General features: G+C 46.0%; 12 protein-coding genes and 1 long non-coding RNA gene across 17 annotated transcripts in view; 2 read left to right on the top strand and 11 right to left on the bottom strand.

Moving 5' to 3' along the window:
* Window positions 1–1553: 1553 nt before the first annotated feature.
* LOC101770507 (ARGOS-like protein) lies at window positions 1554–2841 on the bottom strand. Its single transcript, XM_004960714.4, has 2 exons — window positions 2371–2841; window positions 1554–2252 (listed from the first exon to the last, which is right to left on the bottom strand). Exon 2 carries the CDS (start codon window positions 2055–2057, stop codon window positions 1677–1679), a length of 381 nt encoding a protein of 126 aa, XP_004960771.1. The 5' UTR covers window positions 2058–2252; window positions 2371–2841; the 3' UTR covers window positions 1554–1676.
* A 3779-nt stretch (window positions 2842–6620) lies between these two features.
* On the bottom strand, window positions 6621–10278 carry LOC101769844. Of its 4 annotated transcripts, XR_002677115.1 has the most exons (3): window positions 8930–10278; window positions 7760–7839; window positions 7168–7651 (listed from the first exon to the last, which is right to left on the bottom strand). XR_002677115.1 is itself a non-coding variant. In XM_012844303.2 (2 exons), the coding sequence occupies exon 1, from the start codon at window positions 10161–10163 to the stop codon at window positions 8934–8936; it is 1230 nt and encodes a 409-aa protein (XP_012699757.1). In that variant the 5' UTR covers window positions 10164–10278; the 3' UTR covers window positions 6621–7005; window positions 8930–8933. The 4 variants fall into 4 exon arrangements, 3 of the variants coding, with proteins under 3 accessions (XP_012699757.1, XP_004960769.1, XP_004960770.1); XM_012844303.2 differs by lacking the exons at window positions 7168–7651; window positions 7760–7839 and adding an exon at window positions 6621–7005; XM_004960712.2 differs by lacking the exons at window positions 7168–7651; window positions 7760–7839 and adding an exon at window positions 6621–7011 and having other exon boundaries at window positions 8930–10277.
* A 663-nt stretch (window positions 10279–10941) lies between these two features.
* Window positions 10942–13422, bottom strand: LOC111256655. 2 transcript variants are annotated; one of them, XR_002676812.1, is made up of 3 exons: window positions 13218–13422; window positions 12187–12278; window positions 10942–12083 (listed from the first exon to the last, which is right to left on the bottom strand). It is a non-coding gene; the product is annotated as an uncharacterized LOC111256655 (long non-coding RNA). The 2 variants fall into 2 exon arrangements; XR_002676811.1 differs by having other exon boundaries at window positions 12187–13422.
* Window positions 13423–14992: 1570 nt separating this feature from the next.
* Window positions 14993–20433, top strand: LOC101769163 (2-dehydro-3-deoxyphosphooctonate aldolase). Its single transcript, XM_004960711.4, has 14 exons — window positions 14993–15153; window positions 15302–15373; window positions 15865–15962; window positions 16049–16145; window positions 16940–17005; window positions 17216–17275; window positions 17397–17471; window positions 18112–18196; window positions 18722–18780; window positions 19227–19271; window positions 19610–19708; window positions 19835–19882; window positions 19984–20031; window positions 20110–20433. Exons 2-14 carry the CDS (start codon window positions 15335–15337, stop codon window positions 20164–20166), a joined length of 876 nt encoding a protein of 291 aa, XP_004960768.1. The 5' UTR covers window positions 14993–15153; window positions 15302–15334; the 3' UTR covers window positions 20167–20433.
* A 108-nt stretch (window positions 20434–20541) lies between these two features.
* On the bottom strand, window positions 20542–23457 carry LOC101768756 (adenine DNA glycosylase). The gene is made up of 7 exons (XM_004960709.3): window positions 23000–23457; window positions 22797–22856; window positions 22237–22353; window positions 22040–22137; window positions 21078–21628; window positions 20886–20989; window positions 20542–20810 (listed from the first exon to the last, which is right to left on the bottom strand). The coding sequence occupies exons 1-7, from the start codon at window positions 23372–23374 to the stop codon at window positions 20712–20714; spliced, it is 1404 nt and encodes a 467-aa protein (XP_004960766.1). The 5' UTR covers window positions 23375–23457; the 3' UTR covers window positions 20542–20711.
* Window positions 23458–25073: 1616 nt separating this feature from the next.
* Window positions 25074–27948, bottom strand: LOC101768356. The gene is made up of 2 exons (XM_004960708.3): window positions 26516–27948; window positions 25074–26407 (listed from the first exon to the last, which is right to left on the bottom strand). Exons 1-2 carry the CDS (start codon window positions 27881–27883, stop codon window positions 25418–25420), a joined length of 2358 nt encoding a protein of 785 aa, XP_004960765.1. The 5' UTR covers window positions 27884–27948; the 3' UTR covers window positions 25074–25417.
* A 6959-nt stretch (window positions 27949–34907) lies between these two features.
* On the bottom strand, window positions 34908–36128 carry LOC111256592 (altered inheritance of mitochondria protein 44-like). Its single transcript, XM_022824767.1, has 2 exons — window positions 36021–36128; window positions 34908–35519 (listed from the first exon to the last, which is right to left on the bottom strand). The coding sequence occupies exon 2, from the start codon at window positions 35515–35517 to the stop codon at window positions 35032–35034; it is 486 nt and encodes a 161-aa protein (XP_022680502.1). The 5' UTR covers window positions 35518–35519; window positions 36021–36128; the 3' UTR covers window positions 34908–35031.
* A 203-nt stretch (window positions 36129–36331) lies between these two features.
* Window positions 36332–38261, top strand: LOC101767953 (cytochrome b5). Its single transcript, XM_004960707.4, has 3 exons — window positions 36332–36619; window positions 36748–36814; window positions 37657–38261. Exons 1-3 carry the CDS (start codon window positions 36530–36532, stop codon window positions 37938–37940), a joined length of 441 nt encoding a protein of 146 aa, XP_004960764.1. The 5' UTR covers window positions 36332–36529; the 3' UTR covers window positions 37941–38261.
* A 1660-nt stretch (window positions 38262–39921) lies between these two features.
* Window positions 39922–44631, bottom strand: LOC101767549 (diacylglycerol kinase 2). Its single transcript, XM_004960706.2, has 8 exons — window positions 44497–44631; window positions 42825–43953; window positions 41912–42287; window positions 41725–41801; window positions 41394–41513; window positions 41145–41309; window positions 40868–41005; window positions 39922–40539 (listed from the first exon to the last, which is right to left on the bottom strand). Exons 2-8 carry the CDS (start codon window positions 43914–43916, stop codon window positions 40387–40389), a joined length of 2121 nt encoding a protein of 706 aa, XP_004960763.1. The 5' UTR covers window positions 43917–43953; window positions 44497–44631; the 3' UTR covers window positions 39922–40386.
* Window positions 44632–55272: 10641 nt separating this feature from the next.
* LOC101781463 (xyloglucan galactosyltransferase KATAMARI1 homolog) lies at window positions 55273–57061 on the bottom strand. The gene is made up of 2 exons (XM_004963446.2): window positions 56558–57061; window positions 55273–56469 (listed from the first exon to the last, which is right to left on the bottom strand). Exons 1-2 carry the CDS (start codon window positions 57022–57024, stop codon window positions 55347–55349), a joined length of 1590 nt encoding a protein of 529 aa, XP_004963503.1. The 5' UTR covers window positions 57025–57061; the 3' UTR covers window positions 55273–55346.
* Window positions 57062–58264: 1203 nt separating this feature from the next.
* LOC101781058 (protein ENHANCED DOWNY MILDEW 2) lies at window positions 58265–60239 on the bottom strand (the record flags this gene model as incomplete). The annotated part of the gene is made up of 5 exons (XM_022825196.1): window positions 58265–58372; window positions 59289–59370; window positions 59444–59539; window positions 59657–59904; window positions 60162–60239. Coding segments are annotated over 5 exons (612 nt in total), but the record flags the coding sequence as incomplete, so codon positions are not given.
* An 86-nt stretch (window positions 60240–60325) lies between these two features.
* LOC111256720 (protein ENHANCED DOWNY MILDEW 2-like) lies at window positions 60326–63306 on the bottom strand. Its single transcript, XM_022825195.1, has 3 exons — window positions 62488–63306; window positions 60871–60917; window positions 60326–60437 (listed from the first exon to the last, which is right to left on the bottom strand). Exons 1-3 carry the CDS (start codon window positions 62611–62613, stop codon window positions 60326–60328), a joined length of 285 nt encoding a protein of 94 aa, XP_022680930.1. The 5' UTR covers window positions 62614–63306.
* Window positions 63307–65535: 2229 nt separating this feature from the next.
* LOC101767152 (protein ENHANCED DOWNY MILDEW 2) overlaps window positions 65536–67254 on the bottom strand; it is a 3582-nt gene continuing 1863 nt past the window's right edge. Inside the window, exons 4-8 of the mRNA XM_004960705.3 lie at window positions 67189–67254; window positions 66985–67098; window positions 66488–66735; window positions 66281–66397; window positions 65536–66192 (exon numbers count right to left, since the gene is read on the bottom strand). The exon at window positions 67189–67254 is cut by the window's right edge and continues 34 nt beyond it. Of these exons, the coding sequence (XP_004960762.1) occupies window positions 65907–66192; window positions 66281–66397; window positions 66488–66735; window positions 66985–67098; window positions 67189–67254 (831 nt within the window). The 3' untranslated portion in view covers window positions 65536–65906. The remainder of the gene's footprint in view (window positions 66193–66280; window positions 66398–66487; window positions 66736–66984; window positions 67099–67188) is intronic.

Raw genomic sequence — 67254 nt, 5'->3', positions numbered from 1 at the left:
GACAGCCAACCTGGTGCATCATCGGCGCACGAAACACATCGAGATTGATATTCACTTTGTTCGTGAGAAGGTGGCCTTAGGTGAGGTCCGGGTCCTCCATGTGATGTCCTCTCACCAGTTTGTGGATATCATGACGAAGGGCCTGCCAACTCCTTTGTTTACTGAGTTTAGGTCCAGTCTGTGCGCCCGTGATCCTCCCGCTTCGACTGTGGGCGGGTATTAGGAAGTATATGTGTATATTAGGATGTATTTATCCTTTTCTTATACACTTGATGTATTCCTTGTACTCCAAGCTATATTGGCTATATATATAGAGGTCACCCCCTCATTAGTGTGTGATGTTTTTCCATCTACTTCTCTACAATTAGAGCAACAACACTATCCAAAATTCCAATTATCAGCCTACCTGATGGGATGTTGACACCTTTGCGCAAGGACGTTTTGTCTCTCCTATGTGCCGCGTAAATTATATGTCAAAATCTACCGATTACACTAACTAATAGTTTCAATTTTCATACAAATGCATATACACTCACAAATAGAAAATGTAACTTCTTTTTGACTAAACAGAAAACTATAACTTGAAAAGTATAATTTGGTTAAAGCAATAGAGCATATAGATAAATCCAATCAAATGCAATATTCTGTTGGACCTAATAATTAAGGACGTTGCTAGTGCCCGGACGTCCGATAGGAACTTTCCCATTGGATGCTCCGTTGCAACATTTAAAAATAACATCTGCAACATCGAAAATATGGGGTTGCAATATTAAAAAATATGCGAAAAATCGTTCAATGTAAACATCATTTTTTATTAAAAAATTTCCTACCGCAACATTAAGCGCATGTTTCAGGCAACATTTTCAAAAAAAAAAATCACCATATGATAGGTTAATTCTTGCAACATGTGTGCGAAGCATATGCAACATTTAGATCTACTTTGCAATATCAACATGAAATACTTGCAACATTCTTCTGAAACATCCGAAACACGTGAAACATACGCTTGCAACATGCAGAAATATCTCGTCAGCCATGGAGATCGCTTCCTGCCGCGCGCGCCCATGGCTGCCGGCCTCGCTCACTGACAGCCCCGCCGTGCCATGTGCCATGTGCCATGCCGGGAGGCGGTGGACGGCGAGCTCCAGGACGGCAGTGTAGAGGAGGTTGGGGCCACGCCCGAGAGGATGCATATGATGAGCGAGGCACGGGGCCTCCATGGCTGGCGAGGCGGGGGCGAGGTCCGGGCGCGGCGCCCGCCATGGTCGGGGGACGGGGTGAGCAACGGGCGTGGCAGCCTCCATGGCCGGCGGGGTGGGCAAGCTCTGGGCGCGACACCCTCCATGGCCGGTGGGTCGAGCTCAGGGGCCCCGGCGGCAACAGGTACGGGTGGCGGTATCTTCAGGAAGGATAAGGATGGATCGTGGTTCGTGGGAGAGAGGATAATGTGGGAGTAAAAAAGGTGTTTGTGGGATCTACGCTAGATATTTTTGGTGGAGCGTCTGACGCGTCCGGACGTAAGAGTCGTAGCATTTCCCAATAATTAATCTCAGTTTCAGAAAAAGAGAACAAATTTCCATTTCCTTGACTCATTTTATGCCATACACGGAGAGAAGAAAAAGCTGGAACAAAAAGAATGTCAGATTCACAACAGTACAAAAATAATTACTAAGTAGCTAGGAGGAGTCCATGGTCCTGATATCCGACGGCACGAAGGTGGCCAGTGCGGCGAGGAGCAGGAGCAAGCACACCGGCACAAGCAGCAGCAACGGCGGCGGGGGCGGCAGCGGCGGCAGGACCAGCGGCAGGACGATGAGCGAGACGGCGACGCAAGCCAGCACGAGGAACGCCTCCGCGCTGAGCCCGCCCGCCGGCGGCGGCGGCTGCTTCGGCGCGTGCTGGCGCTGCCCCTGCTTGGCCGTGGTGGCTGCGCTCCGCTGCTGCCTCCAGACGGCCACGGCGGGCCTCCCACCCCGCTGCCGGCTCGGGTTGTGCTGGCCTCTGGTGAGCTGCTCGTCCGCCGTCTCCATCGCCATGAGCGACGCAGCAACCAGCATGTAATGCGCGCGCAATGCGCAGACGAGTTTCGATCTTCTGACGACGGACAGAATCAGGAATCTGATCTTTGGTTTTTCTGGAGGCTGCCCGTCGCCAATCTTGTAAAAAAATGAGTTCTTTCCTTAACACTCTGACGACTGCAGCGTCCAAGTGAGAGACCGTCACCTGCTCTGGGGGATTTGAAGCAACAGTATCTGCTCAACATGCAGAAACAAGAAGTACGACATCAAGAACTACTCAACACAATCAGACTTAGGATGAACACAGCAGGTAGCAAAGATTAGACATGAAGAAAAGGTAAATCTGTTGCACCTCTGATCTTGAGCCCGTGGCGCTGCCGACTTCTCCCCTTTGTTGGATGATTTCCCAAGCGATGGAGGACTGTTTCTCCAGATTAATAGCACCACCACCACCACCCTGGACGGGCAAGAACACAAGCGGAGGACGGCAACCCGCCGGAATTTCCAAAAGGCGCCAGCCAAGGACGGAGGGGACTGATAAATTTGACCAGGAAAAAAAGAAAAGGCAGAGCTGGGACAACCACACCAGCAGAGACTAGAGAGAGTTGTGCAAGAACAACTAACAAAGGCAGAGCTTGTGCAGATGATCGAGCGAGAGAAAAGCTTTTTGGCGGCGTGGGTGGGGGCGCGGGAATCGATCGGCAAGGACGACGAGCGTGGTGGGGAGGCCGCCGTTTTTATCTGTGGACTCGCGACGCCGGTTTTCAAAACCAAACCATGGAGTGGAGGTGTGGCGGGGGCGGAGGAGAGGACAGGTGCGCTGCATCTCTGCATCCAGAGGACCAAGTGGAAGCCATGGTGGGGGCCAGGGGCCTTTCCTACTTGTAAGCCACAACCCTTTTGCCTTTGGTTACATGCATGGTTAGTAGCATGTCCAGAGACTCCAGAGGGGCAGCCACAAGTAACTAAAAGCTTAATTGGCTGTCATATACTCATATGTGCTGTGATGGTGTAATATCCAAGATGGTCCTTACCATAAGGGGAAACTCCAATTTGAGTGAGTTCGATGTTCTAATTTTTAGGATGAACTTGGCATAAAATAAAAATGCAATGAATATTTAGTATTTAATAGAAAACATAAAAGTGAGCGCACCGGAACAAAATGGGTCAAGTTTGAATATGATTTCTTTCTTGCTAGGTTTGCTACATAAGCAGGGTTCACCGACAATTCTACCATAGATAGGCCGTTCACCACACGGCTGGAATTCTATTCTATCAATGCTGAAAATTCTTTCCATCCGTTCGAGTGCCCAAGACAAGAAGGAGATATTCTTCCAAAGCACTTTTGGAAAAAGGAAAGCAGGCATGATGTAGGATCCCTAGGTGTTGAAGGTTCCTTCCCCCTTTGCCACACCTTCATATGTGTTGTCAATGGATTTTCTTCGGTCGGTTTCGGCTATCATATTCATAGCACACTCTCTTCTTACATCTAAATGAGAGTTGAGACTTTTCTGAAAAAGAAAAAAATTGTGCTTGAGGTTAATTTGCAACCCATCTTCTTCCCGGTGTTCCATGGTACACATATTTCAATTAAACTCACTAGAATGTTGCCTGTAGAAAAAGTCAGGCTCAAGAATAATATAGGAGTCCGGCCAACTCAGTGATTCTTTGAAACTTTTAGTGAAACTTTGTTATTTTTTTAGGTTCCTCTCCCCTTTGCTGCAACTTTCTGTGCTATTCCATCGGTCGATTTAATTCAGCTGGTCTCGCTTCTCACATACACGCCCTCATCCCACCATTGTCCAAGTAGCATGGAAAACCTTTTCGATAGGATTCTAAATGTGCACTGAGACTTTTCTACAAAGGAAAAAGGTACGTCGAGATTGATCACAATCCATCCTTTTCCCTGTTAGGGTCTTTGGCACGGCTCCAGCTCCTCCTGAAACGGGGAGAAGTTAGAGGAGCCACTTTTTTTTCTTCTGCTTCTTCATACAAAACGGCTCCATACCTAGAGCACTAGATAAGCCGAAATTGTTCTTAACTAAACTGTTACTTTTTGGTAGAGGTTCAGCCGGAGCCGCTGGAGAAGCCGGGGCTGATGCCTTGCTAAAGTGACCTATTCGAGAATCTATAAATATGAAGTACACTGGATAGGATCCTACGTAAGTGACCTATTCGAGAATCTATAAATATGAAGTACACTGGATAGGACCCTACATGTACGTAGGAGCAGTACATATATAATGGAGACACTTCCCTTTTCCAAGTAGGGCAAGTAGGGCATTAATTATGTTAAGTCTTAAATCTTCTGATACATAAAGAAAGAGCCGTTATAATACAATATATGGCTTGTCTAAGTTTACCTCGAAAATTTGAGCTTTGCGTTCAGCCAGCGGTGGATGATCTAGGATTTTCAAGATAGCTTATGGTGCAATAAAAAGATGAAAAAAAGGTGTTATTTCAATGCATGCACCTGGTCGATCATGAACGCCCTTGTTCATGTCGTGCCCCACGAATCTGAAGGCTTTATGTCTGCAGCAGCCTCCATGAGGCCATTGCAACCACTCATCCCAGCCAGCAGGTTCAGAGGCTGAAGTGAGTACGCGCTCTGCTGACCTGGAGCTACTGTTGGAGCTTGCATTGACACTGCACCGACCTGCCAGCTCTCGCCACCGTCCTATCTCTCGTGATCCACGTGTATGCACGCGCAAACATCATTTCTGATTTCTCCGCAAGTTAAACGGTTCTCTGCACAAAACCCGGCTGCCAAGTGGCCTCATCGTTTGGTCATGCAGAGCACACATACTCGCTACTACGAATACACGCGCGCAATCTTACCTTAAGCATCTCCGAAAGATTGAGTCGGCAAATCCTTGAGATTCACGAAGTCACCACTGGCATCTTGTTATCGACGGGTATGTCGAGAATAGCGCCTGTTAAATCCTGGAATGAATCCAGAAAAATGCAAAACCAACGATTGGGATAAACTTATAGACTTCCAAAAGGAAGAGGGGAACGTACGTGAGAGACGCACTTGGGCCGATCAGCACAAGTTCAATGAATTTTCCTTGTAGGATCCTTGTGTTCCTATCTGTCTTTTCTTCGTAAAGTTCAACGTACTTGCTGAGCTTGCATGGTCTATGAGGAAACAAGTTCGACGCATTTGTTCCTCGCAAAACAAAAGGTTCGATGCATTTGTTTTGATCGTGTGTGCATGTACTCGATGCTATGTCGAGGCCTTTTTTTTGTTGCAAAAGATTGCGTACTTCTAATGAACTGTTAATTGCATCAAGCAATTAGATTTTTTATTTTTTTTCTCTCAAATACTTCTAATGAACTTAAGTTCAGATTTTTTCTTGGGAAATTTGCAAAATCCCCCACAAGGAAATGTTCAAAAGAAAAAACTCAGTTGCGATTTGTTTTCCACGACTTAATGTTGTTCTTGCTAGTGAAAGCAAAGCTCCTTCTATAGAACAACATTCCTTCTCTGAATTTGTTCCACTGACAATCATTTGCAATTTTGTTTGACGTTGAAGCTGTCGGTGTGGGGACAGCCTATGCAGCCAACCCACCCTGAACAAAATTATATACATGTGCGAGAGCTGTCGTTACATGCGAGATTAACTTCTTTCCCTTTTTTAGTCGTTGACCATCACAAGGATGAGCTGTAAATGCTCGATGGTACCGTGCCACTACTTCATTTGCCTGTGCTACTAGTATAGTAGTAAATTAACCTTGTCAACGCCTTGCTAGATTCCCTGTATCTAGGCCAGCCTGCTGGATTGCCTGCATCTAAGCTAGCTGCAGGTCAAAAACCGTTCAGCAGCTAAATGAAATGCATTGACGTCAGCAGTCAGCTCCCCCTTCCCTTTGAACGCACATCACCGAAGCTCTCGATGGATGGGGAACAAGCATGAGCTGTATAGTTCAGTCGTTGGCTTAGGAAACATGCATGAGCTGTATAGTTGACTTGTGCTCAGATCCTTGTTACCACCGGGCATATCCGGACAATGAATTACTCGTGCGCATAACGTGATTGCTGCAAATATCTCCAGAGCCACTCCTAGGGGGCGTTTGGTTCTCTTTGCTTATTTTTAGCAAGTATCACATCAAATATTTAGATACTAATTAGGAGTATTAAACGTAGGCTATTTACAAAACCCATTAAGTGGAGGCTAAACAACGAGACGAACCTATTAAGCCTAATTAATCCATCATTAGCAAATGTTTACTGTAGCAACACATTATCAAATCATGGACTAATTAGGCTTAATAGATTCGTCTCGCCGTTTAGCCTCCGCTTATATAATGAATTTTGTAAATAGTCTATGTTTAATACTCCTAATTAATATCTAAACATTCGATGTGACGGGTGCTTAAAAATAAGCAACCGAACCAGGCCCTAGTCTCGAAGTTCAACACGCTTGGCTCGCCTACTCCAGTACATCTCATCGAAAGAAAATATACTCCCTCCATCCCAAACTATAAACATTTCTAAATTTGCCTTTTATTATGCATCTAGATATAATATATGTATAGATGCATAGCAAAAATCTATGAACTTAGAAATACTAAATGACATATAATTTAAGATGGAGGGAGTACATAACATCAACCACAGAAACCTGATACTTGACATATGGAGTTATAATTACCGCAGTCTGCAAACTAGATTAACTACATGAACCAAGTTCGATCGCTACATCAGCCCGAGTGATAGTTGTTGTGGGCAAACTAGATTAAGAACACAGACCAAGTTGATCCCTACATCAGACCGAGCAATAATCAGAGTTGTGGGGCAAACTAGGTTAAGAACATAGACCGAGCTTGATAGCTACATCAACCTTCTAAAGAATATCGACAGACTACATGATAACCCACGTAGCAACACAATCAGCATTATCATCATCATCAGTTCACCACCACCTAGCTTCCACATGGGCAGCATGGCACCAAAGAAGCCACAGCTTTGGATGCAAATTTAGTGCTGCAACTGGATGCAGTCAGGAGTTAGAAACAACCATTGCTGATACAGTGCAACCGTTACTATCTACAGTTTGTCACAAGGCATAATCTGAATAGTGTAAAGTTCAGCTCCATTGCCAAATAAATAAATAAATAAATAAATAAATACATAAATGAACCAAAATGAATGAGAGCGCCAAACTACGCTCTTCATTGACATGAAAATATTAGCAAATGTACCAGACATCATGGTCCACATAATTCACGTCATCAAGATTTGCATGAAGGAAGAAAACATATAAAAAATGGTGTGGCTCCAACAAATTTACTTGCAGCCAACCTCCAACTATATGCAGGTACACAGTACTCTCTCGTCCAGTTAACATAGAAAAGTTATAAAATGATGTAGCTCTATTATGTCAAAAAGGAAGCAAATAGTCCTTGTTGTCAAGACATTAACTACATATAATTATGATCCAAATCTCCAACAATAACACATAAAGCAATAGGTACGTGTATTCTGAGGAAAGTGTTCATTAGAAAAACTGAAAGGGCAAGTACATGCTACCCTCCACCTGGTGTAAATGCCCTACCTTTTTCTCGTGGATCGAATTCTTGGGAGGAGGCTTTGGATTGGGATAGTATCAGCCTCTCTCATTGGCCAGTAGCTACATGGATTCCGATCCATTTGAACAAAATGACAAATTAAGATAATAGAATGAACTATGAAGCGAAAAATCATTTGGCATAACTAACATCTAGGCCTGTTATCTTACTTGTGATAAGCAAAGCAATATTGCATATTTGCCTTTATAAGTAATTGACAGTCTAGCACCTAGGGCAGGGACGGATTGATCTGTCACAAGACCAAATTAGCACAGGCGAAAGTAAACAATAAAAAAAATGCTAGAGCGAGAACAAGTCAGAGTCCAGGGACATGCATAAGAAGCAATAGACAAGCCCATCAAAATTCTTAGGCTATGCCAGTTGCTCATGGCACGTGAGATAAATAAGCCATCTTTCTCTAAGCTCGGAATGTTGTTTCTTAAAAAGTAAGAAGTAAAGGAAAAATCACTGCCCCTCAGATCCACCATACTGCAAGAAGGCAAGCTACATATAGGAGTACAAATACAAAACAAACACAAACACAGAAACATGTGAATTACCATGCATGCCAAAAGGCCCTAACGTCAGAGTGATGCTATAGTCAATGTTTAGCAAATTTGCATAACCATGGGGGGAAGGCACTGAAAAGCCCAACACTACCCAAACTAATCACTTCGTCAACCAGATTATACAAGGACATGGATTAACATGAAAAAGCAACCCAAACTATAGGGCTGCCCTCAAAAACCATGAAGCAAGAGATGCTAGAAACATTATCCATGAAGGAAAACCATAAAACCACAAAATCATTATATTTTTCTTGCATGCAGTATTTCAGATGCCAGAATATTTTAAAAAAACTAAGTTTAACAAGAATCCATTTACAAAAATTATGCTTCTTGCCCCAAGTTCAACAGTTCTGGGAGAAATTATACCTCTGAAATGATCTTCTCAATTTCCTAAGTAATTGACGTATGTTCCATCTTCCAAGACACTTGGTTTCCATTCATTCACATGGTACTAATTGTTTAAAAATAAAACAAAAAGATCGTGCATGGTTTCTGGAGAGGTTTCTTTACATGATAACAGAGAATACTAGCAAATCATGTCGACAAGAACCTAAACGTAAAAACAGTAGCAGATGGCCTAATAGCACACACACTACATGGTGACCACAAGGATCCACGAAAGAATTCATGCACCTACAATCCATGGTGCACATAACAATGTGGATAGGCAAAACAAGCACGCAGCAAAAGTATACATCCTTCTGTGTCCTGTGTGCGACATCACCTCAAAGAAGAATGCAAAGGGCAGTAAAAACTATGTTAAAGACTTACCGCTTCATATCCTCCTCAGTGACATGAATGGTGGGAACCCAAAGTATGGAATGATATGGCCACATACACCACCACGTGCTGAACAGACCCTCTCAATCTTCAATGTCTTGATCTCAAGTGTGAGAAACTCTGAACTTCCTACACAGTGAGTAGATGTGCCTCCTTGGGAGATGTATCGTGCGCCTAGTAGGAAAATATATCCTTCTGCCGCAGCAACAACCCAATACTCATCATAATCACTAGGCAGCGGGATTGTAGTCTCCACTGGATGCTTATTGGCAATCTCACCCTCATTTTGTCTAATGGAGTAGCGCAGAGACTGGGTTATTTCTCGACCAAAAGTGAGACTGACTATCCCAATCCTTCCTTCACCAGCCTCAGCAACAATAACCTGTTGTTTTTCATGGTTAGGTGAGAGGCGAACAGCTAAGAACTCCATCCTGTTAACATCAAGCTTGAGAAACTTGTTGCTCTCAAACACTTTCCAGTAGAAGCACCCATACGCATAACTGGGCCACCGATCCGCCAGTAGCAGCATGCCTTCTTCTGGGCACACGTTCAGGCCTAGTTCACCCCAAAAGGCTCTAGTACCAGCAGTCCAGGTGCCAGAAAGCGAAGAGTAGACAAATGCCACGGCCATTGCTTCGTCGCGCGTCCAGCCAATCACCCTAAAGTGTTCCTCCTCGTAGTCTCCGGAAGGGACGAAGAAGGCATCAAAATCCCCAACAAGCTTGGGGCAGACAGGACCAAGGAGGGAGGCTACTAGGCTCTCGGGTATGGGAGGCAGCAGCGTGTAACCCCGCGTCAAGGGGTCGGCCACGAGGAGTTCCGGGAGGACGGTGCCGTCCTTAGGTTCATAGAACATCCGGAGGACGCGGCCGTCGCGGGAATCCGAGCGTAACCAGCCGGGGCGTCCGCGGGGAGGGAGGTGATCGGGGGAGAAGTAGGTGTCGCGGGAGAGCGCGTCGGCGACGTGTGCGTTGGGGTGGGGCGCTTCGGCGGGCAGTAAGCCCCATGGGCTGAGAATGCCGAGGAGCAGCGGCCGGTGGAGGGTGCGGTAGCGGCGGAGGAACGAGGCGTCGGCGACGGTGCGGCGGAAGGAGGCGCACGCGGCGGAGGCGCGGACGAGGTCGCGGGGAGTGGCGATGCGGACGAGGACCTCCTCGATGAGGTGGTTGGGGAGGGCCGGCGCCGGAGGTTCCCTGGCTCCAGGGACCGGGAGGACCTGCCCCATCGCCGGCGAGCCACCCGCCGCCGGCGAAATGGATCTAGGTCTGGTCTGGTTTGGGGGTGTGGGACAGTGGGACTGTGTGTGGGAGTGTGAGGGTGTGGGAATGGAAGTGTGGGCGGAAGCAGGACGGACTAATAAAGTTGGCGCATGTGTGTTGGGCCTGTATCCGTCCGGCCCGACCCATACTGCTGGGCTTCGTCAGCCCACAGACAGGCGCGACATCACCGAGCCGAATGCGTCTTTGTTGCCCGTACGTACTACCCTCAATTCCTCATGCATTCTGATCCAAAAAGAGGGGAAAAAATCATGAATGATGGAAAAGGAAAGTCACGATTTGAAAGCATAAACGATTAATCAAATCACAATATTGATTATTTATGTAATCACAGCTTATAGTAAACTGGCTTTGCTTCCGTCTTAAATCAGTTGGCAGGGCTTGTGCTTTTTTTTTGTTTATTTCACAAAAGAAATCACGATATTTCCAGTTTGCACGATATTTGACAAAGCAAAGTAGGGAACATGATCATTCACAAGTCACAACCCCCTCCAACTCTCTTGAATCCCTTTCAAACCGGACAGGTCTTTGGTGAGATGAGTTAACGGGTAATCAACTTGCTAGTATGACATATATGCATATTTAACCCTAATTATTAACAGCGAGCAGATTCAATAATACTCCTACATCACCATTGTGCATAACGTGATTGCTACAGATATCTATACAAATTTGTTCCTGCTATAGAGGGACACTGGCCTGAGGCCGTTTATCACATTCTATATATTTCTCGAAAACCACCACCAAACAAACCTGAAATATGGAGTTAAGTACGGTATTGAAATACACAGACCAAGTTCGATAATGACCGAACGATGACTAAAGTCGCATATAGAATATTAATGTTTTACAGGTTTCTGGGCTAGCTGCAGGTCAAAAACCGTACAACAGCTAAATGAAGTAAATTGACGTCAGCAGTTAGCTCTCCCTTCCGGCCTTCCCTTGGAACGGCCGGAGATTTAGTGTCTCCAAATGTGAACTTGATTTCCCCTTCCTTCTGCAATACTATATTCGTGAGATATATGCGCATTGATATAATACTGTTTCAGAAGTATCTTTGGACACAGATCTTGTAGTAACATGTACACAGATATTGTAATGGCCATATTAGTTAAACAGCCAAGAACATCACCTTATAGTGAGTCAGAGACAATATGCACCGCTTCTGACAGCAGTGCTACAAAATTATAGATTCATCACCTTAAGTTCACTCGTGGAACTAAGCGAAGTGCAGCCACACTTCTCGTGGTGTAACACATCAACGCCTCATATTCTGTTGTAGCAATCTGAAAATTGAAAATGTATTCAATTCATAAAGAAAATGATTTGGCATAGCGCTGAATTAGTAACAAATTATAATAGCTATTCTGTAGGCAGCATTCTGCTACATACATGTAACATGTTCCTGTATCTAGCTGAATGCTCAGTGCTACATAATTCTTAAACTTCAGTTTTCTAGAAGAAATTAAATGCGCTTGAATTGAGGCGTACACACACTACATCACCTAGAGAAGATTTTGAGCACCTGCAATTCATGGTGCACATGACATTGTGGATAGGCAAAACAAACACACAACAAAAATAAAACATCATCCTATGTCATGTACTGCAATAGGACCTCAAAGAAGAATGCAAAAGGGTAGTAAAAACTATGTTAAAGACTTGCTGTGTCATATCCTTCTCGGTGACATGAATGGTGGGAGCACAAAGTAGGGAAGGATATGGCCACATCCACCACCACATGTTGAACAGACCCTCTCAATCTTCGATGTCTTGATCTCAAGTGTGGAAAACGCACTTCCTCCACAGAGAATGCTAGTGACTTGTTTTGTAAATGTATCTTGAGCCTCGTAGGACAATATATCCTTCTGCCACAGCAACAACAAAATATTTGTCATAATCGCTAGGAAGCGGGAATATAGTCGCCATCAGATGCTCATTGGCATTATCACCCATTCACCCTCATTTTACCTAATGGAGTAGCGCCAAGACTCAGGAATTTCTTGACCAAAAATGCGACCAGGTATCCCAATCTTTCCTTCGCCAGCTTCCACAACAAGAACCTGTCGATTTTCATGGTTAGGCAGAAGGCTAACAGCTGAGAACTCCATCCTGTTAACGTCAAGCTTAAGAAACTTGTTGCTCTTGAGTGCTTTGCAGTACAAGCACCCATACACATAACTGGACCACCAACTCGGCGGTGTCATGCGTTCTTCTTGGTGCAAGCCTAGTGCTTCCCAACTGGCGGAAGTACCAGCAGTCCAGGTGACAGAAAGCGAAGGGTAGACAAATACCGCAGCCATTGCTTCGCAGTGTATCCAGCCAATCACCCTGAATTGTGCCTCCTCGTAGTCTCCCGAATGGACAAAGAAGGCATCAAAACGGCCAACGTGCTCGACCCGAACAGGAAATGGCGAGCAACACCGCGGCCAAGATCCTCTCTGCTGTGAATTGCCTAAAGAAACTGTACACGCTCTGCTCTGAACCCACCACACAATTGCTTCGAGCGTGCGCTGCTCGGTTCTTGCTTGGGTGAAGACTGGTACACGGAGACGGCTGGGGTGCCCTATCCCAATCGGAATTCGCGGTTGCCGCCATGCCCCGATGCCCGCCCGGCGGCTCGCAACGCGCGGCCGGGTGCGGCATCGAACCGCGCGCTGCCCTCCATTCTTGCTGCGGGTGGAGGGATTGCTGGGGGATGGTCCTACAGACTGAGACGGGGACTGGTGCCGAGGCGGGGCTTCGTGATTCCGGCGTCGAGGGCGGCGGCGGACGGGCGGAGGAGGAGCGGAGCACGATCAGGGGGTTATCTGAAAATACTTAGGGGTCTAAATGAAAATAATCGGATCGCGACTATTAATCGCGATCCAATTTAGGGGGGTATTTGTAAATAGTAGGGGGTAAAATAGAACCATTCGGATAGCGATTATTCATCGCGATCCAAATTAGGGGGCTATATGTAAATAGTCGGGGGTAAAGTGGAAATACTCGGATCGTGGTACCTGAAAAACGCGGCGGCCGGCGCGTCGGGGTGGGGCGCTTCCGCGGGCATGAAGCCGGAGGGGACCCCGAAGAACCCGAGGAGGAGCGGTGGCGGCGGCGGAAGGTGGCGCAGGCGCGGACGAGGTCGCCGGACGAGGATCTGCGCCACCGCCGGCGAAGGGGATCGAGGGTTTGGTTTGGGGCGTCGGAAATGGACGGAATGGGCGCATGTGGGAGCTGGGCTGGGCCTCAAGGCCTGTGTCTTTCTGGCCCGTGTATTTTCGGCCTGTGGGATTCGATCACCCCACACTTCAGCAAATAATAAATATAATACTCCCTGTTCCAAAATACAGTACTATTGATTGCCTTTATTTTATCTCTAACTTTGAAAGTTTATAATTTTTTTTTGCTTCCTCTATCCCAGAATATAAACTCTCAACGTTCAAATCGTCCCAGAGTACTCCTGAGTTATGAGCAACCAGTGTTCAGTCCAATACTCCTTGGTTTCAAATACGCATGCTGCGAGCAAAGCGAGCCACCAGAGACGCATATGCAGGCAAACATGGAGGGCATGCTACAATCACAACAACCCCCCCCCGGGTCGTCTATGCTGGATAGGTTAAACAAACAAAACTGTTTTGTATCTCCATTTCAAAAAAAAAAACTGTTTTGTATTGTAGATGCCGATGCATATTTCTATAAGGTCCCGTTTGGATCCTTGGAATTAAATTCCATTCTAATAATCATAATTTAGATATAAATTAATTAAGCTAATATAATTATACGTGGAATATATTTGTATATTATTGTTGGTCATATGAGAGAGATACTTATGTGCTGCATTTCTGCTACATGGAAGCGAGTCGAAGAGCGTGCTATAAGAATTGAATTCCATTCTAATAATTATAATCTATAGAATCAATTTCCATCTCCCACCCTATGAATTTAACATAGGCTTATATCTAAACTTTGGAAAGTTGTGGAATCCCACATTCCAAGATAAATTAGTCTACTCCATTAAATAGATTCCAATTCCTTCAAAATGAAGGGATCCAAACGGGGCCTAAGTCAATTTAGACAAGTGATTTAAAACAAAATTAACATAACTTATATTTTTTTAACGAAGGGAGTATGAATTTTCATGGCAAGTTGAGGTGCTAAGCTTGGTCTCTCTTAGAAAAAGAGTCGCGAGCGGGAGACGGCTGCAAATGCAGATAAAAAATGCTAGCATCAACAATATTGAAGATGTTTTGAAGAAGAAACAGCAGCGATTCATCCGTTCTCGTATATCATGATATGGAATACTCGTTTCAAAAAAAAAAATGATATGGAATACCGGATGCACAGTACTAGTCAGCACTCTGCAGTCAGCTAGCTAATAAAATAAGGAGGTGTTTGGATATTTAATCCCGACTAAAATTCATGTCAGATCAAATATTCGAAGGTTAATTAGGAGCATTAAATATGAACTAATTATAAAACTAATTACACCACACCGATGGAGGTTAATTCACGAGACGAATCTATTAAGCCTAATTAATTCATCATTAGCACATATTTACGTAGCATCACATTGTCAAATCATGGACTAATTAGGTTTAATAGATTCGTCTCGCAAATTAATCTCCATCTGTGCAATTGGTTTTGTAATTAAACTATATTTAATATTTCTAATTAGTTTCTAAATATTCGATGTGACGGGAATTTTAGGAGGAAACAAACCCCCTCTTCCCATTCTGTTGGGCGGGACTGGGCCGCAGCCAAACGCACGAGGAGCACGAGGCCTGTCCGTACGCGACGTCAGAACATCGGGGTTCGTTCCGTCTATTTCCTCCCCCCGTCGGCCGTCGCTGTCGTCCGTCCTCCGCTCCGGCTCTCCACTCCACTCCCTCCTCCTCCCGCGCCTCTCCCCGCTCCCAACTCGCATCTCGATCCCTCCGATCTCTCTTCTCCCCGGTTCGTGCTCCTCATCCTCCTCCCTCTCCCTCTCATAGTTCTCCTCATTGGGGAAATCTCGCTTTTTTTGTCTCCCTCTCCCTCGTGATTCTGCCGCATTTCTCTCGCGAGTTCTCGGACTGAGAGACAGGGGTGGCCTTGATCTTAGGTTGTCCCCGCGCAGGGAGCGAGGAAAAGGAGGATGGAGGGCCCGCCCGTCGCGCTATTCGACAGCCTCAAGGTGCGCATTGCAACTGCCTTTTGTGTTTATCATCGCTGGCTTGGTTGCGGCATTTCGTCGATCACACTGCGTGCTCTCGCGGGTACAGATCTCTCTCTTTTTTCGCCCCTCTGTTCCCAGCGAATATGTGGAAGCAACGCTTGTTGCTTTGCTGGCATGAATCTTGGTTGGAATCGTTGGATCCTCACCACTGTCCTTTTTCCTGTGGTTAAGATTGATAGTCTTGGTCTCTTGGAGCTGATAAGCGATAGCAATCAATGTGGTGTACTTAAAAAGGATTGCTGCCTTGAGAGTACCCTTGTGCCCGTGATAGTTTCTTTGTTTGCCATCATATAATGATACAGGCTGAAACTAGTGTAATGATATTTCAGGCACCGTGTTTGTTTCTTAGTTTGCCAATCATACAAGTGATACTTGTTACTAGAGTAATCATGTTTGGAGTGCCGTGTTATTTCTATGCAAAGGATTGAACCATCTGAGTGTTGCAACAGGCTGCCAAACCATTCTTCCTGCTAGCCGGGCCCAATGTGATTGAATCGGAGGAGCATGTCCTGAAGATGGCCAAACACATTAAAGGCATCACAACCAAGTGAGCAACTTAATCGTCATAGTTTTTTTAATAAGAAAACAAGCTAAATCTGAACCTGTTCTGTTTCTGTTTGTTGTCCGTAACAGGCTTGGGATCCCACTTGTCTTCAAGTCCAGCTTTGATAAAGCAAATCGTACATCATCGAAATCTTTCCGTGGTCCTGGTCTGGAAGAAGGCCTAAGGGTGCAGCCAGTTTTATCCTTCAAACTAGGCAGTTCCTAATTTCAATAACATTGGTGTTCAGTACAATGCACATGCAGTTAATACTTGCTAATTCATGTGCAGTCATAGTTTTTTTAGGGCACTAGTTTGGTTCTCTGCAATAGCAGATGATAATTGTGTTGTACGTACTTTTGGTTTCAGTGATTATCTAGATTTATGGGAGTGACAAAACAATACCAATTGAAATACCTTGCAGCACTTGTTATTTTGGCCTAGGCTAAGGGGGTGTTTGGATCCCCGAGCTAAACTTTAGCCCCTGTCACATTGAATGTTTGGACACTAATTAGGAGTATTAAACATAGGCTAATTACAAAACCAATTTCACAACACCTAGGCTAAATCGCGAGACGAATCTATTAAGCCTAATTAGTCCATGATTTGACAATATGGTGCTACAGTAAACATTCGCTAATGATGGATTAATTAGGCTTAATAGATTCGTCTCGTGATTTAGCCTAGGGGTTCTGCAATTAGTTTTGTAATTAGCTCATGTTTAGTTCTCCTAATTAGCATCCGAATATCCGATGTGACACGGACTAAACTTTAGCTCCAGGATCCAAACACCCCCTAAGTTTTGAGAAGAACTAGTAAAAGTTAGCCATACCTTTGATTTCTTCAAGTTCAAGAGCCAATGGCAGTTCACTAACCTTTATTCTGTCAGGTTTTATGTCTATGTCTGCGTGATGTGTATGTAGCTTTCCACGTGCAATAATGTGTTGATATTCTATTCTTGTACAAATTTTGTCTTTTGTCAGATCCTTGAAAAAGTGAAAGCAACATATGACCTTCCAATTGTAACTGATGTGCACGAAAGCCACCAGGTATTCATAGATTCTGCTGTGTTGCTGCCCTATTTGGCTAAATTCTGCAGCAGATCTTTGCATGTTCTATGAATTAGGAGTAGAAAAGGATTTTCTTTTTGTACTCTGTGCAATTTTTGTGAACAAGAATGTTATTTCATGCTACTTGGTCTTTGCATTTCAGTAACAGTAAGACATGTGTGAACTTTTCCTTTTTTATTCCAAGCTCAGTGTGAAGCTGTTGGAAGAGTTGCTGACATTATACAAATTCCAGCTTTCCTCTGTCGTCAGGTACAATTTGTACAATGAGATTTCTACAGCAAACTGCATTACCTTCATATGTTTAGGCATGATTCTACATATATTCACCACGTTCTTCATGTCTAATGCAAGCATATTACTATGATAACAGACTGATCTTCTTGTGGCTGCTGCTAAGACTGGAAAAATTATCAATATCAAGAAAGGCCAATTCTGTGCATCCTCTGTAAGTGCATCACTAGCTGGTAGTATAATTGAAATTTGAATACAAGCATTGTTAGCTACTTGCTAATTTACTGATTGAATTATTAGCCTAAAATGGTTCATGTATTTAGTGTTGCACAAAGGCACAATGGTTTTTATGAATGAGGTGCAATTTGGAAAGAAAGGAGCTATTTGCTTTTACCGGACATTTTCATTTACTTGAGACTAATGACATCTTGGCTTAAGCTGGTTGGATTTTCACATTACTTCAGCAATCAACATGAAATTTTAATAAGTGATCAAGGAGACTAGCAGTTCCCTTTCAGTCTGTGAGCATCTGCTCTGTGATAATCCAGTTATCTTTTTCTTGAGTGTTACCATATATTTCTTTAGATAACCTTTGTTTTAAGATGAAACATGTGCCATCGCAGCCTTACTTGAGCATATTTGTCTGATATTTTCTATGCAAAACAATTGTCCAAACATATGTTGTCTATTTGTCTTCATATTACTCAACTTTTTTTGACAAGATATGCAATCACTCGAGGGAGTTCTAATAAATTACCTTCTGGTTTAGCCTTAAAGCAAACTATTTCATCAGATTTACTTGTGCTACTTTTCTTGATGCATATGCTTGTCAAAGTTAACCTGTACATTTGCAGGTTATGGTCAGCTCTGCAGAGAAAATAAGACTTGCTGGAAATCCAAATGTGATGGTCTGCGAGCGTGGTACCATGTTTGGCTACAGTTAAGGCATCTGTTGGCTCTTTCTTTTCTGTTTATTGCCCATATACACATCAAAAGAGAAAGCAAACAATCATGGATATAGCTCATGGGCATTAAGGAAACAAATTGCATACATACTATGGCATGCTACTCTTTCTGGACACAAACATGTTGTACGCTTGTAACATAACCATGAACTGATGGTTTCGTTGCCAAGGAGAAAGATGAACCAAGTAGCATTCGAGGGATGAAACTCTTCTTGAAACATGTGATGCTGTTGCATCATCATTTCATTAATTTACCAATTAAAGTTGTGAGAGATAGATTAGGGTTGCATGCAAATCATCTGCCGTACAACAAAGCATTCAGTACAATCGGTTGGATATCAAGCTGCAGCTCTCCTCATTTAGATCCTGAGAAGGAAATATAAATTTCACAGCAGCGCACCTACTATCTCTTATGCATGCCTAACATTATTAGTAGCTTACTGTTAGTTATTTCCGCATTGCTCCATGAAGGCTGATATTTATCTCAATGAACAAGCAGATGATCTAATTGTTGACCCAAGGAATCTTGAGTGGCTTAGGGAAGCTAACTGCCCAGTTGTAAGTATTGGAACCTTACTCTCATTCATAACTGCATAATCCACCTCCTCTTTAGACTCATCCAGCTTGTTTCTGATTGAACATTTCCATCTAGCTTATCGATATTTGTGGCATTCAACAGGTCTCTTATCGTGGGCCAACAGTTAAAAAAAATACTAACTTATTATTTAAATCTTAGATAGATGCAATATGATAGTGGGAATGATGACTATTCTGGTGCTCTTCTGTTGTCAAAACCTAAGATTGAGCTTTTTCCACTTCTCTCCAGAAATAATGTCCAATGCTTTGGGGAAAGTTTTTTTATTATCCGTGACTGATTTTTGGCCTTTGATCTTGAAATTCACATTTTTGTTCTGTTGCCAAACCTTTCAATATTGCACTGTGTGCTAGCTAGCAATAACTACGGTGTAGATTATAAACCATTGATGGACCGGTATGCATTTCAGGTAGCTGATATAACACATGCTCTACAACAACCAGCTGGAAGAAAGGTATCTTTACCACTTGCAAATCATCTGATGTGAAATTGCATACAATTCATCTTGTAGCTTTTAGAGCACCATGGTGTTCCAACCTTGACCATCTCTACATCGGATAACCATAATCATAAGAATATGTAATATTATATGAAAGGGGCCTTTCGATCTTTCTAATAGTTTCACTATTCTGTTGAACATTTACCTACTACCAAAACCAGCCCACTAAAACATAAGGGTTTTTTTTCACTTTACAACTTCAGGACTAGGCGACTAGCTCATAATGAACTCTTGTTATTTTGGTGGGTGTTTGTTTCTATTAAACTGGGGCATTTTGTGTTCTATTTTGTAAGCTTGATGGTGGAGGTGTTGCAAGCGGGGGCTTACGAGAACTAATACCATGCATAGCAAGAACTTCTGTTGCTGTTGGTGTTGATGGTATTTTCATGGAGGTAAAACATAAAGGAATATAAAGAAACTGAGCAAGCTATGTTGTTACTTTTAACAGAATCTGCTGTTATGCTCAACATTAAATGAAATTATCTAAATTAAATCTACTTTATTGCATAATCCCACAGGTACATGATGATCCCTTGAACGCACCATGTGATGGCCCAACCCAATGGGTATAATTCACTTCACCATGAATCTTTTTCACTTTACATACCAGTGCTCATGATGTTTATCATATAAACACATGCTATTTGTTTTCTTCTCTTTTTCTTAGCCATTGCGCAATTTGGAGGAACTATTGGAGGAATTGTTAGCAATTGCTGTAAGTTTAACATCATTCAGTACATTCAAGCCAAATCTCTCAGTAATCTTACCTTCGTTTTTTCCCCCTCTCTTGAAGCGAGTTACCAAGGGAAAGAAGCCGTTCAAGATTGATCTCACTCCATTCCAGGAATGATCTAGTTTGGTAGTAACAGTGCACAATGCCACTGTCCATTTGTTTCAACTTTCAACAGGGTGTATTTCTTGTAGCTGTACTTGTTACTGTTTCGTGCCTAGCTGCCGCAGATGACTGTTATGTGTGAATTACTGAGTTGACGCCTGTGTGGTTGGTTCGTGCTATTTCATCAGTTGTACCATGTGTCCATGTTATTGGACAAACAATGTCATCGCAAAATAAATGTGATTGCTGGCTGATTACCAGCTTTCTACTTCTGTTTATCCATATGATCTGTATTAACAGGCTCTCTCTCTCTCTCTCTCTCTCTGGGCAGTCAAAATGAATCGTGTGCAAACTAGAAGACTGCATAAAGTGCAATGGAAAAGTTGCAGATAATTTGCGCAACGAACCACCGGCTTTCTATTTTCCAGCATGCTTGCAGCGATAAGCAGTTTTAGAGTTCAGCTCTTCAGATGCATGCAACAAAATAGACATCAACAATTACAAGCTGCAGTTTCTACTACACTAGCCGTCTCTACTCCATAGTCGCCTGGCCGCCTGGGTTACTGCTTTGACCGTCTACTCCTTTTCCTCGTGGGTACTTGACCTCTTTCCGATACAGAGAGCCTTTTCTCCTTGAAAGCCTTGACCATGTTGTACACCTGAAATGAAGCCAAACATTAATTTTGATTAGATTTAGTGCGATTTCACATTGCAAATACTCCAGTTGCAATTACCTTACGAATACCAGATGTTAATCCCATGGACTCCACTGAGGACTCGTTAGTGAATTTCAACTTTGTGCTATCATCTTCCTTTTTGCATAGTCGATCCACACCATCTACAATGTAGTTAGTTAGCAAGCAAGACAGGAAAGTAAGACAAGGAACATAAATTGTTTTTTGTGACGAAAATCAACAAACTCTTACCTTTGAGATTAATAATCATCAGTTCCACATACATTGTCAAGCGAATATGGGAGAAAATATGGACATGCTGACCAACATCCTCCCGAAGGATCACATTGGATTTTCGTCCCATGTCGATGCTAAGCAACCTTGTCAAATACTTATCCATTGCTTTCCTCCTGTTCAGCGAATCGGTCTTCCCTTCATCCACAAGGACCAGCGGGAACTCCCAGAGCCCTGCAAGTAGGCCTTCCTCTGGTCTCTTGATCAGCAAAAAGAGATCGTCATTGCCCTTTGTGTCTGTCACCTCTTCTCCCAAGCCTTGTGCAATCTGGACAACACAAACAGCAGCAAAATCGCTCCGAGGTTTGGCCTTTGGAACCACTCGTGGGAAGTCTGTAACTTGGACTGATGAGTTTTCCAGAGAAAGTGCAAGGGCTTGGCAGTGACTTGAGACTGGGCATCCAGTGCAACCAGGCTTTGTCTTGCTACATAATGTTGCTCCTAATTCCATCATTGCTTGGTTGAAGTCCCCTGGTCTCAAAGGATCAACCAGCTGACCTGCAAGCTCCCTATGATGAAAAAAAATGTACATTGTGCAAGTTCTGAGATTGGTGTAAAGCTTCCCAATTCAAAATTGGATTCACAGCAAAAAATGTGGTTATAGGAGAATCAGGATCACTGTATCATTACCTGTCCTACTATGGTAAAGTTTGCACTAAGTTTAGGAGGTGATTGGAAAATGCAAGTCAGAACTGTAAGTTGAGATCGACTATGTACATTTTCATTTCAACTGTACAGCACAATGCAATGTATTATTAAGGCCTATTGTTCAGTGCAAAAAAGAAAACAGGACAAAGTACAATAAATGAAATTAGTTTACTGCAAAATTTCCAACATTGTAATAAGCATTCTACCATGAACAGACAACAAACCAGATGAACTCAAGTTCTTTAAGTTAAGGAGTGTACAGTGCTGCTAACCAGAATCTCTTCATTGTTGAGGATTCTTTTGGGTTGTCAGCAATGGCATGAAGCCTGCTGAGCACTCGTACCACATTTCCATCCACAACAGGGACAACCTGTAACAACAAGAAAGGCCACAAATCATTTGAAAAAGGAATTGAGAAAGCGCGCGCGCACGCACACACTCTATCACGAGTTGGTAAACTGTGGACAACCTCATTGAAGGCTATAGAAGCGATGGCTCCTGCCGTGTAATCCCCAATGCCACGAACCTCGCGAAGGGCTGACGCTGTGCGAGGAAACTCCCCCTTTTCCACGATCTGTTTTGCTCCCTGTTTCCCCAACACAAAGAACATCAACCATAAACCACAGATAGAAGTACTTCATCCTTGATTCGTAGTACTAGAGACAACAATACTGTTAAATTAAAGGTAACTGCAAAAAGACAGAGGAAGGTCACCCAAAAGACTAAATTCCTTGCCCTAAAAGAAAGACTAAATTCCTGACAAACTGCCCAAAATGCCCGATCACCAGATGAAGTAACATAATGACATCTCACAATTAGTTGAAATGCAATGCAAATCATGAACTACTGCTCAGATTTCTTTTCTTTCATTTAAAGGGAAATGGAACTCTGAATTAATCTTCCAGGCTCTCTGAGGCAAAACATCGAACAGGGAATGCGCGCAGCAGCTATGGTTGCCAAGCAAGCCCCAACCTTCTGATAGATACGCCCCAGTCCCTTCCTCATCAATCCATTACGAGCACAACTCACCTCCAGAAGAAATCGAGCCCTCCGGTAGTAGCCGAGCCCCGCCCACATCTCGTTCACCTCCTGCGGCAAGCATCAAACCACAGCCACGAATCAAGAACACGATTATCATTTACCCACAACAAGATTTTCGGATCAAAGGTCGAATCTTTCCTACAAATCTGAAGCCTTTTCCTCTCTTGCCCAATGTACCAAGTATTGCTCACCTCCTGCGTGGCGGCGGCGAGGCTCCGCACGGTGGGCCACCGCGCCATCCACCGCTCGTAGTAGCCGACGACGACGGGCACCCGCGTCTGCTGCAGCATCACCTCCGACACCCACACCGCGTACGCCCTCTCCTCCTCGCCGCCGCTGGCGCGTCGCCACGGGAGGTCGCGCCGGTGCGCGTCGTACCACCGCAGCAGCTGCGCGCGCAGCGCCGCCGGGGCGGCGGCGGCTACGGCCACGGTCACTGAGGGAGCCAGGTCCTCGATGTCAACGGAGGAGGAGGCCACCGGGGCCGCCTTGGCGCGGCGGGGTTGGGACCTTCTGGTGGGAGGCCGGCCGCGGCGGTTGTCGGCCGCCTTGGGGTTCTTGGCCATTGAATTTTGAAATTTTAGGGCTTTGCCGCCACTGTGGCCCGTGGAGAGGGGACGAGACGAGAGAGGAAGCAGAGGAGCGACTAGCGACTAGCGACTAGCGAGCCCTTGTGTGGCCGGTAGTGGTAACCGGGCAGAAGTGTTTGAAAGACACGGCTGAAATTTGAACGAAATATGACAAAGGAAAAGCTTATCAAAATGTCAAATTTATACCCCTCTGGCTCTCTTTGTTTAAATACAAAATGAACTACAAATTAGCTTCTTCCCAAATGAGATGCTCTTCAACAAACTGATATTGGGCTACGGTGAAGCAAGTTAAAGGCTTATTTTGGTTGTGCCAAAAGTTTTAAAAAATTATGTAACCAGCCGGATGCTCTTCAAGACTTTTGTCCATACATCTTTCTTGTTTCGGTATGAACATGTTCAAGACTTTGTTTTTTTATTCCTGCCAGCCCTCACGTACACCATCTCCATCAAGCAGGTGTGCCCAAAGGTTCGTCCGCCATGACTACAAATGAAAAGAGGTAAATGAATATTTAAGCAAACACGTGCATTCCAATCCATTCCCATCATTAAGATCATGACTCATTCCAGTGAAGAATCAATTTTTGTACCTATCTCTGGTGCTTAAAGAGTTTGTATGGTTTCCTTGCTCCTGGTTCCATCGTGCATTCCTCATTCCCATTACTAGTTTCTACACGCACTGAAGTAGTATGAGCAGAGCCTCCGGAACCACGTCTGTCGTTGAAGATCCTACTCGGAATAGGCAGGCGATTAGGTTTTTAGGGAGCGTTGAACGCAACTGCTCGCTCCCTTTCTGCTGAGAACGACTACGCCTAACGGCCTTCCAGAATGACTACTTCAACTTCTTCCTGCTACGGCACTAGTGTTGTTCGAGGGACTTCACTGCATCAACTCGACACATCATCAACTTTGTTTGGCTACATCAGCTAAGGTCAACCGAATAGAATGTCTATTCCAGTTGATGACGGAGCAGCCAATGCCTCCGGCAACGGCCCCTCCTTGGGTACATTTTAGTCCTTCTCTATTTTATTTGATCATGCTTAAAGTGTTGTTTAACATGAACACTTGCCGTATCTTGTTATCACTGAATCACTCAACTTGTGCATGGTAATATTTTACATGCTTAATTTTGGAATTAAAATATACTAAAAATACTTAGATTTCTAATGTATGTTGTATGTATGTATGTACGTACGTACGTATGTACAGCGCATGCACATGCACAATACAAATAATGCAAGAGCGTAACCATGCCCAGGAGCATGAAGTGCTTCTATACTATTTCCTTTGGACAAAAGAGAGAGCAAATTTTACTATTTTCAAATGTGGGATGTTTCCTAAACGGCTAAACCGGCATAATCAAATATCTCGCTGCCGGCTCTAATTAAGACCCGACAAGGATAACGAAGTATCACTGTCTCCTATTCATGCTTAGCGCCCAGGGCTGGGTATCCTTTGAAACTATCCCTACCGCTGCTCGGATAAGCTGGCAGGGATGTTGACTTGAGACTACCGGTACTATTTACGAACCATACTGCCAGAACAAAAAAAAAAAAGGAGTTTGAAAATGGGTCAACATCAAGAGAATTTATTACAAAGTATCATATCAAAAGGCCACACTTTGTGAACATGTTGAATATTTGTTTTCTCCATTTTTGTATCCAGTGGGACGGCCATGTCAATCAGATTATAACAATTTTCTTGAGCGAGAGACTTACACATTTTGGATAATACTCCTCGTGCCAATGCAACTGTGTTTTGAATCTGAAATTTGCCACCATCAGCTGTGACCGTGTCAGCGACACATCGATGGAAAATTTTGGATTGCAAATTATTTCAATGGCAAATTTCAGATTGTATTTCGGGCAAATCACAAAAAGGGAAATCAAAGCCACACCACGATGCTGCCGGAAAGACAGACGACCAAAATCCGAACATGCATGGAACATCACACCACACGGCAATGCATCCATTCAGAAGAATGAATGAAATGCTCCCACATGACACGGCACACGGCATGCACTATGGATGACACGAAACACCTGCTGTTGCCTCCCACGGCGCAACGGCCGGCCTGGTTATACCGGTGTGCGTGCAAAGCGCCCAGAGCACGGTGATGAACTCGCCACCCAGCGCCAGGGCCTCCTTGTGTGCCTTGACGTGAAGCTCGCCGCTCGACGGTGCCAGGTACACCGTCAGCTCCATCCAGAGGTCGGCCAGAAGCTCCCACACTTGATCCTCCCCTCGACCTGCTTCCGCCATCTGCATCAGCTTGTTCCCCAACTTTGCCCCCTTGCGCACCACGGCCGCCGCCGCCGCCGCCGTCTCCTCCTCCGGCCTTTCTGCGACCTCGACCAGCTTGTCAAAGCGGGTTCCTTGCTGAGACACATGGTACCTCCAACACCCTCCCAACACGTCCTTGAGCTCGTCCTTCGTGTCACTGTACACACGCTTGGTCCCTTCAATGTTGTCAGGGAGCAGCTCCGGACGCGAGACCACCAAGTAAGCAGCGTACCCAGACAGGGTCGTCGCCACCTGACGATGAGCTCCCACCGGGGTCTTCTTCTTCTTTTGCAGCGGGTACTTCACCTCCAAGAGGCTGGTAGCGATGTGCCAGGTGAGGATGACCTCGGCGACGCTCTTGCTCTCGCACGCATTTGAGAGCTGATGGGAGCTGTACTTCTGCAGCGTGGACCAGCCATTGCTGAGAGGAGCATCAACGTGGTGGCCATGGATGTGAGCCACTATGTAATCCATGATGAACTTCTTCACTTCCGTGGGCACTGCCTTCTTCTTAGGCAGGGACATGGATGGTAGACGGCGGCCGAACCCAAGCACAGAGACTTGCTTGAAGCAGAGGTTGGGCCGGCTCATTTTCCTCCGTACCCACAGGATGCCGCGGATGAGCCCGGCTCTGATGCGGCTGTCGCGCCAGCGGCGCTTGGCGGTGTACTCACAGAGAAGAGACACCATGAGCCAGTTGGAGAGGATGAAGACGAGGAACTCCCAGACCTGTTCATAGAGGAAGGTGAGCAGGAGCAGCATAGTGACTGCTAGATCAATGGTGGTGAAGAGGACACCCGGGTAATAGACGACTCCTCTCAGGAGGCACACAAAGACCTTCATCGTGCCGGTCGATATGATGTAGTTGTCGGTAGTGATACTGCGGTACGCGTACACCACGTCCCCGTTGCCGCAGAGGATGAAGGTTAGGAGGCAGAAGGCCCATACTACGATGGGGAACAGGATGTAGTTGGCTAGGAAGAAGAAGGGGTTGGAGAGCACGACGGGTAGAACAGAGTGGTAGTATTCGCACAGGAACTGGATCTCCTCGTAGAACACTTGGAACAGAGCAACTGCGACCACCGTGTCTTTCAGATCGTCCTCGTTGCGCTCCACCTCAACCTTTTGGGTTGACAGTGCAACCTCTGTGCTTCGCAGCAGCTCCTTGAGCAGGCCTCTGAAGATAAGGCTCCGGCAGCTGCTGGTTTCCACGTCGGTGATGGGGTGGTCCTCAAACCTCCGGCGTAGCAGCTTGTAGAGTGCGAAGGAGAGGCATAGCCTTTTAATACTTGGATCTTGTTGGAGTAGGTCGCCCATGTCCTGTGTCCAAATATCGCCAACCGTGACGACGACGTTATCCTTCAGCTCCAGATGATAGCCCTCCATGGGGCTAACCTTCATCTCCAAGTCCTCCTCTCCCATAACAGCGTACTTGCACTTGTTCAATAGCTCTGCTCCATCGTCTCCAACTTCTTGCAGCTGATGGTCTTGCTTCTCAATCTGGGCCATGTACCAGCTGAGCTGCTCGGCGTTCTTGCCGTAGGCGAAGGAACGCTTGAGCAGCTCGTTGATGGCGACCCTCTGCAGCAGCTTCGCAGCAGCGAGGACCCATAAGGTGCCATAGATTGCCTTCTTGCCGGTGCTGCTCAGGTTGTAGAAGACGAGGTAGCCCAGCCAAGCGATGCGGGAAGCGCGGTCGATGGTGCTCGAGTAGGACTGCGCACCCACGCTCACCAGGATCGCCTCCACCTTCTTGCGGAGGAGCTCCACAAGAAGCATCCACATCAGGATCGTCCGGGCTCGCAGCGACAGCTCGGTAGCACCACCACCAAGCTGTCGACTGTAACTGGAGCTAGTACTGTAACTAGCAGCAGCCAAGGCAGCGCCTTCGTTCTTGGCCTCGGAGAAGAGGTACGACATGACGGGGAGGAAGAGGGACAGCGAGGGTGAGAGGAAGAGCCGGACAGTGGGGTTGAGGATGGCGCTCACGTCGGAGAGCCGGCTGAAGAGGTTTAGGTTGAAGAAGAGCGCGGCGAGCATGAACATGACGACGGAGGTGAACACCATGGTGGACTCATTTCTCTGGTCTGCATAGGAGGCGGTGAGGTTGTGCACAAAGGGATGGAGTAGGGCATCACAGCCATGTCTAGCATAGCTAGTATTTGGGCTGTTGCTATCATGTTGGCTATTGGCGAGGAAGATCATCTTTGCTGGATGATGACTGCGTGGAGTGCATATGGATATATGTCCATGCTATACTGGATGTGTGCATACATATATGTATGGACTTCTTGTACCCAATCGAACATGGAATCGCGTGGATGACAAGATAAATTTCATCAAAAGAATTAAAGTGAAAGCACTGGTATATATCGTACATGGCATTGTTCTTTGATCAATCATTGCTTTGTGCCTCTACTTTCACTTTTTTCCCAAATTGAAAGGCTTTGTATCATGTTCTGCCAACAAATCTCTAATAGCTTGAATAACACAACCATCGCTAATTGTTCGAAAGGGAAGAAAAAAAACACCGGTCTCTCTTTACAACTTGGTAGGTTCCCTTTTTATAGTGACCCATGAGTCACTTTACATTCCCAAAATATCCTTCCTCAACCACTACATTCCTAGGATATGTCGTACATAAAGATCATTGGTGGTAACATGTACAAATTGGATAAGGAGATAAATTTTTTGAGATAAAAGTGGGATCCTTTAGTCCCGGGTCATCCACCCGGGACAAAAGACCCCTTTGGTCCCGGACTAAAAAGTTTTCAAACAAAATAAAAAAATGCACCACGGCCTCCACCTGCCCTCCACCGCCCGCCTCCACCCTCCGCCGCCTGTGCGCACCGCTAGCCGCTTGCCCGGCCAGCCACCCACGCCCGTTCGGCCGCCCGCGCCCGGCCCGCCGCGCGCCCGCCTACCTGGAAGAAAGGGAGAGGAGTTAGCACCGGGAGGAGAAAAAGAAAGGGAGAGGAGGAAGAGTTGGCACCAGGAGGAGGAAAAGAAAGGAAGAGAAGAGATAAGGTGGAGAGAGAAGGGAGTGGGGGGTGGGTGAGCCCCTTTTGTCATGCTTGGAAATTCCAACCGAGACAAAAGGCCCCTTTTGTCCTAGTTAGAATTTCTAGTTGGGACTAAATCTTTTGTCCCGATTGGAATAACCGATCGGGACAAAAGCTTCCACCGTCCATGTCAATTTTTTTTAGCCGTTACAACCGGGACTAAACGGGGAGCTTTAGTCCCGATTGGTTTTACAACTGGGACTAAAGCCCCTCCCATGGGTGGCCCTCGGTGCCTCATTTTTGACCCGCAACTAAAGGCACTTTAGTCTCGAGTAGTGTCAGGTCCAAAATCAATCGAGACAAAAGCACTGGATAGAAGGTCAGCTCTCTACTAGTGTTAGTTATGTTGTTAGCATGTGGGCTATTGGCGAGGAAGATCATCTTTGTTGGATGATGACTGCGTGGAGTGCATATGGATATATGTCCATGCTAGACTGGATGTGAGCATATATATATGCATGGACATCTCGTACCCAATCGAACATGGAATCGCGTGGATGCCAAGATAAATTTCATCAAAAGAACTAAAGTGAAAGCACTGGTATATATCGTACATGGCATTGTTCTTTGATCAATCTTTGCTTTGTGCCTCTACTTTTGCTTTTTTCCCAAATTGAAAGGCTTCGTATCATGTTCTGCCAAACAAATCTCTAATAGCTTGAATAACACAGTTATCGCTAATTGTTCGAAAGGAAAAAAAAACACCGGCCTTTAGCAAAAGTTGAAAATTAGGGTGTTACAAACCGACTCCTAAGCCATGGACCCTAGCCTTTAGCAAAAGTTATCACTGGCTGTTTTAAATAAACCAGCGCAGCAAAACCTGAGCCATGGACCCTGGCCTTCGATTTGGTTCCTCAACAAATTATAAACCAACCAGTCTTAGTTGCTGCATTATAGTATTTCCTGGTATGAATACATGTGTGGTTCATTAATAACGTATAGTGTTAGGTTCAAAAGATGTCAATACTAGAGAATTCGTACCGGTGAGAATTAGAGCCGCGATACTGATACTAGCTAGCAACCGGTAGTAGCTAGAGTGTGTAGAAATAATTACCAACGCCGAGGACATTATATATTCTTGGCTACTAGCTAGTTCGAATGGTTCTTCGGTACGTTCAAGTAGCAGAGATCAACTCCTCGCGAGTTCCCTGGTGGTGTGGAGATTGTTCCCAAGGGCCAAGGTGAGGCCGGCAAGGTTTCAAACAAAATCTGACGAAATAAGTTGGATGCAATGAGCAGAGATGTACGTTGGAGCTGAAGAACGACGCATCAAATAATTGACGTCTTTAATTAACCGTCAGAATCAAAAGTTATGTGGTTTTGCGAGGGAGAGGGAGTAGCCGAGTAGGAGAGAAATAGGGTTTAGTAGTGTGGGAGAATGAATTTAAGATAGGGGATGAGTAGCCAGTCCAAGCTTAGATTATTAATACAAACAAAAAACACTTGAAATTCCATCCAAATGCTAAACGACTGGCTGGTACATGCATGTACACGTTGTTGCTGAAACAAAAGGCCCATCTGGACGAAATTAATTATGCAAAAATCACACTTTCACACGCAGGCAATGAAATCACACGCACGTGACACCAAGTTGAAGATGAAAACTTTGATATGAGGAAAGCCTGCTAATAACTTGCTGGCCATCATGGCCGTGGTGCCGGTGCCGGTGCCGGTGCCGGCGCCAGCGAGGGTGGTGGTGCCCTTGTCCGGCAATCAACTTGGTCGGTGGCATAGATGGCTTCGTAGCCTGTCAGGCCGACGGTGACCGGCTGGCACACGTAGGTCTGCACCTTGGTATTGGGCTTGTTCAGCGGGTAGGAGGTGACCTTGGCGCTCACCATCACCATGACGCTGAACCTGACCTCGCCGCGGTAGTTGTCCCAGATGTAGCTGGTGTCTGTGATCTTGAGCCGCTCCTGCAGCGTGATCGTCGTCTGCGGCGGCACCGTGAAGTTGCCCAGCTTCAGGCTGCTGCCGATCGGCTCTTGTGGGGCCTGCATGTCGAAGAGGCTCACCGTCGTGCCGTTGCAGTCGATCCTGGTGCGGCCGCTGGGGTTCTTGGCGACGACGATGACAAGAAGATTCGTCGTAGTCGCCTTGCGCAACGTCACCTGCTGAGTAGCAGGCTGATCCTGCTGGCCTGCTCCTTCACCGGATCCGGAACCACAACCAAGGAAGCATTCCTTGGGAAGTCCGCTTGATGTTCCAATAGTGACGTCAAGTGCTGCTTGATGGTTCTCTTGGGAAACTTCGGCTTCCGTCGGGTAAGGACGGCTGGACGACTTCGTCACTGTTCCGAGCTCCGGTTCTTCTGCCTTCTCGCTAAGGGTGGAGCTTAGCTGTGGCGTCGACCCCACGCCTACCTGCAGCACACGCACGTCCCGCTCCCACAGCCTGTCGGCGCTAATGTAGCCGTTGTTGATGGAGAGGCTGACGTCTTCGGGGCGGAGCACGGCGTGGATCACCAACGCGATCACGGCGATGGTGAGCGTGGTCACCGCGGCGGCCATCGCGTAGCGCACCATGTCGAGGCAGGGGAACCTCGTGTGCTCGCCGTCGTCGCCTGCAATAACATATTTTATGTCACTCATCTCGCGCCCACTTCGCTTGCTCATTACGAACATGAGTGGACAAGGGAGGGAGAAGATCGATGTGTGTGTGTGTACTCATGCATGCAGACCCATATACCACCTATAAGAAGGGGCACATACATGTGGATCTAGGTACTTTATTTATTTCACTACTGGAAATAGGAATTTTCCTAGCGCTTATTAAAACAGTCAAGGAAATAGGCAAAACCGATGAGAAAATAGGAAAACTAATTTTCCTGATGGAACTGATGACAGGACTAGCACGACAGGGAAAACAAAAACACCTCATTTTAGGGTAATAAGAACCACCTTACACAAAGTATGAATGCAATCACGTTTTTATATTTCAGGCCGCCCTTGTGGGCATTAAAGGCTAGGACAAGTGTGAGCGCATGAAATGGTAGAATTTTTATTAAACTTCGTGTGTTTGTATTTCCTATATTGTATTCGGTTTATGATTTGTTTGCACTTGTAATGCTTGGTACTCCCTCCATCCCAAATTATAAGTCATTCCAAGAATCTTGGAGAGTCAAAGCATCTCAAGTTTGATCAAAATTATAAAGAAAATTATAAAGATTTATGACATCAAATAGGTATACTATGAAAATATAATTGATGAAGAATCTAATGATACTTAGATGACATCATAAATGTTATTTTATTATCATATAAATTTGGTCAAACTTGAGATACTTTGACTCTCCAAGATTCTTGGAATGACTTATAATTTGGGATGGATGAGTATATCTTTATCAACAAATTAAGATTCCTTATACTGTAATTTTGGAATGAGCTTTTATGTGACACAACTTGCCTGCGCAAATTACATTGATCACTTTGGGTCACAAAACCCATACACTCTTGATCTAATTGTCGGTCAAATGATTTTTTATTTTGTTTTTTGTGTGTCGTAGGTACAACAAAAATGATACAGTACTTTTTTACTTTTTAAGTTGAGTCAGTGCCAAGCAACGGACGACAAAAGGCAAAGAGAGGAAATTAATGAGAAGCATACTTTTATTTTCAACTGCAGCGTGCTTTATTAGAGGAGATCGCATTGATTTGGCTACTTTAATTTGTCCCCACTGTCATCATATCCACGACATCACTGTCGGCTAAAGCATCACTTGATGTGGAGGTTTGGAATAGTATCTAAGAACACCGACACCACGGTAGCAGCGAATGTGGGTTGTTTTGGCTTGCTCTCAAGTCCTTTTTGGTTTTGCATTAGGTGACATTATTATGCAATGAGTTGACAGTTTTCCTTATGTGTGCAAGTCTGGGATTGCTTGTTTCCGTGTACGCTAGCTAACACGAAAAAACGTAACCCGGCCCAATGCACATCTCTGTCGTCGGTATGCAAGACTCTCCAGGGTCTCCAGGGGATCGGAGCCTCCAAGGCCAACTAGTGTATATAAAGATAGCCAATGCACTCCATGGTTGCTGCCAAACTACGTACTCACAGTCACAGTTCACCGGCCATGGCGATCCAGATCCCTCCTCCCAGAAAATGGAGCCACAAGCACATCGTACTTGTAGCCCTGATAGGAAGCCTGGTGGTGAACGCCATCACGGCCGCCATCTTCATCAGCATCTCCCCCGCGCACATCTCCTTCTCTATCGAGAACCCAACAACAATTGGCAACAAAGTCGACCAAGATACCAAGTACCACAACTTCACACTCGTGGTGAACAACAGCAGCCCGCACACGGCGGTGCACTACGGCGCCCTCAGCGCCGAGATATGGTACACTGAGGAGGCGTGGGTGCCGGCGGTGGCCGACCGGCGCTCGCTGGACAACGGCACGACGCAGCCGCCGGGAAAAGAGGCCCGCATCGACCTGTCGGCCGAGTACTGGAAATCCGAGCAAGGGAGCACGCCGGCGGAAAGCTCCAACGAGAAAAGGAGTCCGCCGCCGGCCCCCGCCGACGATAAGGACTGGTCCAACTGCACGGTGCTGGTGATGGGCAGCGTGTGGTTCAAGTCCAAGGGGTGGATCAGCACAAGGTCGTACGACGTGAGGGCGCAGTGCTCGCAGGTGAACTTCAATACACGTGGCACCTTTCCATGTAATAACTAACGCGGGTCGACGCATGCACCCTGGCCACCGATCGATCTCTGTAATACTCTTTGTTTCCAGTTATCTTTTATTTTTGGAAGTTGTGTTTCCAGTTATCATATTTTTATCCACGGGCGTCCTTGTTGTGCTGCATTTGGCACCAAAAAATGGAACATGCATGATTTCGTCCTAAACGAATAGCTAACCCACCCTTGGGAAGAACCAATTTCTTCTACATCAAGCCATTTTCTAATAGCTGTCATATATTATTATCATATATATGATCATTGTAAAGAGTAGCCAGCCCCAGCTTGTTGTGGATTATTTTTGTGCTACTTCACCAATGGCGTTGCATTTGTCGCCAATATCAGGCCCAGGTATATGTAAAAACATGGTGGTCCTCTCTGGGACCTGCTTTTCTTTAGACATTTCTAAATTAGCAAGGGCATGAACTTATGAACAAACAATTCTGGAATTTCCGACTTTGGCAACCTTTTTTGTCTTCAATATTTAGCGCGGTAGTAGGGACGACTAGAGAGTCTCTCCACTTGTGTTCTAGAGGTCCTAGGTTCGAATCGACAGCAAAATAAGCATCGATAAGAGTGTTTATAAAAATAAATACTCTTCACTACACCCTGTGTAGGAGATTTTAGCAATGGGCACGAGAATTTGCTTGTAATGATAAAATAAAAGGCATGCTGTGGGAAATAAATAATATGCCACTCCTTCATAATTTAAGGGCACAGAAAAACATTTGGGGCATATTGCTCCCAAAATAGAATACGGATTTCAACCATGGAGACACTTTCGTTCTAGCTTCCGGAAAAATCCCTCTTTCTGTTCTGTTGGGGAAACATTCTCCCAACAAAACTACAAAATATTATTCCCGATGAACATACATTCAAGATGTTAATTAATTCCAGCAGATTCCCTTATGCAAGGTCACAAAATCTATTAGCTACAACTAAAGTTTGCATCGTACCAAATTTTAGAACAGCGAGGCAAATAAGAAACTTGAGATGGAAATTACGTGGTTGTACTGTACAAGACTTCAGTGAGAACTACTACAATGCACGTGTAGCATAGGCCGAGGGGGAATCATAAAAGAAGCACTGCTGCATGATGCGTATGAGATAATGATCGAACCATATCCATCAGACAGACTTAGGGGGTGTTTAGATACTAGGTGCTAAATTTTAGCAATGTCACATAGGATGTTCGAATGCTAATTAGGAGGACTAAATATGAGCTAATTATAAAACTAATTGCAGAACCCTGTGCTAATTCGCGAGATGAATCCATGAACAGCAATATACAAATTTTGACAGTTGCACCAGGTCATTCATTTTACGCAAAGAAAGGAAGTGCCAAACCTAACAGGTAATGATCATCGTCAGAGAAATTTTGAAACACACAAGAGCAGCTACCCAATTGCTAACAAGTTCATACAATTCTCAAAAAAACAATAAATTAAAATAGCATATCATTGGAACTTTGAAGCCCCGTACAAGGAGCAGCCATTTGGTCCACACATGCAATGGATACAGTTTGGAAGTGCCATCAGCAACATGAACTTCCTACCATTAGAACCAACTATGAATTATTTCGTATGTCTGAGAACTTGAGGCGTCATTCTACCTTTACGGCTTCCTGTCTTGTCTTGCCTTTACTGCTTCGTCGTATCCCGGTATGAATCGAAGCATACCAACGATTTCTTTAATGTTTGCGTTCCCTGGGCCAAGCTCGAGCTCTGCCCATGCCTTTGTTGCTATGAAGCAATCCACAGTAACCTTAAGGAGCTCAGCATGCGCTTCGCCATCCTCTTCCTCTTCCCCCTCATCGTTGCCCTCTTCCTCTTCATCCTCTTCTTTCCCATCCTCTTCACATCTCTCCCCTTCTTCCTCTCCATCTTCCTCGTCGCTTTCTTCTTCATCATCATATTCGGTAAAGAGATATATGAGCAGGAAAACAACAGCAGCGAAGACACAAATCACATAGCACTCCCTTTCGTTTCTTATTATGAACCTATATGAACATGCTTGAGAAGATTTTCTTTTGTTGTTCCTGCCAGCCCTCACACCATCTCCATCTGTGCGTGAGCACGCGTCCGAAGGTTCATCCGCCATGACTACAAATGGAAAGAGCTAAATGAAGATTTAAACAAATAAATGCATTCCAATCGGTTCCCTTCAACAACATCATGACTCCTACATTCCACTAAGACCTAAGAACTGAATTTTCTACCTACACATACCAAATATCTAGAACACAACAGTACTTGGGAACCATTCTAAGACAGGAAACCTTGCCTGTACAGATTGGAGATTTGGACTAAACCGTACAAATTCCCACAGCAACCGGTGTACTTGGAGAGGGGGGTTTTTGTAGAAGCTTCTGAACTAAATATAAGCACTAGTAAAAAAGTCGTGTAAACGTGTAATCAATCAGTCGTCAGACTTAATTTCTGTGCGCGTTCTCATGATTAAGGATTCGATTGGATTTCCGTAGCCGTAGTGCGATGTGAGGGCGAGCAGTCGAACGGATTCCTCCCTAAGCCGATTGCAACACGGAAGAATCAAGAAAGCAGAGACGAGCCGACCAAGAAATGCGGCGAGGGAGACGCACGTACCAGCTCAGATCTCGGCGGCGGCACTCCGGCAGGGCCGGCGGGAGGTCACCGGCGGGCGGCGGCGGCGGCGGCGGCGATTTGATGCGGGGAAAGATTTGAGACCAAAACGGTTGAGGACTTGAGGAGCCAAACGGCGCCAAGATTTCCCCTTTTAAGAGACCAAGCCGCGGCAACTGACGATCGCAGCGGACCAAAGTGGGCTGTGCTTTCGACATCACGGCCTTAGCCCACGCTCGAATAGCAGCCCATTCGCGGCCCTGACGGGTGGGCGCCTCGTCGTCTCCGACGAGCCAACCCCAGCCACCACCTACCAACCCGTGACCAACCAGAGCACAGGCAGCTCTCTTGGCGTGCTCACCTCAGCTCAGCTTAGTTCGGCTTGCTCCAAGATTTTCCCTCGGCTCCTCGATATCTCTCTCGGTCTCTCCTCCCTCCCCCATCCCACCGTAAGGACAGGGACAGAGCAAGCAAGACAGGTAGAACAAGAGCGCGCCCGTCGGCCTTCGTCCATGGCGGGGGAGGCCAACAAGCTCTTCGCCGCGTCCGAGGTCGCCCTCCACGCCTCCAGGAAGGACTGCTGGGTCGTCATCGGCGGCAAGGTCAGCGGGGAGGAGATCTTTCATGTTGTGCTTTCTCCTGGTTCGCTGGGGGAGACAGACAGAGATCTGATTCGATTTGGTCTAACTCTGATGATTTTGCTGGCCTGGCCCTGGCTGGTTGGTTTCAGGTGTATGATGTCACCAAGTTCCTGGAGGACCACCCTGGGGGAGAGGATGTGCTCCTCCATGCATCAGGTAGGTAGGCTAAGATTGTGCTCCCTGGCTTTGCTTCAGTTTCCTTTCTGCTTCAGTTTCCTGCTTGTTTATCTGTTCACAGAACTGTAATCTGTGTACCAAATCATTTTGTTAGTTTAATTTCGTCATTTCTAGTTACCACTTCAAACTTTTCGAAATGGCATCACGTTGTCTCTGGCTCGTGGCTTCTGGCATAGCTATTTTTGCCAGAGAGACTTTGCAAGGCCAACTGAAGTACTGAATTTGATCTGCAAGTTCTGTAACCGCTACAGGAGGAATTAAGTTATAAAACATCCTGATTTGCTACTTTGAATGTGGCATTTGGGATGATAAAAATAATATGCTAGATACACTCGAGTTGCTGAGTTCCTGGACCCTGGTTGGTAAAAGGATTTACCTGTTCTGGGTATGTTGTTGCCATGCTTTATGCCTATATCTGCTACTCTTCCTAGAAAAATAGAAAGAATCAACATCTGGGCGAATTCAAAAGTCGGCAAACCAAAAATAAAATCCGAGTATGCCAAAGCTGCTTGCCAAAAGTGAGACTAGAGGGTGATGTTGGAAATATTGTGCCCAGGGGAGACCAATGCATGTCTTAGTTAACATGTTCTCTATCTAGGTCAAATCTTCAAGCCTAGCAAATTATGCTAACTTTGTCTTTCCAAATGAAACCAGTGCACTGATTCCACTATAGTTGTTCCTTTTAGATTACAAAGGTTATCTTAATTTAAGTGAAGAACCAAAATTGTAATGTTTTTCATTTACCGCATTTCAAAAAAGATACTTCCATAAATGGAATTGTGCTAAGCTTGGTTTTCTCTGGCTGTTGTAAATTCTTGAAGCCTCTGGGGATGCTACGGAGGCATTTGAAGAGGTGGGTCACAGCACATCAGCCATCAGCATGATGGACAGCTACCTGATCGGAACCATCAAGGGCTACGTGCGTCCAAGTGCATCAAAGGCCACAGATCCTTGGGGCCTCGAGCCACCAAATTCCAGGACAATGCAAGGGAACAAAGGCCCTCCTAATCCGAACACATTCCTGGACTTCCTACTCCCGTTGTTTGTGCTTGGCCTGGCATTTTCAGCTTGGTATTACCTAACCTTCGTCTCCAAGAACCATTAAATCCAGTGAGGCTTGGAATTATTACTCACTATTAGATTGCTAGGGTGACCTTGTCTTAAGGTAATTTGTACTTGAAGAGGTTACTGCCTTACTGGCTATGTTTTAGAGAGACAGAGAAGAGAGAGAAATGATCTTGTTTTGCTCAATCTTCACGAAGTTGTAGTTTCCTTGCAATTCCTGTTCTTGCATGCAACACCCATGTCAAACCACAGATGTATGAATGAGACAAATTGTTCTTATTTTTGCTTGGGATGCCTCTTCTTGTAAAAAATCTTAGTTCTGTGCTGAAGATCCTGATGATAAATACATTGTTTGTATCAACTCATCAAGAGATCCCAAAGATGAACTGTATGTGCGCATGAGGAGATAACAGTCGTGCAAGTTTTTTTTTTCTTTGGCCAACTTTGAAGATTAACGGCTCAGAGATACTGCCAATCCTAGAATTTGCACGTCAGCTGTGAAGAGATGCTTATGTTAAGGCCAGCTCCACTTTCAGATCCCAACTAGTTAATAATCCAAACTCCAAAGTCTAGACTAACAAGCCTGTCGTTGCAGTTACAAAACTGCAAATGGTTTGAATGTTACATTATTATATTTGTTTCCCTAATTTTGACCTTGACATAGTCATCTAAGCTTTCTTAGCTCATTTACTTGACAAACGGATGGGATTGTTAAGAATAATATGAGGTACTGGCTAGTGGCTATTTAGTTTGAGCTATTTTTCCTCTAGCTGGATCAAAAAATATGAAGGATATTTTGAATACTTCTTGCTCCATATTTCCTAATTCATTGTGCAGCGTATTATCCTTCCCACCGGACTATTATGACACATAAAAAAAATTAACATCTCAAGGCAAACTTGACCGGGTGCAAGGTTAGAAACATCCGTCCTTGTCAACTCTATATTGTCAATAATGTTCCAACCTATTAAGAAGCTATAAAAAGGTGAAATGGAATTTGTCAAAGGATGCAACACATATATAATGTATGGTTTCCATTACAGTTATAGCAAACACTTTATACGCTATAGATGGCCGTGCTTACCACCACGAAGAGTTGTCATCATAAAGACAAACAATTTACTTGAATAAAAGCCAATGTATGACATCATTGGTGATGGCCAAGTTCCAAGGTAAAGGCATTCTTTTGCCTCATCATTTGCGGAACATTTCAATTTTCATGCATACCTTACAGACTTGAACTTCAAAGAACATCGTCCTCTCCCTAGCTGCTTCCTCCTTTGCATGCGAGCAAAAATGGATGGCCTCATCCCCTTCGTCCTCAAGGCTCTGAAGAAGAAGAAGGCCATGAAGCACTACCGCTCCCTCTCCTCCACCGATCACCTGGCGCATGCTGATGTTACAGAGCTCTCTCCCCAGGGTTCCTTCTTCATGACGCCTCAGCATCCCAGGGCTCCCAGATGGCATGGCAGCGACCGTGGGGACATCTTCATGACGCCTCAGCACCCCAGGGCGCCAAGATGGCTTGATGATGAAGATGATGGCATCGGTGAGCCTCCTCCTGCTGCTGCTGCTGCTGCTGCTGCTGCAGTTCCTGCGGCCATGGCGCGCGCCAAGAGTAGCAACACGCGGCGGCTGCCCATCATGGAGGCACCGCCGCTCAGGTACGGTGGGAGCTGCCATGGCGGTAAGTGATCAAGAGTTTGAGCTTGGGCTTGTTCGTGGAGATGGCCGTATACAGTTGGCTGGCAAAGAGAGATGATTTGGATTATTTACATGTTCATACTGCCTTGATAAACCGGCGAACAATTGTTTTGATGACTATAATTCCATTGGATATTATAGTTGACGCGTGTTCAGTCTCGGACGCTGTCATTATCGAATTTGCAGACGGTCCAGTATAGACAAGAAACGAAGCAATCTTTTCTGGCACTAGAAATGAAACAAGGAGTGGTGTCAGTTATAAAAGTGCTGTAGTAGGGATACAGTACAGCCATACAGGAGGAACACAGCCAGCAAGATAATAAGGAACTGCTCCACGGCAGCACCACAATATCACTAGTCAGAAGTAGCAAAATTACAGATCTTCTCAGAGAAGTCTTGTATCTCTATATCTTTGCCAAGAAAGAAACACTGATGTTCTAGTTACACTGCTCATTGAGCCCTATTTGTAGTTACAAATGTTCTATGCACTACAAAACTCTTTGTATGGACTGGCATACTCTCAACTTGACAGCCACTTTCGAATCTGCTCAGATGAGCCCAGCCATAAAGAAGCGAAGGACCTATCTTAAAAGGTACAACCAAATGCGAACGCATGAAATCTTCTGTTACCTCTTTGTATTGTATACATGAACTCTACAGTTTGTGCTTTGTGTCTGTGCAACGGAAGCGATTACTCGACAGAGGGGTGGTGCTTGGTATCAGCCGATACAACATGGCCAACATGGCGTTAGCTTTTGTCAGATGGAGGAGCAGACAGTGTGTCAGGAGGATAAACGGAGTGCAATCTCGTGGAGGAGCAATCTCTTCTGAGCTGCGTCGATCACACCATTGCACTCAGCATTCACGAGGACCTCACTCATGATTGCTGCAGCATGCCCAGTGGGCTCTTCAGATGTCCTTCTCAGCATGAACATCTGCACAACATTAAGACAGTCGATTAAGCTGTTCTATTAAGTTTATTCAAGGTGCTCAAATTGACTTTTAAGTTCATTGGCCAGTTGCCCAGCTTCTACTTTACTATCATACTTGATTAATCAACTAATAACTGACAAATGTTAACGATTTAGGTTCCCGTAGTTACAATCGGTCTTTTGGAAAACCAGATATCAGAACTTCTAGAAACCTCCTGATGCTAAATCACAAACAGTCATTCCATCATATGGGGAAGCATCCTCACATGCAGAATGAAAACATATGCAAACTCTACGATGCAAGTCCGTTGTTCCTAGACAAGAAAATTACCTGTCCACGATGAGAAATCTCAAGGCAGCCAGGTGGCTGGATCCATGGTTCACCATCAACCTGAACAGGGAATGAACTGTGGAGGTGCAATCTTATAACTTTTCCTTGGGCCAACCGGTGTGCCCTTGAAAGTCCGACCTATCAACCACAGAAGAATTATTGTAAGATGCTAATGCTACCTAAATTTCTTTACTACATATCAGAAAGAACAGTACCACATCTGGAAAATGGGAGACAAAATAATTGAAACATTTAAAAGGAAGCAGACTATCTGTACCTGCAGTTTGCCTAGATGCCAGGTCCCTGATATACAGACCACCTCAAGCATTTTGTCATGGATTGATTGCAAACTGAAATCATCATCATGGTCATTGTCGTTTTGCCAAAGATCAACACCCCCCATGTAGCTAGGGATATTCATAACAATCACACCTTCTGCATCCTGATGAGGATACCAGATAAGAAAGCTCCTCCAAATATATTAAATAACAAAGTCGTGACAGATGCAAGATATAAAGGAGGTTACCTCCGGAATTTCAATGTTCTTTCCATCAACTTCAAGGCTAACGTGCCATGGTAAATCAGAACACGACCTATCCATCATATCCTTAGCACCTTCTCTAGCATATATCAGCTTGTTGACAAACTGCATGAGAAAAGTAATGCATTTATTACGTTTTCTACCAAATATATGGTAAGCATAGAAGACACTATATGATCACAACTGCTTAGGATGCAGAGATTTCTCAGTAGTTTTCAAGGAATCATAAGATGATAAGAAATAGTTTGTTTCCAACAGAAATACTCAAACATGACTAAGAGTAAACTGTAAACGAAAAATAAAATGTTATCCCTACCTGGCTGCAAAATTGATCTGGTTTTTCCTCCCTAGTGGTGTGGAAGTCATAAGCAACCTTTGCATCACATCCGATACCTACAGGACAGAACAAATAAATAATATTGTTAGCATCTTCAGACTGAAGAAATATATTAAACAGTAGAAACTGTTGAGTGAAATGGTGGGGTTTGAAGGACGAAACTTACCTAAATAATTAGTCATAAATTTTACTTGCTTGGTGCATTGACCTTCTGTTCCATTCTTCTCTTTGATGGCTACATTCCAGCGATCAAGCACTGTAACAGCTGATTGGTCAACATCATTTAAAAGTGCACATATTCCTCCTTGTCGTTCAACAGAAGATAAACCTCCACCCCATCGCATAACACGCGATAGGTCATTTCCTGTTCCCAAAGGAAGAATGGCAACAGGGGGAGGAGATTCGTAGTTCTGCTTTTCAATGGCATCAAGAACCCAAGCTACAGTTCCATCCCCACCACAAACAAGGATTCTGAAATGTTTTACATTCTGGAATAGCTGCAATCCAACATCAGGTCCCTGAGAAGCGCTTAGCTCGAATATCTGAAAGGAGGATTGGAATTATTAGGCAAAGCTAAGAGTTTAATTATGCTACAATCAACAATTCCAGTTATAGAATTAATGTGCTAGCCCCATTTCAACTAAAATACAAACAGATAGGTTTCTATAGCCTAGTTAAAATAAAGTGCCTACAAAAAGAGAAACATAAAGCAAGATGCTATTAGAAAAGCGCTAAACAGAAACAGATTATCCGGTACTTATATTAGTCAGGATGACAGCACCACATATCTAGAGAATCAGAACAACCTAAGGTAATTGATGGTTAGAGGATCTGTTCATAAGAAATAACTTGCGAAAGAGTTTATTTGACCGGCAGCTTACAAAATGATTTTTTCTACTTTCTTATAACTACTCCCTCCGTTCCGGATTGTAGGTCGTTTTAGCTTTTTTAGGTTCATAGATATTATTATGCATCTAGTTATAGTCTATGTAAGTGCATAATAATATCTATGAACCCAGAAAAGTCAAAACGACCTACAATTTGGAACGGAGGGAGTACAACATAGAAAGATAGATTACCTGTACAGGATTCAACAACATGTTCAGTCTTCTTCTAAGAGAAGGCCCATTGCGGCCTCCGCTCTTGCCATTGATGAAAACCAGCAGGGGTCTTGAATCTTGTGGTAAATCAACAAGTTCATATTTTCTTTTTCCTCCATTAGGAATACCAGATCCAAATGTTTGCTTGAGAGAATTTTCAGATAAGTTAGGCTTGGCCAGTGCATACTTTCCATCCAGGCCCTGCAATCTAGCAAATCCTTCAAGTACTGAATCAAGTATTGAGCTGTTTGTGGGAGTCGGATTCGTCTTGCCACCAGGATGGTTATTCATGCGTTTCTTGCTGCGTGGCCTCCTGTCCCGACTCCTACGTGATGAAAACCCCTCCTTGATTGAGTTCAACATTCCACTGATTGCTGGACCTTCGCTAATCTCTTTCACCGACTGGGGAGGAACAATAAGCCTCCTGAGAAGGCCAAGATCACAAGTGTTCCCGGTTTCCTTCAACAGCTTCGCATGGCAATCAACATGGATCTGCCGCTGGCACCACAGGCAGCGCCATATGGGAGAGACGCCAAGGAACGGCACACCACACGGCTCATCACAGTAGTAACAGAAGGAAGATATCTCCGGGTTGTCGTCCAGCTCAACCCACCTCTCCGACCAGTGATGCAGCAAAGGCGACACACCAGCCTGCGCGACGCACTTGCAGTCCTTCTCGGCGCCCCTCGAGCAGTAGGAGTGCGCCGCCACCCCGCAAACAGAGCAGCGGTGGACCACGTCTGCCTCGGCGGCCCTGGAGCCCACCACGCCCTGTGCAGAGCCGAGGGACGACAGGCACACGCAGCACGTCGACGGCTGCCCGCCACTGAAGTAGTCCTCGGACCACGTGTGGCTGGAGCTCGGGCACCGCAGCGACTTCCAGGCGGCCCGCTTCTCCCTGGCAGCCGCCTTGATCCAGTACAGCGACGCCTCGCGCTGCAGCCTGAGGAGCGCGTAGATGAGCGCCGCGAGGCCGAAGGAGCCCGCGGTGATGAGCCAGCCGAAGAACTGGAGCCCGGGAGCGTCAAGCAAGCTGGCCATGGCCACCAGCAACGGTCCCACCAGGTCCATGGCAGGTCGCCAGGCTTCCTGCGCTCAAGAGCAGAACCTGCAGCAGAGGCAACAGAAGAGGCAAGAATAACCCGTGAGTCGTATGTATCGCAAGAAGCTCGCGTCGCTGGCATACAAAACTTGCGTGCTACCGTTTCCCTTGATCTGGAGATGACGGAAGGAAAGGCATATTTGAACAGGAAGCAATTCCCCCCTCCAGTTTGGCAAGCGAGATCGCATTCCACCCACGGATCGCGCCACGAAACAGGAGCAAAATCCATCTCGCGCTGGCGAAATCTCATCTCTCACGCGTACACGAGGCAGCAAATCAACCCCGCAGATGAGTTTCCATCGGGGCAATTCAAGCGCCCCAAAATCAAGCCAGAGGAACAAGGCAAAACAAATCGAACCGGACGGATCCTAACCAAAAAAAAAAAAAGGCGGCGGGCGGCGAGGGTTGGATCCGCACCCGAGCGATCCCCGCCGGGATCCCGCATTCCCCGTCCGCCTCCGCCCCCGAGGATTCAATTTAATTCAACCCCCGCCTAATCCCACCATCTACGCGCAGAGAAGATTTGGTGGGGATATCGCGAGCGCTCACCTCGCAAACCCTTGCTCCGCTTCGCTTGGCTTCGCCTTCCTTCGCTTAGCTCGCGCTGCCGTGTGGTTGGGTTCGGCGCTGCGCTGCAGAGGAGGGGAGGGGAGGCCGAGAGCCCGAGAGGGGAGGAAAATTCGAAGGGTGGTGGGTGGGGGCCGGTTGGCGTCGTGGCGTGCGTTTAAAAAGGAGAGATTGGGGGTACAGGCGCGTCCTCCTCTGCACTGACAGGGATGGCTCGTGGGTGTCCTGGGGAACCGGAGCTCTACGCTTTACGTCACTCGTAATCATTTTCCTTTTTATATTTACATTTAATTGTAGACAAAAGATATTTATTTATCTTTTTAAAAAAACAGATTATTTTCGGTGAAACTTTGTAAAGAATTTTTTGGTGAACCTTTTTTTTATTTGAGAAAGACGCTCAAAGAGTCTCATTTTAGGTGAATTACTGCCACATCATAAAGAGAAAAAGTGATAAAATCATAAAAGTTCATTGAAGTTTGTGAAGTCGATTTTTCTTTTACTTTTGGCCGTTACCATACAAAATTATATATTGTATATCGATGTTCTTGAAAGCATCCAAGACTACCGACGTCAGCTTTTGAAATTCAGAATCAAACGCCCGGCTGCATGAGTCGATCCCTTCATGTTCATCCACGCATGACCTAGTCCGTTGAGTTTTTCCATGCCGGCTGGCGGCGGGGCGTCCAGAGTCCGGAGTCTCCGCCGTCGAGCAGCCAGCCACCTGCGACCGCTGCGGCTCAAATGGCTTCTGTTTTGTGTGCCACTTTGTTCTCGTCTTCTGATACCTCTCTCTCTCTCTCTCTCTCTCTCTCTCTCTCTCTCTCTCTCTCTCTCTCTCTCTCTCTCTCTCTCTCTCTCTCTCTCTCTCTCTCTCTCTCATTTTGCCTTGTCCCATGCTGATGATGGACTTGTCAATTAGAGTGAGTGAGAACTAGCTGAATTAGTTGGCAGCTAAAGCTAGCGTGTTGTGTGGTCAGCGTGGCCATTTCGATGGGATCTACGCGTGCTGCGCGCGACATGGGTTTCCATCCTCATCCTCGCGCGGGTGTTTTTGGTTAGCGGTTGCTTGGTGTGATCAAGCCAGTGATGTCTGTGGTTGTGGACTTGCGGCAGAATTAAATGACTTCTCGATCGAACAGTGATGGTGTGATCACATGCTCCAATTAGCTCCCATGATGATTCTCATGGGTTCAGTTCTTACTTTGATTTGATTGATTGATTTTTTTTTATCTCAGAGTATAATTTCTTACTCAAGTGCATTTTATGCTTCATTCGAGGAAAATGAGGATTTACTCCGTTTGCCATTTTTGATACGCTCGGCGGCACCACAATTCCAGAAATCTCTTTCAAAAACATTTGCTTTTCATATTGCAGCCTTTCAGAGTAGTATAATCTTTACCGGTCACAAGGACCAAACAGAGGCTATTTTTTTTATTAAAAAAAAAGCCACGAAGATGCCACTACTCTGCTTTGGAGGAAACAACTCGAAATTTAGAAAAGCCAAGCCACTATGGTTTCATTTTTCTTGTATATAGCTTATCTATCGCAGGAAATTTGAAGCGTGCATCACGCCCGAAATCGAGAGTGCTTCTGAGGAAGCACTACGTGCATATTTTTTTTTTCAGAAACAATAAGAGCCGCATGCTGCCACCGAGTGGCTCTTGGATCAATTTGTTTTTTTTCTCATCATCACTTCTTAGAGGCCAGATTTGCATGGGGAACTCATGAGCCCAACATTCCCAATCCCAAAGCAGATCCAGCGCGTGAAGAAAGCGAACTTTTTTGCGGTGGAAAGCGTACACGCTGCGGCGCATTCTTAATCCCTAAGACTTTGGAGCCTTCGATTCCTTCTCCCATCAACCAAGCTCAAGTAACCAGAGTCCCTACCACTCAAGCTAAAAGGTTGGCATCGATCACTAAAATAGTACTCTCCCTCTCCTTTTCACCAAGCACATGTTTTTTGTTACTATATTATCCTCACTTTTCGAGTTACAACAAACAAAAGTTGGCATATTGATTATAGAAAAAGAAGAAAAAAAAAGTTACAACAACGAAGTGGGAGAAACGGAGGCCCCAACGCGTTGAAACTTTTACTAACGACCTCTAGCTTGATTAGCTTGCTATATACTCCCTCCGTTCCAAATTATAAGTCATTCCAATTTTCTTGGAGAGTCAAAGCATATCAAGTTTGACCAAATTTATACAATAAAGTGCTAACATTCATGATATCAAATAGGTACCATTAGTTTCTTCATTAAATATATTTTCATAGTATATCTATTCGGTGTCACAAACTTGTGTGATTTTCTCTATAATTTTGGTCAAACATAAAATGATTTGACTCTCCAAGAAAGTTGGAATGACTTATAATTTGGAACGGAGGGAGTATCTAATAATTGCGTTCAAGATCATTCTCCAATGAGCATGTACCATATAGCATGGTATGATCTTTTGAGGGACATCCGTCAAGAAAGCAAACTGGATGGGGAGATGAGTTTAGCTGCTTTAGAGTTTTGCAGGTTGCTTCACTTTTTGGCGCACCGAATGGGATAAAAAAAAATTGAGCTGCTTAACCTTCAAGATTCAATTACCAAGGGAAACATCAACACATGATAATCAGCTCTTACAAGTAGCTTGTAAACCATACGCCTTCAATTTCCCCTCTAGAAGAGCAACATGTATAGTAAGGAGGATTAATCGGCAGCAACCATGGCTGGTTTTCGTCAACAAAAAAAGAAAAAAAACGTAACCATGGCTGGTGTTCGGCAAAGGCAGATGAACAGATGGCATACAAGCGACACTAGGATTTCCCTTTTTTTTCGGCATTATTAGCCTGCCTAGATTGGGTTCGTGGGCGATGGTTACAAGTCATCGCGGATATTTCATCCCTGAAAAGATCGAAACGAAACCACCTTGCATACCCATTAAAATGTATCGCTACTGTCAACACCACCAACGCCGGTCTTTGTCGACGGTGTCCAGTTGACGGTGTATCAGCTTAATTAACCACCCCCATCCGTCCAACTGTAGGGTGGGGCCGATGCCAACCCCCCGCACACGAACCCAGATACTTCCAGAAGATCTGAAACGAGATCCTATGACCACGTCACGGGCCACGCTGATGTGGCGACCAATCAACCATCCCACGTTCCAGCGTGTCGCTTTCCACAGCACGGCACCTGCTGACGTGCCCACCGCCGGTGGCTGGGGCTCCTACGAAGCTTTCGTGTGCTGGATAAAATATGGCCTTAAAGCCCATTAAACCTAACTAAAAAACTCAACTTATTGATAAATAAATATAACATTTCAGAAAATTAATTCGGAAAATTACGTTCAACATTTTTTAGAAATAGATCAATATTTAGAAATACTACATTCAACATTTTTGGAAAAATAACTACTTTCAACATTTCATAAGATTACATTCAACATTTTCTGAGAAATAGATAAATATTTAGAAATACTACATTCAATATTTTTGGAAAAATAACTAGTGTCAATAAGCTATTCCAACATTTCAGTATAATATCTGAAAAAATGATGTTCTTCTCCGATGACAGCAAGAGTGGCAGCTGTGTATGGAGGCAGGGGTCGTGCCCGGCGGCGAGCAAGCACGAGGGGGCCGCCACGGCTGCGGGGCACAAGAGGACCGCGGTGGCAGCACCCGTGGCCGGCCGCGCCCAACCCATGAGGGGCCTCCCGGCGGCAGGCAAGCAATAGGAGGGTACGCAGGTGCCGCAGCCGCAGGCTAGAGGTGGGCGCGGGCAGCGGCGGCAGCGGGGTGAGAGAGGGGGTGGCGGTGAGAGAGAAAGGTAGGGTTGAAGTGACGGGTCAGATCCTACGGATGTAAATATTTCCACTAATCTCAAATAATGAAAGTTATATAACTCACGTGCTACCGTAAGCCACATAGGATTGGCGCGGTGGCTCACCTCCCAGCCCAACCAACGGCCCAGACCTCTGGCCCAACTGTCCCGTGGTGGTGGGGCCGCCTGCATGTGCGAGATATTTCCGGGCGTCTTTCTCTTTTTCCTGCAGGTGGATCATTCATTGCTGGCCGGCGGGGCCCCTGTCGGCAAAGAAGGGAGAGCAAAGGACGGTTGATTCGTCCACGTGGCGGGCCGTCGTGCGCGCAGCTCGCTTGGGATTCTTCCGATTGGGGCTTGAGCTCGCAGCTTGGGATCCGGGGATCTTGATTCTTTGAGTTGTGGATCAAGTTTGCGGCTTGGATGGACGCTGGGAACAGGTTTAATTATTTTAGTTCAGCCGAGGTCAGATTATCGGAGCGATCGATAGAATTGTTACCATCTTTTTTCTCCAAAGCAAAATGAGACATCGGAAACAAAGCCATATGCCCTGGACGATGAAGCAGTTGTTCACGGTGCCATGGATAGATTGGAATTGATTGATCCTTGGAACACCGCCCACGTACGGGCCCTCCGGGCGGCCGCGTGCATGTGATGCGGTGGTGTCGTGGGACGGAGCTGAGCCATGCCATGCCATGCCATCGGCATCGAGGCCGGACAACGACGATGGAAAACAACCGAACATGCATGGAGACGTACGGGTGCATGCGGGGATTTGACCTGGCCATGGCGCCGTGAACAAACTGCTCCATCCAGATCCAGGGAGAGCAAGAGCCAGCGAGAGGAAGCATCAGTACGGGCAGCGGACGTGGCGCGTGGCAATTGGTGCGCTCCGGTGCCGGCAGGCTGCTGCCGACTGGCCGGCCTAGCCGCCCAGCCTCTTCCAGTCCCGCGTGGCGGCAACGTGGGAGCCACGCGATCAATGACGGATCAGATCTGACGATGGACCATGCGTGCAGCATGTGATGAGTACGAAACACGAGTACTGATGAATTGAGGAGCGAGCTAGCGTTTGACTTCGCTTGCAGGCTGTGTGCGCATGTCCTCGATCAGGTAGACAAAAATTTTACTTAATTATTATTAGTTCGTAAAATAGCTAAAATCATCCCTGAACTTTCTAGGAAGGGTCAAACTCGTCCTTAAACCTTCAAAAGAAAAAGGGTCAATATAGTCCCTCACCTCTTGCTTTTGAGTTAAACGCGTCCTTTACTGACGTGACGCTGCATGCTGGAATAAGACGAGTGTGAAATATCTGTTTTGCCTTTGGCTCTTGCATAATGGCGGATGGGACCTACATGCTAGGATTTTTTTTTCTTTTTCTTTTACTCCTTGCATCTCTGGCTTCAGCGGTGGTGTGGGGGTGGTCAGCGGCGCAGGGGCATCGACGACCGGGACGACGGAGCAGCGACTCGGAGGGGTCAGCTGTCGGTGCCACCGAGAGGAACATGAGCAGCATAAGAAGCTCCCGGTACAAGGGCAAAATGGACATTTCACTTTCATCTCGTGCCACCATGCAGTGCCACATCCGCACAGGGACGTGTTTGACAAAAACGAGAGTTGGGGGACTAGATTGACCATTTTGGAAGTTCAGGGACAAATGTGGAAAGTGGAAAGTTTAAAGACCTTATTAGTTCTAGCTAGTACGTGCCAACAAACTTCGATCGGGTGGGTTGCATGGTATGGTACATGATGAAGGGGGCTAATTAACATGCATGTAACAGTCTCCATGGTGCGCGAGCGAGTCTTATATACACTTGCACCACAAGGATTACAAAGAGGAAGAATGCATTTGTCACCGGTCAGAAATCATATGCCGGTTATATTGCATTAGTTACAGGAAAAAGGGGAAAGTTGCAATAGCAGAGTCGGGAAAAATAAGGGCCATGACGCATCGTGATGAATACTGATCAATGAGTGAGTGTATAACATCAGCATGTCATAGCACCTGCAACAATCAGGTGTCCACTTGTCAACCACACGACGCATGCAACACATAAGGCATATGTCTTATCGTTTCTATACTTTTTTTTTGGTTAAAATTAGTAGCTAATCGCCTAGCCTCTTTTGCACACCCTATCTATGACCATGTCACGGGGCACGCTGATGTGACGGTTAATTAACCACCCAATTGTGCCTCTAATCGCGATCCCCCGGTCCAGCGTGTCGCTGTCGACGACACGGCGTCTGGTGACGTGCCGTCCACTGGTCGGACGTCCAGCCCCACCGTCCGAACCTGTCCAAACTGTCCGGTGAGCCCGCCAGCATGTGCGAGATATTTTCGGGCCTTTCCCTTTTTTCCGCGGCGATGATGATAATACTCCTTCCGTTCCTTCCGTATTTATTTTAATTTTATTTGAAAAGTCAAAATATCTAAAGTTGGACCAAATTTATACAATAAAGTAGTAAAATTTATGATATCAAATAAATAATATTAGTTTCTTCATTAAATATATTATTTATATATATTATTTATAGTATACCTATTCGGTCTCATAAATTTTTATAATCATCTTTATAATTTTGATTAAATATAAAGTGGTTTGACTCTTCAAAAAAGTTGGAATTTGGAACGGATGGAGTAGTTGCCTAGTTGGTGGTTGGGGATTCTTCCATTTGGGGCTTGTGTAGATTGTCGCGAGATCTCCTGAGGCTTATGCACGAGTTTTATTGGATTGCTACAATATTTTCTTCTTCTGACACTACTGGTAAACTCAGCATTGATCCTCGAACTTAGTACTGGTTGATTGGATCTAACGGCTAGTTCTCCAAGAGGCTTCCGTGACCTCCTTTACTATCAACTTAGCAGTTCTGGTTGCGCAAGAAGTTTGGAACCGATACTGAAGAAAGTTTCCGCAGCAGCAGTGTGAATCGCCTTGGTCGCTTCACCGGGGCATCGGGCATCGCCCCTCACGCCACGGCCAAGGATAATGAAGCTCAAAGTCAAACAACGCTCGCCAGCATGGCACAGCACAGCGGCGCACGAGCGAGCTTCCCGAAGCTAGCTGGGGCATCATATGGTGCCATGGTGGTGGGCGCCCCACATGCCCAGCCGCCCAGGGATGTTCTTTGAGCTAAATAACCAGTCAATGCAACCACCACATAAGAACTAACCAACAAATGAAAAAGGACTCCAAGTATAATACTGTACGTAATAGATAGGTAAGGTCAAACTGCGTCGACGACGACGTGGCCAGGAAGATACGGCGGCTGCAAGCGGGCTGATGGCCGGCCGGCCGGCCGGACGGCTCGCCATCAGGACCGGACCTTTTCCTTTCTCATGACTTCACTCCGTTTCCAGCAACTTGATTCTCGGTCCGTCGGTCATGGGCGGACGTACGACCAAGTTAATTGGAACGTCTGCCGTAAGTACGCTGGAGCAGATTGAACTCTCTTCTTGACTCCAAGAATGCAGTCACAGGTCGTCTCTCTCCCAGCAGTCTTCTGCCCAAGCCCAACAAAAAGGATATATGGTATACCTGAGCCGTGTCAATCAAGCAACGGACGTTATTCGTGTGCCCTGCTGGTCAAAGATTCAAATGTGCAGTCACATTTTATATGCAACATCTTTCATTTTGGATTTATTACCTATATATACCTCTATATTAAAGCAGGGCCCTTGGTACTGTGCACTTTCGCTGACATATCGACCCCGCGATTTCAGTCTTAAAAAACAAATCTCCCCAAGGCCCTTGGTACTGTGCACTTTTACAATCTCTCACCCGGATAGTACATAGACTGGCATTAAAGCCTGGAATGTGCATCCAGTTTCTCTTACCAAGTGATGCTGGCACACTGCTTCTCCAGAGTATATGTCATATGGCTTGCTGCTACCAATTCTTTGTCATGACCCAAAAAGAATAAAATTACACCGCCTACTTGACCTTTAATTTCGATGCTCATCAAATCAAAAGCTTTACACTTGCTCATTTTATTAGTGGCAACCTTTCATGCTTCTTTTTTTATTAGTGGCAACCTTTCAATCTTCACCTCGCTCGCACCTAAGCTGCTGACCACGGCCCATAGACTTCACGTTCCGGCCTCTCTTAATCAAGTTTGGGCTCTCGGGCGTCGTATGTTGTCTGGGCTTCGTATGTTGCTTCAATTTCAATGATGCGGCACCAACATCATCATCATCATCATCATGGTGATTTGAACATGGGCCGCATGATGACATAAGCCCATGACTATCAATGGCACGCATCAAGTTATACATACGCCTAATCGTCACATTGTCCATGTTGCCTGCACGCGTTTGCAGCGACGACAGTCGGCAGCCTTCTTCTGCCACGTCGGTCTACTGCAATGTCGCTTCATCCACAAACGACATCGGAGGCGAAGGCAACAATTGGTGAAGTACTCCACTGAACAAAAATTGTGCATTACTTTAATACTTACCATCTTCACCGGCGCGTCGACGCGCAGTTTCAGGAGACCACCACAACCCAGACTGCAGCCGCCGCTGTTCCGGGAGGACGCCAAGGCAACTGGGAGTTGCGACCTCAACCGCGCCGCCGCTCGACGGGAATCGAGCGCTTTCACGACCCTTGCTGCTGGAGCAGAGATCTGGCCTAGATGAACGGAGCTTCCAGGATCCCGAAGGCGCCACAAGGACGGCGACGGCTGATTCCGGAGCCCCAGGATTGGTCAGGTTCTTGGTGTAGTTGCCGCTGTTGCTGGTGAGGTAGAGCACGCCGGCGGCATTGAGGCGCAAGGTGAGGTGGAACCCGATCTGGAACGTGCCGGTGTCCCAGTACGCGGCGGCCGCGACGCTCTCCGTCTGCACGGGTTACATGATGAGGTTGCCGTCGTTGGCCTGGTTGGTGGCAGAGACGCCGGAGAAAAGCTGATCGCCGGGCGCGAGCTCCTGCCCGCGGAGCAGGGTGTCCGTGGGCGCCGCGAAGGTGGACCATACGACGGTCCCGTTGGCGCCGTAGAGCACGGAGTTGCCATCGTCGCGCATGGCCGCGGCCGGTGCGGCGACGCTCCTGTCCTGGCCGTCGGTGCCGCTTCAGACGAGGCGGCCGTCGTAGGTGATCCAGAGCTTGCCGCCCGTGGTCAGCGTGTCGTTGCGGCCGGTCGTACCCCGCGCCTGGCTGAGTAGGCCAGCTGAGCTGCGCTGCATCTGGCCCGCACAAGCTCGACTGGACGGCTCGAAGGCCATGTAAATAATATTTCCAATCCAAATTAGGGGGTCATTGAAAATATTTGGATCGCTGACTATTTCCAATTTAGGGGTTGCATGTAAATAATAGGGGAGTAATTTGAAAATATTTGAAATAAAATAAATAGTTTTATCATGCGATTGAATAATTAACATATGTGTGCGTGGATCATTTCACATTGATTTTTTTTTGCCACGAATGCCATCATGTAATTCCATCCAGACGGCGGAGGTCACTAATACATTTAGGTCCCAATCTCTTGCATACATGTCAATTTCCATGACTTCATCTTCATGGCTAAATTATATGATGTGCTAATAATTCTTCTGAAGCTGGCACAGGAAACATTAACAAAACCTTCTGAAGACAAGGTTTGTGCTTGTGTTGAGCATCTCTGCTCCATGTGATGTGTGAGCAAGTTGAGCTGATGCCGCGCCCCCTCCGACCTCCCCGACGTTCCTCCGCGTCGCCCCCTCCGTCGTCCTCCGCGCCGCGCCTCGACGCCACCACCTTCCGCATCCTCACCTCCGCGCTGTGCCGCGCCCGGCGACCCTCCGCCGCCGCGCTGCATGCCCTACCTCCTCGTGGACCCAAACTCGCGCCACTGCCCCGCGGTCCTCGCTTCCCTCTGCCGGTGCGCGCCGCCGCGCCCGCTAGGACGCGCTGGCGTTCCTGGACGACATGCGCCGGTGGGGAGTGCCACCGGGCCATGGCAGGATGGAGCTTTGCGGCTCCGGGACGATGGCGGAAGGCGGCAGCGGCGGGCGGCGCTGGAAGGATGGAGAGAGAAAGGGACCACCCGGGCCAGGGGCTTATATAAACATTTAGGGGCTCATTTGCAAATAATCGGATCGCGATCAATAGTCGCAATCCAAATTAGGGGTGTATATGTAAATAGTAGGGGGTGTTTTGAAAAATATTCGGATCGCGATTATTAATCACGATCCAAAAAGGGGTCTCTTTGAAAAATTCTGGATCGATTTGGAGCGGGCGCCATGGCCGTCGGCGTTCTCCCCGAGCTCCGTCGCCATACCTCCCACGCGAGCCTCCGTCAAATTCGCGCGAACTAGAGCTGGATCCGGCCCCACCGATGCTGCCGCGGCGGCGGCGCCGCATCGATCGAGATGGCGCAAAGGGCGGCGGCGCCAGCCCCTTCCTTGGCAGGTACGCGCGCCGGATTGGAGCGTCCCGTCCAGCTGCTGGAGTTGCCTCCTCGTCTCCGTTCGCTGCATGATCCGTACCTCCGTGGAATTGTCTCAGCAGCTCGCTGATCGTCTCAGCTTCCCAGCGAATCGGAGGTACGATCGCTCGCGTACAGAGCTCCCGTCGGCGGCGGCGGCGACAGAACAACCAGGCCCGGCCGAGGCTGAGGGGCTGCAACATCTCTACAAACTAACACTCGGGTTGCCGCCGGCAAGCGCTCTGCTTCCCCTGCTCCCGGCCCCGGCTGTCACGCGCGCACGGCCTCATGCCGTGGCTGGCCGGAGTGCCGCCGCGTTCCGGCCGGCCGCACGCTGCGTCCGTCTCCGAACCAAGCTTGTTTCTTTGGCCGGTCGTGCAGCTGGCACCAGAGGAGATAGAGAGAAGCTGAATGAAGAAGATCAAGTGATATGTGGAGGATGACTGCCTATTAGCATCGCCTCCTTCTTTTGTCTTACCAAACTGCAGCTATACGATTAACTAGCATACACTACATCCCAGGCTCACAGCAACACACAAACAACAAGAACTGCTACACATACTCTAGTACCATCACATGAACAACACACACGTACACAAAAAGAGAACTCAATTTCAGCAAATGTCATGAATCACTGGCAGCCATCGCCTCATCACTATCGTCATAGCCCTTCAACACCACATTCTCCCCGTTCTTGATCCTCCTCATCCTGTCCATCACCCCGTCCATGGTGATGTCGAAGGCGTCCCTCATCTCCCCCTCGAACCTCACCCTGGTGTCCCTGTACAGGAACCTCGGGATCATCCTGATCACCTCCTCCCTCATCTCCGCCACCTCCTCGTCGCTGTACCTGCTCAGCTCCTCCTCGATGTCCACCCTCCCTTCCAGCACGTCGTCGGCGTTGAGCAGCACGTAGTACCTGCGCCGGCCTCCGTCGCCGTCTCTCCCCGGCTCCGGCTCGTGCCACCGGTACTGCGCCTCGAGGGTGGACGCCCGGTGGAAGAAGACGGGGATGCACCCGGCCATGACGGAGTCGATGGAGGAGCGGCGCATGAACGAGTCCCCCCGCGGCTGCAGGCAGAACCGCGCCGAGGCGAACAGGGCGACGAGCTTCGCCGCCGTCCGGCAGGTGATGCTGCCCTCGAGGCCGTGGCTGCAGTCCACCAGCCCGCACCGGCCGCGCGCTGCCGCGGACTCGCACACGTCGAACACGCGGTCGCGGATGGCCAGCTGCCCCTTGATCCGCCGCGCGCCGGCGAACGCGAACAGGAACGGCCGCGGCGCCGCCCGCGCGCGGGCCTGCCACGCGGCCACCTCGCCGGCGGAGGTCGGGTGGAAGTAGCTCGGGTACGGGACGGCGATGTCCCGCGGCGCCCAGATGTTGGACTCGTAGGTGAGCACCGTCATGTTGCCGGACTCCGGCTGGCCCAGGAAGTTGTTGCCGCACCCGCCGTCCCCGCCGCCGGGCTCCCGCCGGAACATCCACGTCGTCTTGGCGGCCACCATGAAGTGGTCGCGCCCGCCGAGCGCCGCCCACGTCGGCTGCGACGACAGCCACCGCAGGAACGCCTCCGACGGGCCGTCGCGCGCCGTCGTGTTGTACCCGCACAGGTGCTGGTGCAGCTCCAGCGCCGGGTAGTACGGCACGTACACCGCCGTCGCCGCCGACGGGTCGCCGGTCAGGCACTCGTACCGCCGCATCCAGTTGTGGAACATCACCTCCAGCGCGTACTGGTCCGTGCTGTACCTGCAACACATACACCTTGTCATGTCAGCAACCGCGTCTCCGGTCGTCTCACAAAACCATGGCCAATGTGCTAGCGTTATTAGCTTACCATCCGGTGCTGGGGATGATATCGGTGTCGCCGTCGCTGCCGTTGCCGGCAATCTTGGGGCCGAGCCCGGCATTGACGGTGATTGCGCACCAGCTCCACATGTCGTCGAACAACGGCGAGCCGGGAACGCAGTCCCTGAGCATGTCGAACCGCGACGGCACGTCCAGCATGTACACGTACCGCCCCTCGCACGACGGCGGCGGCGGAGGAGATGACGACGGCGAAGGCGACGACGCCACCACCGACGACGTCGACCACCGCTTGTCGTCAGCCTCGACGGCGGGGGCGGGGAGGAAGCTGGCGTCCAGCGCGGCGGGGAGCACGACGAGCGCGGCGCGGCGGGGAGCAGCGAAGGAGGAGGAAGAGAGAGCGACGTGGAGGTACTGGAAGTGGAGGAGGCAGGAGAGGAGCCATGAACCGGCGATGAGGAGGCAGTAGAGGAGGTACTTGGGGTAGTGAGCTTCCATGGCTGGAAGATTGGATTCCTCCCCAGCTTGCTCTGGGTTTTAGTAGGGGGACCAATGGAGGCTTAAGGCAATGAGCTAGTATTATTACAGCCCCTTTAGTGTGTAGTACTAGGGCTTGTGTGTTGATCCCTATTTTATGTGACCTTTGACCATGGACATTGCATACAACTAGCTAGTGGTGCATGTGTAAGATCTTTGGGCAATGTACCTAACTATGTGTTTTTTTGTGTGTATTTGTTGCGTGTACGTAGAGTGGTGTATAGTAGTTTGGATCCAAGTCTGACCTTGCCCCTCTTTTGGTCTCATTGGTGTGCCTTCTGTGTTTCTGCAGTTTTAATCAATTGCTGGCCATGTGATTGTTTATATGGTAGATTGATTGTTATATGTGGTGTGTGATCTATGGCCACTCGTGTGGAGCATGCTGACATCATGGCACTTGTGGACTAGATTACTGTTAGACGCTAGTGATGTTTTGCAGTTGTATTTGGTCATATCATTACTAGCTCATAAGTTTTTGGAATTAGAATTTTGCAAGAATATTGCAGTTAGCTACTTAAAAGATTCGAAGCACAATGTTTGAGATTGAGAGTACCTCTGTATTTTCCCTATTAAAACAATTTGAAACATGAGCTATGTACGATCTACAGATGATTATTATTTTATGTAAAATAGATGATGAGTTACAATATTTGGATACACGAAGAAGATGGAAAAAAAACTATGATTTCCTTTGTGAATACGCCATTAAGATCTTCGTTGGAACTGTGAGCATATAAGATCGCGCGACGAACAGCTAATCTAGTGTGCGCGCGCGTGAACTGTTCCCTTCAGGTGCACTTCTTTACTTGGAACAGTGTGCCTACTGTCTCCTTCAGATGCACTCCATTTCGTGCAGAAAGATCCCGACGCTTCGTTAGATCCGAAAACGAAGCTGGGCTTCTCCCAGAAGCTACAGTCAACAGTGTTCTTGCTTGTGCTTCAACTCTCAAAGATTACGAGGCATTCCTATGCATGCAACAGTATTCAAATCCCTACCCTGCAATTGACTTGAGTTGTCAGTCTGATTTGCTCATTGGGATTCTCAGCAGGCTTCCAGAGGATCAGTGTAAAAGATTCCAGTGGCTATTAATATGGAGATTATAAAAATGATTACAAGTTCTTGTTTCCATGCCTGAGAGGCCTAGGAGTTGATTGAATATTTGGGGGCAGATTCGACGGGCTCCGGCTTCTTCAACCATGCTCACAAGTCCAAGACAGTGTCTTGGGTTTTGCTGATCCTCTCGCTGACTTTCATAGCTGGGGCCGGCCTGGGGTGCCACGTGCAAAGCACCAGGAGTGTGTATAAGAGCTGTATGGAACATTATAAGTTATCAACGCTTTATTTTTCTCCTTGTTGGATGAAGTGATTGCATGGAAAATGGGAGTGGATTGTGCCCTACTTGCAAACTCACATCCCCTGTGGATGATAAAGTGGGCCCGGTGAGTCATGGCAGATGAAGGGTCCAGTGACGGATTGGTCCCAGCCTCTTTCATGGAGATAGCCTCTCTGATGGGCCGGCAAGTCATCGCTTCGACTTGGATAGGGTATCGGCTTTCTACAACTTGGGTTTCTGATATCTAACAAACCCAAGCTAAAAATGTCTTTGCACATTGCAAAGGATCTGTTGCTGTTGGTATTTCTAAGGGGCAGATAGGCTGGATGGTCAGTCATCGATCCAACCACACGAGCCTGGGTATGGACGAGTATGCAAGGAACTTGGCGCAAATGAGTCCATAGGATTGGAGTAGCACCACTGATTCTGGACGGTTGCAGGTGGCGGAGGAGTTCGAGATGGTTCAGATGGTGGGTGGTCAAGTAGCTCTTCTTCGACCAATATATCTTGTTCCTTAGGTGCACTTTCAGGACCTTTTGGCACTAAGGCCCCGTTTGGATCATTGGAATTGAATTCCATCCTAATAATCATAATTTAGACACAAATTAATTAAGCTAATATAATTGTATGTGGAATATAGTTGTATATTATAGTTGGTGATATGGGAGAGATACTTGTATGCTGCACTTCTACTATAGAGAAGCGAGTCTAAGAGCGTGCTATAAGAATTGAATTCCATCTAATAACCATAATCTATAGAATCAATTTCCATCTCCCACCCCATGAATTTAAGATAGGCTTATATCTAAACTTTGGAAAGTTGTGGAATGCCACATTCCAACATAAATTAGCCTACTCCATTAAATAGATTCCAATTCCTTGGACCCAAACGGGGCCTAAAGGATTTTTGGCATCAGGAAAGATGATAAGTTTCCTCCTGGGAATTCCTGGCTCTTTAACGATCTCATGCTTCCTGCAAAGGATCCAGCATAATTGAGTCACTTGTGTGCAGTAGATAGCCAACAAAGGTGAGAGAATCATCATACATGCAGTATATCAGAGTTTGATCACGAAGAATGCCATCCCACGCCCTTTGAAATATGTAGCCATTGGGGTCTTCCTTTGCTTCAAAGGGGATATCACTGGAAAAACAAGGACAAACAAGGAAAAGAAAATACTGGTTTAATCAATAGATATTAACAACGGAACAGGGCCGAGGATTTCGGAGGCCTCTTTCATTCTCCAGTATAAGGGAAAACCTGGGCAAACACTTCCAGTGGTACGTTGTTGGGCAGAGCCTGCATACTGCAAACTGCATATTCTTATCATCCTTATTCTCTTTTCCATGACATGCACTACATTTATGCACATGACACAGGAATTTCAGTCCAGCAGCAACATTCTGCTCGAAAAGGGAGGCCTGGTGTTTGCTATCAGGGTGCCGCAGTTCGGAAATACACTTAGGGTGGTAAAAATGCCCACATGCATAGTTCTTACATTTGAATACCTGACAAGAAATGCAGTGGTTAACAATGAGTTCAGATGAGAACGCACATAGATAAAATTCGTCAAACATTTGGATTATATGCCAGTGGAAAAAGGAATCTTGATATACTTGTGCATCCTGTCTTTCTACAAGAAATTGAGCTGTCGTTTTTTACGCACTGTTTCAGACTTTCACAGTTGTTATTTCTTCATCTTTTCCAAATAAAAATATAAATTCAAAAGCCAGTTAACATAATCAAACATAGATGCTATGCCTACCTCAGCTCCTGATGACAAGTCTGAAGACCCCAACAATCCACAAGCAGAACACTGATGTTGCTTATACTTGCAGTTGTCTTATCAATTATCATCTGAGTTATCAATGAAAAGCATGAAGCAATTGGTAAATACAAAAGCAAGGATGAATTTAAAGAGTCAGCAACTCAATTAAGAGGTACCTTTGCTTGTTCACTAGTAAGCCCAAGGGATGGACACTTTGAACCCTCACCATGTTCTTCAGTTAGGTGGAAAGACCTCAGACATCCACCATCACAGCTGAAATAAAGCCAAGGAAAGAAGTGATAAGCATGGAAATAGGATTCAAGCCAAAACATTGCTGCAGAAATCTATTTATCTCAGTAAAAACAAAAAAATATTAATACAATTGATGGGAATATTTTTATAAGCATGTAACACATTCCAAGTCCAAGACTTCACAAACAATTTAATGCATCATTTGTGGCACTTTCCAAAATGGGGATTTTATAAATTATTGTTTACGTCTATCTGTATCCACTGGATGGGAAATAGGACAGGACAGCTGGGAGAAATGTGATGATGTGGCACACTCTCATGTGTCAGTGACTCAGTGTTTGAACTCAATTTTAATATTTATACAAGATATGGTTTATTCTTGAAAACAATAATTCACTGCACGTATAAAGGAGAGGAAGCCAAACCACTGAAACTTCATTATCAGAATACCTACCAAGTTACGTAGCCACCATCATCACAAATTGCACAGACATCATCTCCCTGCACAAAGAGCAGATTAATCTTAATGTCGTGAAATTGGAAGATTTACACCAGCGAAAAAGAGGAACATGCAAAAAAGGTTACTATTTAGAGAAGACAATAAATCTCATAAGTTTTCAAAAGAATATGTGGTGATCTGTCCGTGCAATGAACAAGACTTTTAAAAACAAAAACTCCACTTTGGGTGAACTCTACCTTTTAATCACTCCACTTTGCTCCAGGTTTAGCATCATACAGCGTTACCGGACACCCATATCCTTTTTTTTTTTGCCAAGTCAGACACCCCGATCCTGTGTCAGATTCCTAGTGGTATGTATATTGGCGTGTCCACAAAAAAAAGTGCCGAATTGGATACCCGCATCTGTGTTCATGTAACACCGGTGTCTTATGCCTGTCCTGACAAACTCATGAAAATTCTGAGATGGCAACCAGAGTTGTCCAGGTAGGATAACAGCTAGAAGGACAGAACTTGGGAGTTTTGGGGGGAGGGCGTGACCACATATGGCACTTTCATGTTACACCTTTGTTTGGGATGACATGATATTCAGCTCAATCAAGCACGTCCAAATTATGTCATGCATGTTGCTGGACAATTCTGACTGCCATCTCAGAGCTCTTGCATCGTTTTAGGATGGGTGCCTAACAAAATTCATTGTGATAGATGCAGTGGTTCAAAGAGAAATTTTAGTTTAGATGTGGTGTTATCTGCAGGTTTTTTTTTCAGCCTGCAATCCACTTAAAAGATATTCTAAAAAACATCATTCAAAATATTCTTTTTGTCACCATGGGGTAGCATAAACCGAATATCATCTTCTAAAAAGAAGCATCCACAGCCAGCAAATTCAGGTCTTTAGCATCTACAATTACTTTTACTGAACAGACCAGACATGGCAGTCTACAAACTATGTAATTAGCAACTAGTCTGGAGGCATTCAAGTCAACTTAGAACAAGGTGAAAAGTTCATCGTGTCCATAGAGATAGGGACCACAAACCACATAATTAGCCACCTCCAGTAAACATAATAACCAAACATGTGAGAACATTACCTTAGGATTTGTAGCATCTTGCAGATATTTACCAACCGGTAACGGGACATGGAGCCACAGGCCCACAACTGGTACTCCATAACTTTGTACGGTTCAGGAAAATCAGAATCTAAATGTTTGCATGAAGAACACAACTGTGCTTTATGTTCACTGATGCATAGTAATACACCTTTTCCTTTCCTAATCCATTGTCAATCTAGTATGGCTATTAAAAGTTCAACCTTTCTGTCCTAGCTGTTATATCTAAATCACAACAAGAGAGACAAGTTCACTGCACAACGTGATCGCACCGAAATCTGCAAATACTCCGTCCAAGAGACATGACGAATTTGGGAAAATCACTTTTCCAGATTGATTAGCTACATTTTGCTCATACCCAGCTGAACAAGCAAAACTGCCTAATCAATACAGCGCCACGCTTCAGTTGCATTAAAGCGAACCGGAACCTTCTGCTGCTACATAACCTATTTCCCCAAATAATAAACAGAAGAAACAAAAATAGCAGGTTTGTGAGCTCATTTACATCTTCAGGTCGCGCCTTGCGCTTCTTCTTGCTCTTCCACTTGACGTCACGTGCTCTTCTTGGTGTCTGGCGCACACGGCCTGAGTTCTCTACTCCATCCATAGCTTGTCTCCCCTCACAATCCATTTATCAGGCAGGCAGGTGTGATGCCAAGAACATGAACTCGTTCCCAGTAAGAGCTACTGACGGACCGATGAGACCCCAGCTTGTTTCTCCTCAATCCACGAAAGACAACAAATTTCTGCTAAGCCAACAAGAATCATCAGAACCAACCACCGCTCGCTACACTGCATTGCGCTGCTGGGGGCATCCATCCACGGCTAAACCCCCAATTCTAAGTTTTGGAAAACAAAATGCACCCGCACATGGATCCACAAAACCTATGGCATCAGCTGAGATCGATCGACGGCACGGCAGCAGCATCTACCCGCGGATCAGCGACGGTCCTAATCGAATCGAACCCCAACCATGGTGAAGAATTGCGGCACTAACAGGTGCGGAGAAAGGGAGATTTGGACACGATTGTTCGCAGCAAAGATCCATTCGAGCAGGATTCCTTACCAGCAAGGGATGGAATCAACATCCGGGATGCTCCATTCCGTGCATCCGGATGGCGCGCGCGAGAGAGAAAGAGCTCTCGGCGGCGGCAGTGGATGGACACTGTTTGTGAAACGCCGCCTGTACGTCTCTGTACAGCTGTCCTGGACGAGGATTCGAGGAAGATTAACCGGTTGGATTTTATGGCCTGTTTGGGAAATGGAACCAGGTGTAGGATTCGAATCCCTCTGAAGATTTGGGTCTAAATTTGAGTCAAAAATCGAGAATTTCTTAAGGATATGACTCTTTGCGAGACCCAAAAGACCTGTCGAGAAGCAGAAATGGATGAAATAATATTAGGTTTATAATTTGACAAGCTCGAAAAAAAAAGCTGATCTTCCTCTGGAAGGGAGAACCTGAAATTAATGGGGTTATTGCCTGGTCAAATGGGAAAATGTTCAGAGACCTAAAGAATATGGAGGGCTTGGCACTCTTGATCTGGAAAGATTCAGTAGAGCTTTGAGGCTAAAATGGGTGTGGTTTCAGTGGAAAGAACCAGATCGGCCTTGGGTTGGGAATGAAGCACCTGTAAATGAATTGTACCTCCAACTATTTCAAGCCAGTACGGTAGTACATCTTGGAAATGGACAGAAGGCGGAATTTTGGGGCTCTTCATGGCTGAATGAGCAGGCATCACGAGATCTTGCACCAAGTTTATACAAGTTGGCTTGGAGAAAACACAGGAAGGTCAGCGAGGAATTGATTGATTTCAATTGGATGAGGGGGCTACGGAAGATGAGTACTGCTGCTGAATTTGCCGAGTTTGTAAACCTCTGGGGGTTGCTGCAGGACATAAGCCTCAATGATAGTCAGGATGACATTGCGTGGAAGTGGACACAATCAGGAAACTACAGTGCCAAATCAGCTTATGCCATTCAGTTTAAGGGGTCCTTTTGCAGCTTCCAGGCCAAAGCAATTTGGAAGGCACAAGCTGAGGGAAAGCATAGGTTCTTTGCCTGGCTTTTGTTACAAAGTAGAATTCTCATTGCAGTTCGACTGATCTCAAGAAATTGGCCATGCAATCATGTTTGTTCTCTGTGCCAGGGAGCACCTGAAACGGCAGTCCATCTGTGCATCCAGTGCCCTTTTGCAATACAAGTCTGGCAACTAATTCGCTCTTGGACAAATCAAATGGTCCCTTTGCCGCGGACAGATGACGATATACAGGAATGGTGGCGCCGAACATTACAAGAGGCGCCAAAAGAAAAAAGAAGATCGTTGGCGGCGGTGATGATCTACACATGTTGGAATCTTTGGAATGAAAGAAACAGAAGGATTTTCAGAGGAGTCCTAGCAACGCCTCAGACAGTTGCCACCTTCATCAAGGAAGAAATTGGCCTTCGACAACGTGCTTGTGGAGCTCCGGCTCTTACATAGTTTAAATGTTTATTGTACTGCACTCACTAAGTTGTGAGCTTAATATTGAATATGTAATCGGCTTAATGTAACCTTTGAACTCTCTATTCCTTTTTTACATGATATGGCAGTGCTCCTGCCGGTTTAAAGTTTCAAAAAAAGAAAAAAAAAGCTGAATCAGTTCATCAATACTCCCTCTCTTCATTTACTCGTCACCGTTGATCTTGACTAATGGAACTATGCCAAAAAATTGTTTTTTTTGAAGTATAACTATGTAGCATAGAAGTGGCATACCGCAATCAAAATTAGTTCATCAACGTTCGATATGTTATTGAGCTAAAGTGACTAAGGGTCCACCAGTCAATATTTACCGTTCAATACTCAGAGTTATTGAGCTAAAGTGACTAAGAATTGGACCAAACAAAAAAATTAGTGACAGAATGCTTGCGTGCTTTACAAATAGTAAAGAAATAAGTTACTAATTCCAGTTGACAATACACGTGGCTTCAGAAAAGGAAAACAAGCTTTTTTTTTCGCCTGAAACATCATGTGTTATTGTCTTATTGGAGGAGTAATAGTCCCCCATCCTACTGTTTTGCTGTTCACGTAACATTGAAGAAATTTGCAGCACTTCACATCATTTTGCTCAAGATTTTTGACAAGGCATCAGTGCATCCACGCTTTCATTGAAAGTGCACCAAACTAGTTCGTTACATCAGGCTAGGTCACCAGGTTACCTATTATTAGATTCGGTTTTCTTCATGTAGTCTTTCAACCACTAGTTTGCAACACGATTCCTTCAACTTCTTGTGCACCAAAAAAAAAAAAGATTAAAAACACACCCCTCTGTTACCCACCCACAAGGCCACAACAACAATGTTCTCGCTACTGCAGCAACCACCATTTCTGCTGATGTGAGAACTTCTTTCTCCGTAGCCCTTACCTGCCAGAGCTGCAGTAACACTGGATTGTAAATCCTAAATTTCTAGGAAAGTAGTAAACCAATCAGAAATCAAATTCGCGATAGACTGAGGGATAGCTCCTCCAGCCTAAAGCTTGTACCACACAACAGCAAGGCAATATCGTCAACGAGCATTGAGAAAGGATATGATCAGATGTTTCTCATTGATCATACAGCACAGTGATTATTGGCAGGTAGGCAGGGTTGTATCTTGAAAGGCTTGCCAAATAAAAATGACACATTACAGTCTTGCCATCATATGAGCATTTATAAAAATATCTGAAAACCTCTGATTCTAAGTCATAACCAGGATCTTTAGCTTGCGGCACAATCATTGAGCTTATGGCAATCTAGTTCCACAAGATGTCACACTAACTTTCCAAACTAATCCAACAGAAAGAACAGGTAGTCTGAAGCATGTGCAAGCTACTCATTTACATGCACTTTGCAAAGAACATATTACTGTTAGGTTTATTAATAAGGGAGGGTGAGGGATGCCAGATGGTCAGTCACCAAGCCAACCACAAGTTCCTGGATATGGATGCCTAAACAAGGATTCTGGTGCAAATGAGTCGAAGGGCCCAGAACAGGAGCACTGATTCCGATCACTTGCAACTGCCGGGGGAGATTGAGATGGTTCAGGTGAGGCGTTCTTGAGCACTTCTTCCTCAGGTATACCTTTTTCATTAGGTGGATCTACAAGCCTTTTGGGTACACGGAGTTTTTTGACATCTGGAAAGATGATGTGATTCCTCTTGGGAGTTCCTAACTTTTTTATGATCTCATGCTTCCTGCAAAAGATTTCAACAAACACAATAAATCTGGAGTGGTAGCTGATGACAATAGCCAACCGGAAGCAAGGTGCGCAAATAAACACACGTGCAGTAGATCAAAATACGATCACGAGGAATAACATGTCCATCTGGTCCCTCCCACTCATCCCACGCCCTTTGCATGTAGCCATTGGGACCTTTCTTCGTTTCAAAGGGGATGTTACTGGAAAAAATGTATGAACTGTAAGGAAAAGAAAATCCTGTTTTCACCAATAGAACATAACAAGAAAGGGACAGGAGTATGAAGGAAAACCTTGGCAAGCACTTCCGGTGGTATGTAGTTGGGCAGCGTCTGCATACTGCAAATTGCATGTTCCTATGATTCTTGTTCTCCACTCCCTTGCACACAATACATTCATGAATAGGACAAGTGAATTTTTCTCTGGCTGCAACTTGGACAGCGAAAAATGAGGCCTCGAGTTTGCTTTCCGGGTAGAGCAGTTTAGCAACACATTTAGGGTGGTAAAAGCGCCCACAATCATCAACCTCACATTGGAATACCTGACAAGTCAAGCAGAAAGGCAAAGATTTAAATATATTCAAATGAGAACATGCAGGTAAAGGAATTTCTTGAACATTTTAAGCATATGTGCATTCTTTTCCTATACCAAAAGAAAAGTTTCCTTTCTTTCTTTTACCTAATCTCTAAGCAATACTGTTTGCCATTTCTTCAAATCTTTCAAAATAAATTAAGTACAAAACTCTCGAAGAAACAGGATAACTCTAGAAGCAGGATTCTGGCAGGCCTACCTTAGGTTCAGATGACAAGTCTGAAGATTCCAACTCTCCACAAGCAAAACATTGATGCTGCTTATACTTGCAGTTCTTGCATATAAAATCTTTATCATCAGCAGCAAGGATCATCTGAATTATCAATGGAAAAATATCACTATGTCAATTTTAGACATACAAAAGCAGATGCAAATTTAAAGTAATAGGCAACTCAATAGATACCTCTGCCTGTTCTTTGGTTAGCCCAAGGATTAATCTGCACCTAGATCGTTCACTGTTTTCATCGGT

The sequence above is a fragment of the Setaria italica genome, chromosome III (genome assembly GCF_000263155.2).
Source record: "Setaria italica strain Yugu1 chromosome III, Setaria_italica_v2.0, whole genome shotgun sequence".
Classification (NCBI taxonomy): domain Eukaryota; kingdom Viridiplantae; phylum Streptophyta; class Magnoliopsida; order Poales; family Poaceae; genus Setaria; species Setaria italica.
This window is presented reverse-complemented; position numbering and strand designations above follow the sequence as displayed.

Excerpts from the sequence above, each read along its gene's own strand:
- LOC101768756 (XM_004960709.3), bottom strand. The coding sequence starts at position 23,374 with ATGGCCAAGAACCCCAAGGCGGCCGACAACCGCCGCGGCCGGCCTCCC. Across the intron at positions 22,354-22,796 it reads GGGCTCGATTTCTTCTGGAG|GGAGCAAAACAGATCGTGGA; the intron begins GTGAGTTGTGCT and ends TTGGGGAAACAG. Across the intron at positions 22,138-22,236 it reads CTTCTATAGCCTTCAATGAG|GTTGTCCCTGTTGTGGATGG; the intron begins GTTGTCCACAGT and ends TTGTTGTTACAG.
- LOC101770507 (XM_004960714.4), bottom strand. The coding sequence starts at position 2,057 with ATGCTGGTTGCTGCGTCGCTCATGGCGATGGAGACGGCGGACGAGCAG.
- LOC101769844 (XM_012844303.2), bottom strand. The coding sequence starts at position 10,163 with ATGGGGCAGGTCCTCCCGGTCCCTGGAGCCAGGGAACCTCCGGCGCCG.
- LOC111256720 (XM_022825195.1), bottom strand. The coding sequence starts at position 62,613 with ATGGATTGTGAGGGGAGACAAGCTATGGATGGAGTAGAGAACTCAGGC. Across the intron at positions 60,918-62,487 it reads GCAAGGCGCGACCTGAAGAT|GGAGATGATGTCTGTGCAAT; the intron begins GTAAATGAGCTC and ends CTCTTTGTGCAG. Across the intron at positions 60,438-60,870 it reads GATGGTGGCTACGTAACTTG|CTGTGATGGTGGATGTCTGA; the intron begins GTAGGTATTCTG and ends GCTTTATTTCAG.
- LOC101781463 (XM_004963446.2), bottom strand. The coding sequence starts at position 57,024 with ATGGAAGCTCACTACCCCAAGTACCTCCTCTACTGCCTCCTCATCGCC. Across the intron at positions 56,470-56,557 it reads ATCATCCCCAGCACCGGATG|GTACAGCACGGACCAGTACG; the intron begins GTAAGCTAATAA and ends TATGTGTTGCAG.
- LOC101767549 (XM_004960706.2), bottom strand. The coding sequence starts at position 43,916 with ATGGACCTGGTGGGACCGTTGCTGGTGGCCATGGCCAGCTTGCTTGAC. Across the intron at positions 41,802-41,911 it reads ATTTATGACTAATTATTTAG|GTATCGGATGTGATGCAAAG; the intron begins GTAAGTTTCGTC and ends TCTGTCCTGTAG. Across the intron at positions 41,006-41,144 it reads GGCATCTAGGCAAACTGCAG|GTCGGACTTTCAAGGGCACA; the intron begins GTACAGATAGTC and ends TGTGGTTGATAG.
- LOC101768356 (XM_004960708.3), bottom strand. The coding sequence starts at position 27,883 with ATGATCTTCCTCGCCAATAGCCAACATGATAGCAACAGCCCAAATACT. Across the intron at positions 26,408-26,515 it reads TATCGACCGGCACGATGAAG|GTCTGGGAGTTCCTCGTCTT; the intron begins GTCTTTGTGTGC and ends CTCTATGAACAG.
- LOC101767953 (XM_004960707.4), top strand. The coding sequence starts at position 36,530 with ATGGCGGGGGAGGCCAACAAGCTCTTCGCCGCGTCCGAGGTCGCCCTC. Across the intron at positions 36,620-36,747 it reads GGGTCGTCATCGGCGGCAAG|GTGTATGATGTCACCAAGTT; the intron begins GTCAGCGGGGAG and ends GGTTGGTTTCAG. Across the intron at positions 36,815-37,656 it reads TGTGCTCCTCCATGCATCAG|CCTCTGGGGATGCTACGGAG; the intron begins GTAGGTAGGCTA and ends AAATTCTTGAAG.
- LOC111256592 (XM_022824767.1), bottom strand. The coding sequence starts at position 35,517 with ATGGCGGATGAACCTTCGGACGCGTGCTCACGCACAGATGGAGATGGT.
- LOC101769163 (XM_004960711.4), top strand. The coding sequence starts at position 15,335 with ATGGAGGGCCCGCCCGTCGCGCTATTCGACAGCCTCAAG. Across the intron at positions 17,472-18,111 it reads GCCAATTCTGTGCATCCTCT|GTTATGGTCAGCTCTGCAGA; the intron begins GTAAGTGCATCA and ends GTACATTTGCAG. Across the intron at positions 20,032-20,109 it reads AGGAATTGTTAGCAATTGCT|CGAGTTACCAAGGGAAAGAA; the intron begins GTAAGTTTAACA and ends CCTCTCTTGAAG.